Source organism: Marmota flaviventris, chromosome 3, assembly GCF_047511675.1.
Source record: "Marmota flaviventris isolate mMarFla1 chromosome 3, mMarFla1.hap1, whole genome shotgun sequence".
In the NCBI taxonomy this organism is placed as follows: Eukaryota; Metazoa; Chordata; class Mammalia; order Rodentia; family Sciuridae; genus Marmota; species Marmota flaviventris.
This window is the reverse complement of record NC_092500.1, coordinates 129,830,011-129,901,015: the sequence shown is the minus strand read 5'-3', so window position 1 is coordinate 129,901,015 and position 71,005 is coordinate 129,830,011. Positions and strand designations below refer to the sequence as shown.

Sequence of the window (71,005 nt, the reverse complement as noted above, 5' to 3'; positions counted from 1 at the left end):
TTGACCACTAAATATAATGCCAATTCTGAGTGAAATTACTCTCCAGGTAAACTTTTATTCACAAGTTTGTGTTCATATATTTTCATCCATCACTATTTGCAGGTTTAAAGCATGAAAAATATACCCAATTATTATATACTATTTCATTTAAATTTGGGAAGCTAATGTAAAGAAAACAAGATAGAAAAGTGGAAAAACATTAGAAAGGTGAATTCAAATTACATAGAAGTAGCTCCATAAAAATTATCATTGCCTCTTTCTTCACTGATATATAATAAAAACCAGGAAAATGCCTAGCATACAGTAAACTCTCAGTGATTACTGAATGGATGAATATACAAACAAACAAACAAAAAAAAAAAAAAACTTTAACTCTTCCATGGCAGGGTTTAAGCTCTGTAGGAAATTTTTGGTAGTTCATAGGATAATTTTAGAAGATGCTTTATGGGACAACAATGCTTTCATTTGTGTTGTTTTTCTGTCTGAATACTCTTATTTTCTTCTTTAACTATTGACAACTGCAGTAATTTTCAAGAATCTACATCTGTCTTCTATGGAGCTGCCCGTTATTGTTTCAAAATGCAGTAAATACTGTTTTCTTTGAAATTTTATTTCACTTCTGGTTGCTGCAGTCTGGCTGGGCACAAAATAACTGAGCCACCACAAAAGCCTTGTAGATTCAAACAGCAACTCTTTATTCCCGAACTCTCATCGGCACTCTACACGCACGTTCTGGGAAAATACACACCCTCCACCGGGCTCTGGGTACCAATTCTCTCAGAATCCCTGCAAGAACTCCTCGGGAACTCAAGGAGCGGGCACCTGAGGCAGCAGGATATGCCCTATTCCTAGCAGGATCCACCCTAAACCTGGAGCCGCCCTAATCCCTGAGTAGGGTCACCTTACAAACCAAAACTCTCAAACCTTCATGCAATGTCACTGCAAATGACCTGGGTCCAAGGAAGCCCATTTACACAATGGAGAGTCCTTCCTCTAAGCAACATTGGGCAGGCTGACAAGGAAATTGACATGCATCATTCCTACTTGGCTATGGCTCTCAGCATCTGGTCTTGGGTATATTGTTTGTATCAAATATATTCTCAATTTCATTCTCTGTCAATATTGTTACTGCACTAAGATAAATAGTCATTTACTTGGATTTATTTTAAAAATATTTTCATGCCATTTAGCATTTGTTTAGTATTTAATTGAGCTACTTTTGATTTGTCCATGTTCTTTCCTAAATTAGGATCCATTGCAGTTACTATTTGAAAACAGACAAAAACCAATGCAGAAGAATAATTCCTAAAGCAAAGCCTCCAAACTGTCAAATAAATAAAATCAAACCAAATGGTAACAAATTGTTCAAAACCATTTCAAATTTAATTCAAGGAATTAATTAAAATAGTGCTGAAATAAAATTAGAATAAATAAGCACAAATATAACTGTGTTTTACCATCAGGATTAGTTGTTTGGTGCATGACTAATCAAACTCAAATTCAGTGACTTAAATCACAATGATTCCACTTTGCTGATGAGGCTGTATATTAGCTCAACTATTCTACTGGTTAAGTCTTATGTGATTTTTCCCAGGTTGACTCATGCTTGTGGGCAGCTGACAAATCCTCTGAGGCCTGAGTGAGTCAGACAAAAGACAGTTAGCTTATTGTCCACTTGACTGAGAGAAGCAGAAGTATGTGTTTCTAAATCTCCAACTGATTATTCTAGGTTGTTCACATGACCTCTGGGCAGAGTTCAGAGGGGTGGAAAGATCTTGACTTGCAAATGAACATTCACTTCTCTCACATTTTGTTGGACAAATCAAGCCAAAAGTCTTCCCAGATTCAAGGGAAACTGGCTTGCCTTTTGGGCACAAAGTCACTACAAAGGGCCCAGGTACAAGGAGAGGGTAGAGAAGCAGACATGGGACTAACTTCTACCTCAACATAGGGCACTTCAAAGTTATTTATTTTCTATTATATCAGATATAATATATGTGAAAAAAATCTCATTTATTAAATGGAACATTAGGACTACATGGCCTCAAATATTATCCAATATTAAGATTCACAATTCTAAGTTTCACCCACAAAAATTAGGAGTGGGGAAAGGGGGATTTTAATCAATGAAATGGATGTCAATTTATTTGAAAATATTTTTACCAGGAATGGACTTTAAGAAGGAAGTTGACAACAGGTGTATAATAGGGGTGTGACAAAGGAGGAAAGATCTGGATGTCTTTGAAGCTGCCAGAAGGCAGTAAAAGGACAGCAGGATCCTGGAAGTGGCAGGTAGAGAGTAAGAGAGGATCATGGACAAAATGAATTGCCTGTGGCCTGGGAAGGATGAGGTTCACAGGGCAATTTGTTCAGTCACTTGGACTTTCTTTCCTCATCAAAGACGCATATCCTTTAAATCTTGCTGCTTCCTCATGTTCCCTTGCACACTGCCTCTTCCTCCTTCATTATTTCCCTGCTCTACTCTGTCCCTCATTGGTTCCATCACTTTCTATACAGGACCAGGATACTAGAAGCAGGAGGAGAATAAATTGGCTCTAATTAGCTTGCTTCTATAGAAGAAATTGCAGATATTCGGGTGTTGGATATTTACATTAAGTTTTAAGCTAAAAAATAAAACAAAAATTGTGAATATTTAGGGGGTGACATGTAGTGTTTAGATACATGGGTATTTGTGTAATGTTCACATCAAGGTAAATTTAATCTATCGCCTAAAGCATTATTTTTATGATGAAAACATTCTGTATCCTTTCTTCTAGTTTTCTTTTTGAATATACAGTATATTATCCTTATCTATAGTAACCCTATTATGCAACAACACAACAGAACTTCTTACTCTGAACTTAGTACCCACTAATTAAACTTTGGTTTTGTTTTCTTTTGTAAAAAATCTTCTCTTTTGCAAAGAGATTTGTTTCATAGAGATATGCCGCTGACTAGCTGGGCACAAGTCAGGAGCCACTGAAGCAGGAACAAACTTTATTTTTGAACTGCAAAAAAAACCTCACACTCACTCCTGGGGAATTCTCCCGAATGCCACGCGGCTAGTCCAGGAAACCCCAGCCGGAAATATCTCTCCCGGAAATCCCTCCTCCTGCACTTCCCCAACCAATGGGAACTCTCGGGGAATCCCCGGAAATCCCCACGAGAACTCCAAAATAATGCAAGATCTCAAAAGTAGTGGCAGAGGCGGATAGTAATGCCTCGCATGTCAATCAATACTGTTGGCAAAATGCCAGGGGCCATACAGACTTGGCCGTGGCTCTCAGCAGAGATATTTTAAGGCATCTATAAGCACAAATGCACACACACACACATATATATGTACATATATAATTTCTACATCAACAGCATAAAAATTGAGCTCATCTGTAATTCTTGTATTTCAAGACTCCACACTCAGAAAATACATTATTAGACAATGAAAATATGCAAGTAGAAATAAAAGGGAAAAATACTTGCTTCAAGTATTTTTACAAGTGGAAAGAAAGCCAAAGATCCTCATTTCATATGTGAGACTTAGTCACAGGTTTCCTGGTCAGGTCACAAAATTAATCTGTGGCAGAGCCAGGTCTAGAACCCAGATCTCTCCCGGGTTACTAAGCCTTGTTTCTTTAGTGTTTCTTCTACTTACAATATGACAACTTGAATGTTAATCACTCATTCATATTTTATGTTTTCTCAAGGATGCCTGCCTTCTAAAATGTTTTACACATTTCTCCTCAAAGAGGAAGCAATGAAAGAGATGTTGTTGAAGTATTGATTTCTTACTACTCCTTTGACCACAGGAGTGCTCTTACAGAAGTTCCAAAGTGAGTCTATTGCTACCATGTGGCCATAATGCGCAACTACAATGTTGAAAGTTTGTTGGAAGGATTTTACATTTAAACAAAGGTTCAAGAATAATTGGACGACCACCAGTTCTTGTTTGTTTCTTTGTGTTACTGCGGATTAAACCTAGTATACTATTATTGAGCTGCATCCTCAAGCTTTACTTTATTATGAGACAAGAGTTTGCTAAGTTTAAAGGCTCTCTTGAAAATTGCCATCTCACTGCCCAAGTCTAAAGCAACAGGGATTACACATGCACTTGAGTGCCTGATGATGAGCACAAGTATCTTCACTATTTAGATCCAATAACTATTACAATTTTACTGTAAATATGTTATCTCTTTCTCAACTATCTTTGTTCTGAATGATTTAAAAGTAATTTGCACATAGAAATGAATCTAAGATTATGAAAAATGACATATTTTATATCACAACATAAAATCATATACCCCCAAATTTACCATACTATTCTCAAAAATGAAATATCATATCATAAAAACAAACAAAAACATAAAACAAACAAGAAAACAAACAAAACAGAAAAACTCAGAAACTCGGGAGGAGAGGAAAAGGAGAGCCAAGTGGGATATCTGGCATTGCATAATCCTCAGGAACTCACAAAGGTAGAGGTGTCAGAGGAGACATGAGCATTAAGGCAGTGTCCACTTTCCAGCAGAGGTGGAGAGGGTGATGGCCTGAGAGATTGTTGACCTGGTGCCTCTGATGTTTGCTGGGTTTAATTGAGGTTTTATCCAGGAGACATAGGTGAAAGAGAAAAGAGCCCCATCATGACAGGCCAGGGACTCATGGTCCTCTTGCAACAGCAAACACAGTCATTGGAATTAAAATGTGCATCATCTTGTATTGCAAAGCAATAGTGTCTAATTTGTTTGGATTAATCAACTGTCCAGCATGCAGACTGCAGACACAGAGGAGGTGCTCCATAAACAACAACCTGCTGCTGGGCTCAGCTTTAGAGTGTGTGCTTAGGGAGAGGTGCACCCAGCTCTAATGCCACTCAGAGGAACTGAGCCAAGAGAATATCAGGTTCAAGGCCAGCCCAGGCAAACTAAAGGAAACCTAATGTAAAATTTTTTAAAAAAAAGTATGTAAATACATACAAGAAAGGGAAAGTAACTAAGTGGGAGAGCACCCCTGGGTACATTCAAAACACTGAGAGAGAGAGAGAGAGAGAGAGAGAGAGAGAGAGAGAGAGAGAGAGAGAGAGAGAGCAAGAGCAAGCAAAAGAGAAAGAGAGAGCAAGGAAGAGGGGTCTAGCTCTGTGGAAAAAACATTAAATTGGATGAGAGCATCAGGCCCCATTCACTAGTATTGTGAAAAGAGATCAATTACTTAATGAAAGGTAGAACAACTTACATAGGAACTGTAGAGGCTCATATGTTTTCCCCAAACGTCATACTTTAATACAATTTTTAAAAGGCTTTTGATTCCCCTATAGGAAAGCATTTGTGGGTCTTGAAGGAATTGCAAGGAATGAAAAGTGCAATATTCCAATCACTCACTTCAAAACAGGTGAGACAGAATGCCTGCATGTGGAAGCAGGCAAAACAACAACCTTGAATGGCGTGGTTCACAGGAGTGCAAACTTATGGACAGACCCGACACAGGGTTCCAGTACCCACACAAACTCAGTGACATACTGGGGCATAACCTCTGGTCAGAGACAGGAGTCCATTGGCCACCATGGACAAACACTTCAGTGCTGCAGGGGGCTTCTATGTCTCCTCAGTTCTACAGGGTATTGCATGACATAAAGGAAGACTGGGAAAGATTTTCTTTTGATTTCACTTGTGGGAGGCATTTCTATATAAATTTAAAATTAAAAAAAAAAAAAAAAACTAATCCCCATCATTTTTTCTGACAGGAGGTATAAAAAGAGTTGATATGGAATGCATTCCTATGCAATGGGGTAACCACAGCCCTGCCTTCCTCTCTTCCAGATGCACACTTTTTTGCTGCAGTCTGGCTGGGCACAAAATAACCAAGCCACCACAAAGCCTTGTAGATTCAAACATCAACCTTTATTCCCAAACTCTCACTGACACTCTACCCACACTTCCCGTGAACACACTGCCTCTACCCGGCTCCGTGCACCAATTCTCTCAGAACCCCGCGAGAACTCCACGGGAAATCCAAAGAGCGGGCTCCTGAGGCAGCAGGATACGCCCTAATCCTGGAGCCGCCCTATTCCCAGCAGGATCCACCCTAAACCCGGAGCCACCATAATCCCTGAGCAGTGTCACCTTTCAACCCAAAATGCCATGTGTCATTCCTACTTGGCTATGGCTCTCAGCATCTCCCCCCTTCTGTTTAAATAAACAACAAGCAATGTGGCTTAGGGACTGTGCCTGTTAGGTTGTTCAATTCAACATATGGTCCTCACCTGTCATCGGATGAACTGACCTCTAGGCATCAGCCTCCTGTCTTAGATTGAACCACTGCAATTGGATCATACCCCTCACTGACTACCGGTCCAGCATACAGCCATACTTGTGGATAGGCCTATGCACCAGTGGGGGGTGAGGTTCTTTGCCTCACCTCTGTTGGCCCCCAAATTTTAGACCATCACTAGCAGAAGGGAGGAGGATACAGAAATGCCACGACACCAAGCCAATTGATGGCTCCTTAGGAAAAATTGTATCACCGGTGACACCATCAGCAAAGATACTCCAGCATTACCACATTTTGCTGCACCAAACAATAGTCCACAATATATACAAGTCATACATAGTCCAGGCAAGTTCTGCAAGCAGTTCAAAGTGGAGGAATCTATCAATATGTCCATTTCCTCCCAAAGTAAATCAACTCCTTGATTGAGCATTACTTGTTGAGTTATTATTCATTGATGCATCAGTTTATACAGTTTGTTGTGATAACTATCAAAGAAGCTGTAGTTTGGTTTTATCTTTGTCTTCACTGGCACTGGGATGAAGATAGGAATTCTGGCAATGATGCTAAAAAAATTATGTAACATTCCAACAGGTACTAAGAAAACAATTTTCTGAACAATTTACATTATCCTGAACAGAATTATTAAATATAATGAAAAGGAAAGGTGAAAGTAAACAAAAAGATCTGTTAAACTCCTTATTTGTACACATATTAAAACAAACCTCAACAGCTGTTTACCCAATTTAAATTAAACCATTAAAATCACGTGATTAAAAAAAATTAGGATCCATTTATTCATGAGCACTCCTCATATATGATATATGGACATACGCACATACAGACATACAACACAAAACACAAGTGTGCACACAAACGTACAGCACATAAGACAATAGTAAAGGCCTTGTAGCTTTACACAGGTGAAATCTCCATTGCAATGTTTAAAAACTCCACAGTCAAAAAATAAAACTGATCAGAAAAACATTAACCTAGGTCTGTATGAGCTCAAAAAATAAAATAAAACTTTATGATGTGGGAAAAGACAATAATAAAATAGATATTGAAAAAAGCATCCTGGTTAATCACTGTCGCAGATGTAAGAATAGCCAAGCTGGAACTCTGGATATCAGCTGTTATGGATTTGAGTCAAATCATCTTTTTTTGGTCTGTAGAAATTGCTTTGGTTAGTCTCTCTGGAATCCAAATCGGCTGCTGTTCTCCCTGTGGAAACACACAAACAGAACCTCGACTCCAGACAAACACTGGGTCAGGACCTTCCCATTGTCCTGTTAGAATATCTTTCCAAAGTACCTTAGGCTTATGTACATTTTTTGGACACATATGTCTTTCCACAGCACTAAGCCCTAATGAATCCAAATTTAAAAAGTTTAGAGTAAAAAGGGTTATTTTAAGTTTAAATTTGGGGGATATATATACCTCTTTCCAATTCCCTCTTTTTGCTTTAATAAGCACATTTTAATAGTTTGATGAGCTCTTTCAACTATGCTTCGTCCCTGTGGATTGTATGGGATTCCTGTTAAGTAAAACATTAACTGATTTTTCTTCAGGGATGATATTCCAAAATATCCTATATTGCATCCTTTGGAAATTTAAAGATCCTTTTAAATTCAAGTCTCCCAAAAGCATTTTGCCTTAGTTTTTAGAATTACTTTAGTCCTTTTAATTTTTTGATGTGGTTTTAAACCAATTTCCTTCTAGTTTAACGTTTTCTAAATTGGCTCTTGTCTGTAAATTTTAACACCTTCATCTGAGACTTCTAATATCTGCACCACCAGAAATTAAAGTTGATGGGCTTTTTGAAAAAATTACTAATAATCTCCTTGTTCTTCTATTTTAACCAATAGTTGACTGTAAACTTCTCTCTTGTATATTTTTCTATCTTGAATGTCTGTATCTAATAGTTGTCTTAGCTTTTTGCATTTTCTATCTGAAATATCTTTACTTGACATTTTCAACCATTTTCTATCTTATTTCTATATTCTAGTTTATTTTTTTTCCTAAGGTTTGTACATTCACCCTTAGTTGCTTTTTTTCCTCCTAGTTTTTTGTTTTGTTTTGTTTTCTATTTTGTGGGTTTAAAATTCTTGTCTTCCTACATCTTTTTTATCTTCCTACATCTTTTTTCTTTTTTTTTTTTACCTTCCTCTCTTCCAGATGCATACTTTTTCTTCTGCATGTTGTAGATTTTTCCTTTTCCACATGCTGGTGTGCAAGGCCAGATCAGGATGTGGTTGGTCACTGGGAGAAGCATGCACAAGAAAGAGCACATAATGAGAAGCTGAAAGAGTGGGAAACCGATATCTAGGCCTGTGGAGTACAGAAGGGAAAGGGAATCTCTTGGTATTCCCTTGCCCCTGGTATCTCTTAAAAATCAGCAGGGTCAAAGCAGGGAGTGAACCCAAGTATAAGAGCAGGACCTAAATAGGGAGAGCCTCAGGCAGTGTTGATCACAGGCAATTTCCTTCTAAAAGTTCTTTCTCTGATGAGCAGGACCCTTGGGGTGGGGGAATGCCTATGAGTACTGAGACTTGCCCTTTTCCAGCACTTGGTTTTCTGACTTCAAGTCTTAGGCTGTAAGTTAGCAAAGATAAGTGTGTTTTCAGCTCAGCCTCTTCAACATGGCAGAAATATAAAACTTTTACTCTAAGAGAAAATTGTGATCCAATGTGAGTAAGTTTCTTAAATGAGGGCTTTGACACATACACTCCACCCTCAAACACTGTGGACATCAGGAGCAGTGCTCTAAGTCAATCCTCATACTGGGCCTGTGGCTATCAACATCCTGCGTGATCCAAAAAGAAGGATGTCAAAATTTGTGCCAGTCTTCGCCAATTAGGGAGCTATTCACAAAATGCTCAACTAAAGAGTCCTATCCAAGAACCTTGGTAGCAGAGCACCCTGGTTTCCTTGCACATTACTGCAAAAGAAAACAAAAACAAAGAAAAAAGTAAAGAAGAAAGATGTTGTTTGTAATAGGTCAACCATCACGTTTTCAGGGCTTTGCATGAGGAAAATGTGGCTCCTGAACAGGAACTTGTGTGCTCTTCCAATTCTGCATAGTGTCTTGGCATGGATTCAATGACATGGGCCCAAAGCCTGAGACCCAGAGTTGGCAGGGGAGTTCCACTTGTCATCACATTTCCATTTGAGTTCCTACCACGAAGTAGGGGGCAGGGGTTCCACTCCACATTGGAGAGCAGGAGACCTAAGTGTGACCACACTGGCAAAGACACCTCTTCTGTTGGATTCTACATTCCATGTGCATGGTCCTAAGGGCATTGCCCCCAGAAAAGCAGCCCCTTCTGGTGGCAGGGAATCCTCAACCTTTCAGGCAGTCACTTCTCCCCCATACTCAGGGGCCTCTATCTCACCTCCTCCAGAATGAGCAGTGTGTGTTCTCCCCCACAAGACCCATGTGCTCTTCAGGAGTCTCTCCCATTGAAGCTACACAGTGTTGGTGGTGATGCAGCCTCGGGAATTGATTGAGCAGGACACTTGATATCACACAATATAAAACTTTATTACCATACTTTTTAACACACCTATCTCAACAAGGAAAACTTATAGAGAAATAATCATAACAACAACAATGAAAGAACCTGAAAAAACTAAACAAAACTCAAAAAAAACCAGATAATAAATAAATAAATAAACAAACAAATAATAAAGGCAGTAAATAAATAAAAGGAAATAAATAAATAAATAAACAAGGAAGTAAATAAATAAGGAAATAAATAAATTTTAGAAATCCAGAAAATTCCAGAGGATAGGAAGAGGAGAGGTGTGGTGGGGATCTGGAACTGAGTAGTCCTCAGGAGCTCACAAAGGTAGAGGGGCCAGAGGAGACATGAGCTCTAGGGCAGTGTCAACTTTTCAGCACACGTGGAGTGGGTGCTGGCCTGAGAGATGGGTGACCTGGTGCCTCTGGTGTGTGGCCGTGATTAATTGAGGGTTTTTCCTGGAGAGGCAGCTGCAAGAGAAAAGAGCCCCAACATGACTGCCTTTCCCTGGGTCTTTCCCAATTCTCAGAAGAACCCTGGCTGTGAGAAGAGCCCAGCCCCTATCCTGGCACCAGGACTTCTTCCCGGACGAGGGCCCTCCAGCTGCAGGTGGGGTCAGGAGTATTTGACTGGGGACCACAGGCCAGTTCCCAGTAGGAGCAGCAGAATTTCCCGGACACACACATGCAGTCACCCACCCGAGGCCCCCTCATCACAGGCCTGGGACTCACTGGGATCTGTGTTCTCCAGCCCTGTCAGGAGGCTCTCCACCTGGACTGTCAGCCCTGACTCCGGCATGGTGTGGAGCAAGAAGATCCTGAGACTCCTCAGGCTATCCATGGACCCCACGAAATCTTCTGGGTATAGGTAGAGCCACATTTGGACAGTGGAGCAGAAGGCGCTGGGGACATAGGAGTGGGGCAGGGAGCCATGAGCGACTGGGCATCTCCTTGAGCTGGATGCCCCTTTGGACCACCCGGATGATGGGCTTCCCAGAGAGTGGCCAAGCATGTCCAATGCAGCAGGGTGAGAAAGGGGACGTCCTGTGAGGGCCACGTGTGGGTAAGAGGCTCCCCTCTCCTGTGCATCGGGGGCTCCCCACATTTGCCTCAATAGAGAAAAGTGAGGGCCATTGTGGCTGGGATTGGCTGTGGAGGGGAGGGATGCTCACAGGGCCAGGCTCTGAAGTGCCAGCCCCACCTGCGTTCCTTAGCTACCCAGAATCCCACCACAGCTATCTGTGCCCACTCCAGAGTGAAATCACCAGACCACATCTGTGTGCCACAAATCATAGAAGGTGGATGCCTGCGTTTTTGCCCACTCATCCACTGGAGTCAGAAGCCCACTCTCATGGCCCCCAAATCACTCACAACTGTCCCGGAAGGAAAACTTCCTCCATGCATTGCTGCTGGTCCTCATACCTAGAGAAGGCCAGGAGAATGTCACCTCCTACATCCTGTGCCCTGCATGCGCCAAGACTCCTGGTGGATTTGACTAACTTTCTGCCAATAATGAAAGCTCAGGAGGGCTGGGAGTTGTGTGTGTACTGCTTCCTAATGGATAGGCCATGTGCCTGCCAAGGGCAGATGCTTCCTATCTATTGGGCTCATGAATAAACCCAACAAGGTCCCCCTCCATCCACCCCAGCTGTCCCCACTCTGCCTCCAGGCAGGTCAGGGGCCCTTCCACATGCAAGCCACATGCTCCTTCCCCAGTGTGCAAACTGCTCTTCCTGAGGCCTCTGTCCAGTTGGGCTGAGGCAGAAGAGTTCCCCACAGGGGCAGGACAGGCCCCCCAGGAGAAGGCCTGAGACCTACACTGCTAGGGCTCCATCCTACTTGGTTGACTCAACACCCCAGCAGGGTTCTCCTGTGAATACCCTGCATCCCACAGAGTTGCCAGAGGTCCAGAGTGGTGTCTAGCATCCCATCAACCATGCCAAGAGATGGCCATGTCCCGGGGCCTGGAGGTCATACACACTTTTGACTGAGGAGCTCCAGCACTTTCTGGATGCTGAGCACCTTTGGGCAACTGCACAACAATCCTTCCACCCAAGAAGAGTGCCCCCTCTGCAGGACATTGACAAGGTCCTTCTCCAACTCCTTGCAGACCAGTGAGGTGAAGCTGCCAACCAGATGGGACACAGCCAGGGACAAACTCTTGTCACCTTCCTAGTTTCAGGGATCAAAGAGGGACTTTTCAACCAGGAAACAGTATCATCTGCAACATGTCTCACTGTCATATATTCAAGTGAAAAACCAAACAAAACGCTTTCCTTCCCTTCTAATTCTCAGTTGAAATGAGGGAAACACATGCACCCACACCCACTCGCATTTGGTGAGGGTCTGAGGCTGTCTCAAGGGGAGTCGCAGAAGCAGGTTAGACTCTGGTCCCCTGCAACTCTCTGTCTTTTCTCACCTCCGGTGTCCTTGTGAAAAATCGCCAGAGTGTTCTGGACCCACAGTTGACCCAGCACCTCCACGCACGTGAAAGGCCACCCTAAAGGGCTTTCCTGAGGCCAGGTGTCCGCCGAGGACTGGACCACAAGAGCTCATGGCTCTCTGCTTGTCTTATCAATGCAAGTGAATGGACAGGGGCTGGAGGTGGACTGTTGGGACCTAGCTAGGAGGGTTCCAAGTTCTAAATGTTTCATGGCCAAGGAAGTGAGGTCACTTCCTCTGGGACTCCTTACCTGACACCATTTTTCACACAAGATGGTTCCAAAGGCTACCTGGGGTGCTGGCTGTTGCCATCTTCCCATGGCCTATGCAAAAGTGGACAGATTCTGCCAACACAGCCTGGATCTCTTCCCCAGGAAAATCCAGGTCTTGCCAGCAACTGCCCTGGTTGGGGGAGACAGAGCTGGGTTCATACCCATCTCCTCCTTCTGACCATAGGTGTGAGTCTCAAGAATCCAGGGGGCCTTATAGGATCTCCAGAGCTTCCTAATATATTCTCGGGATCCTTCCACCCTCTGCTTTGGAGATGGTCATCACCTGTATGTGCCCATGCTTGTGTCAACCACCTGGGCAACCATCATGCTGGAGTCATGTGTCTGTCATGCACAAACACAGAGGTGACACAACACAGGAAGGGGGGGAACCAGGGATGACATGCAATTCTACCCCACCCTGAGTCCTACAGTGAGAGAGGGAAAGTGGACTCCTCTCTTGGCTCATATTGTGCCTGACTGTGCATGACTGGAAGTGTGTAGGGACTGATTTTTAGAGAGAGCCTTCGTTTACCCCAGAACTGCCAGTGGCTTCTGGGAGATTTTGAATAGCACCCATGTCTCTTTCCATGGTATCATGTGGGTACACTACAAAGGCTCCCAATCTCCAAAGCAGCCCTGTGCCCAAGTCCTGTAGCTCCCTACACTCTGAGGCTGTCCCAAGGGGAGTCACAGAAGTGGGGTCCACATCACTTCTACCTGGATTCTGAGAAAGAGGCAAGAGCCAGGGTCATGGGGTATCGCTTGCAACATGGTCTCATGAGAAGTATCAGGACTCTGTGGGGTCATTGCCCCCCAGCAGGAGGGACTGCTGGGATTCTCGAGCTGTGTGACAAAAATAGGTGAGTGGCATATATATTTATGATTGTTATGTCTTGTTGGTGTATGGTTCCCTTGAGCAGTATGTAGTGTCCCTCTTTATCCCTTTTGATTAACTTTGGCTTGAAATCTATTTTATTTGATATGAGTGTGGACACTCCTGCTTGTTTCCGAAGTCCATATGAGTGATATGATTTTTCCCAACCTTTCACCTTCAGTCTATATATGTTTTTTCCTATCAAATGCGTCTCCTGTATGCAGCATATTGTTGGGTCTTGTTTTGTGATCCATTCTACTAGCCTGTGTCTCTTAATTGGTGAGTTTAAGCCATTAACATTTAGGGTTATTATTGAGATATGGGTTGTTCTTCCAGCCATATTTGTTTATTTCTGTTACTAAACATGGTTTGTTTTCCTCTTTCCCCCCCCTTTACTGTCCTACCTCCCACTGTTGGTTTTCATTGTTATTTTCCATTTCCTCTTCCTGTAATGCTTTGGCGAGGATGTTTTGAAGAGATGGTTTTCTAGCTGCAAATTATTTTAACTTTTGTTTATCGTGGAAGGTTTAAATTTCATCTTCCATCCTGAAGCTTAATTTCGCTGGATACACAATTCTTGGTTGGAACCCATTTTCTTTCAGTGTTTGAAATATGTTATTCCAGGATCTTCTAGCTTTCAGAATCTGTGTTGAAAGATCAGCTGTTATCCTGATTGGTTTACCCCTAAATGTAATCTGCTTCCTTTCTCTTGTAGCTTTTAAAATTCTCTCCTTATTCTGTATGTTGGGCATCTTCATTATAATGTGTCTAGGTGTGGATCTCTTATGATTTTGCACATTTAGCGTCCTGTAGGCTTCTAGAATTTGGGATTCTGTCTCATTCTTCAAGTCTGGGAAATTTTCTCGAATTATTTCATTGAATAGATTGCTCATTCCTTTGGTTTGGACCTCTATACCTTCCAGTATCCCAATGACTCTTAAGTTTGGTCTCTTTATGTTATCCCATATTTCTTGGATGTTCTGCTCATGGTTTCTTAACAGTCTTGCTGAGCTGTCTATGTTCTTTTCAAGTTGAAATAATTTGTCTTCATTGTCTGATGTTCTAAGTGTTCTACTCTGTTGGTAGTATTCTCAATTGAGTTTTTAAGTTGGTTTATTGCTTCCTGCATTTCTAGGATTTCTGTTTGTTTTTTATAACCTCTATCTCCCTGTATAGTTGATCCTTTGCTTCCTGGATTTGTTTATGTAATTCATTGTCGAAGTGATCTTTCATTGTCTGATTTTGCTGTCTAATGTCTTCCTTGAGACTCCAGATCATCTGAAGCATGTATATCCTGAATTCTTTATCTGACATTCCATCTGCTGCAGCTATTACCTCTTCTAAAGTTGAGTTGAACTGCATTGCTTGTGGTCCTTTCTTTCCTTGTCTTTTCATACTGCTCGCATATCTTTCTGCTTGGTGAAACTGTTGTGTTTTTGAAATTTCCCCCTATATATTTATATTGCTCTTGTATAGTTGAAAAGTCTCCCTTGCAGGGGCGGGCGGCAGCTGTGCTCCTCCTCCAATTGGGGTGATCTGTCTACCACGATGACGGGCCGCTGGGACTGTTCTGTCGGTCGGTCGCAGGTCTGCCTACTTTGCAGGCGCGGGCGGCGGCTCTGCTCTGCCCCTCCTCCAATTGGGGTGACGTGTCTACCATGCCGGTAGGCCACTGGGCCTGTTCTGCTGGTCGGTCGCAAACAATGGTGCAGCTATGTTCATCAAACAAACTCTTCTCAAGTTCAAGAGTCTAATAGACCACCATACAATAATCATGGGAGACTTCAACACACCTCTATCACCACTGGACAGATCTTCCAAACAAAAGTTGAATAAGGAAACTATAGAACTCAATAACACAATTAATAACCTAGACTTAATTGACATATATAGAATACACCACCCAACATCAAGCAGTTACATTTTTTCTCAGCAGCACATGGATCCTTCTCAAAAATAGATCATATATTATGTCACAGGTCAACTCTTAGACAATATAAAGGAGTAGAGATAATACCATGCATCTTATCTGATCATAATGGAATGAAACTGAAAATCAAAGATAAAAGAAGGAAGGAAAAAGAATACATCACTTGGAGAATGAACAATAGGTTACTGAATGATCAATGGGTTATAGAAGACATCAAGGAGGAAATTAAAAAATTCTTACAGATAAATGAAAACACAGACACAACATATCGGAATCTATGGGACACATTGAAAGCAGTTCTAAGAGGAAAATTCATTGCTTGGAGTTCATTCCTTAAAAAAAGAAAAAAACCAACAAATAAATGATCTCATATTTCATCTCAAAATCCTAGAAAAAGAAGAGCAAAACAACAGCAAAAGAAGTAGAAGGCAAGAAATAATGAAAATCAGAGCTGAAATTAATGAAATCGAAACAATTGAAAAAATTGACAAAACTAAAAGTTGGTTCTATGAAAAAATAAATAAAATCGACAGACCCTTAGCCATGCTAGCAAAGAGAAGAAGAGAGAGAACTCAAATTACTAGCATACGGGATGAAAAAGGCAATATCACAACAGACACTTCAGAAATACAGAAGATAATCAGAAATTATTTTGAATCCTTATACTCCTATAAAATAGAAGATAGTGAAGGCATCGATAAATTTCTTAAGTCATATGATCTGCCCAGATTGAGTCAGGAGGATATAGACAACCTAAACAGACCAATATCAATTGAGGAAATAGAAGAAACCATCAAAAGACTACCAACTAAGAAAAGCCCAGGACCGGATGGGTATACAGCAGAGTTCTACAAAACCTTTAAAGAGGAACTAATACCAATACTTTTAAATCTATTTCAGGAAAAAAAAAAAGAGGGAGAACTTCCAAATTCATTCTACGAGGCCAACATCACCCTGATACCTAAACCAGACAAAGACACTTCAAAGAAAGAAAATTACAGACCAATATCTCTAATGAACTTAGATGCAAAAATCCTCAATAAAATTCTGGCGAATCGGATACAAAAACATATCAAAAAAATTGTGCACCATGATCAAGTAGGATTCATCCCTGGGATGCAAGGCTGGTTCAATATATGGAAATCAATAAATGTTATTCACCACATCAATAGACTTAAAAATAAGAACCATATGATCATCTCGATAGATGCGGAAAAAGCATTCGACAAAGTATAGCATACCTTTATGTTCAAAACTCTAGAAAAACTAGGGATAACAGGAACATACCTCAATATTGTAAAAAGCAATCTATGCTAAGCCTCAGGCTACCATTATTCTGAATGGAGAAAAATTGAAGGCATTCCCTCTAAACTCTGGAACAAGACAGAGATGCCCTCTCTCACCACTTCTGTTCAACATAGTTCTCGAAACACTGGCCAGAGCAATTAGACAGACAAAAGAAATTAAAGGCATCAAAATAGGAAAAGAAGAACTTAAATTATCACTATTTGAAGTTGACATGATTCTATACCTAGCAGACCCAAAAGGGTCTACAAAGAAACTATTAGAGCTAACAAATGAATTCGGCAAAGTGGCAGAATATAAAATCAACACGCATAAATCAAAGGCATTCCTGTATATCAGAGACAAATCCTCTGAAATGGAAATGAGGACAACCACTCCATTCACAATATCCTCAAAAAAAATAAAATACTTGGGAATCAACTTAACAAAAGAGGTGAAAGACTTATACAATGAAAACTACAGAACCCTAAAGAGAGAAATAGAAGAAGATCTTAGAAGATGGAAAAATATACCCTGTTCATGGATAGGCAGAACTAACATCATCAAAATGGCGATATTACCAAAAGTTCTCTATAGGTTTAATGCAATGCCAATCAAAATCCCAACGGCATTTCTTGTAGAAATAGAGAAAGCAATCGTGAAATTCATATGGAAAAATAAAAGACCCAGAATAGCAAAAACAATGCTAAGCAGGAAGTGTGAATCAGGCGGTATTGCAATACCAGACTTCAAACTATACTACAGAGCAATAGTAAAAAAACAGCATGGTACAGGTACCAAAACAGGCGGGTGGACCAATGGTACAGAATAGAGGACACAGAAACCAATCCACAAAACTACAACTATCTTATATTTGATAAAGTGGCTAAAAGTATGCAATGGAGGAAGGATAGCATCTTCAACAAATGGTGCTGGGAAAACTGGAAATCCATATGCAACAAAATGAAACTGAATCCCTTTCTCTCGCCATGCACAAAAGTTAACTCAAAATGGATCAAGGATCTTGATATCAAATCAGAGACATGCCGTCTGATAGAAGAAAAAGTTGGCTACGATCTACAGTCGGTGGGGTCGGGCTCCAAATTCCTCAATAGGACACCCGTAGCACAAGAGTTAATAACTAGAATCAACAAATGGGACTTACTCAAACTAAAAAGTTTTTTCTCAGCAAAAGAAACAATAAGAGAGGTAAATAGGGAGCCTACATCCTGGGAACAAATCTTTACTCCTCACACTTCAGATAGAGCCCTAATATCCAGAGTATACAAAGAACTCAAAAAATTAGACAATAAGATAACAAATAACCCAATCAACAAATGGGCCAAGGACCTGAACAGACACTTCTCAGAGGAGGACATAAAATCAATCAACAAGTACATGAAAAAATGCTCACCATCTCTAGCAGTTAGAGAAATGCAAATCAAAACCACCCTAAGATACCATCTCACTCCAGTTAGATTGGCAGCCAGTATGAAGTCAAACAACAACAAGTGCTGGCGAGGATGTGGGGAAAAGGGTACACTTGTACACTGCTGGTGGGACTGCAAATTGGTGCAGCCAATTTGGAAAGCAGTATGGAGATTTCTTGGAAAGCTGGGAATGGAGCCACCATTTGACCCAGATATTCCCCTTCTCGGTCTATTCCCTAAAGACCTAAAAAGAGCATGCTACAGGGACACTGCTACATCGATGTTCATAGCAGCACAATTCACAATAGCAAGACTGTGGAACCAACCTAGATGCCCTTCAATAGATGAATGGATAAAAAAATGTGGCATTTATACACAATGGAGTATTACTCTGCATTAAAAATGACAAAATCATAGAATTTGCAGGGAAATGGATGGCATTAGAGCAGATTATGCTAAGTGAAGCTAGCCAATCTCTAAAAAACAAATGCCAAATGTCTTCTTTGATATAAGGAGAGTAACTAAGAACAGAGTAGGGATGAAGAGCATGAGAAGAAGATTAACATTAAACAGGGATGAGAGGTGGGAGGGAAAAGGAAAGATAAGGGAAATTGCATGGAAATGGAAGGAGACCCTCAGCGTTATACAAAATTACATACAAGAGGAATTGAGGGGAAAGGGAAAAATAATACAGGGGGAGAAATGAATGACAGTAGAGGGGGTAGAGAGAGAAGAGGGGAGGGGGGGGAGGGGAGGGGAGGGGAGGGGGGATAGTAGAGGATAGGAAAGGCAGCAGAATACAACAGACACTAGTATGGCAATATGTAAATCAATGGATGTGTAACTGATGTGATTCTGCAATCTGTATACGGGGTAAAAATGGGAGTTCATAACCCACTTGAATCAAAGTGTGAAATATGATATATCAAGAACTATGTAATGTTTTGAACAACCAACAATAAAAATTTAAAAAAAAGAAAGTTAACCAACAATAACTTAAGAAATAATAGAGAAAAAAATTAGGGTAGAAAAAATAAAGAAAAAGGAAACTGGTGAAGGAGGAACAATAAAAGTAATTATTTTTCAAAAACTGTATGTGCCTAGTCACTATTTTAAAAAATCACCCCAATACAAGTGGTATCTATGCTTTCAGAGATACCACTGTTTGTCTAATACTTATTTCTTTTGAGCTTTTTAATAACATCATAACATCATCATGTCAGTATAGAAATTACACTTGTCATGCCTTATTTATTCTGCATTAAATTTTCTAGCAAAAAAAAAAAAAAAAAAAAAAAAAAAAGGTGAGTGGCAGCAGGCAGAGACCCAGGGGCCCCAGGAAATAACCAGGAGCTTGCATTTCTCTGCTTCTATTTCCTAGTGCCCCACATAGGTGAAAATATTGGGGCTTCAAAATTCACTCATGCACAAAATATATCAAGAAGTGAGGATGGTGTCAAGTGGTCAAGAGTCTGTCCAGTATCATTGTGTCAAGCATGGTCACGAGTACCCCTTCCTCCATGTCTCTAGGGAGAGCCAACATTGCTTCTTTCAGGGAGGCAGCAAGCCACTTTGGTTTGTTTGGTGCACAGTGGAAGGCAAGACTGTTGTCTCCCATTCTTTCAACACAGAGGAAACCAGGCCCCAGTATTAGGAGCAAAGAAGCCTCCCAGAAGGCAATATCCATATAATAGCCAAGACTTCTGAGCAGGCCCAAAGACAGACAACTCAGTGTGGAGGAATGGAAAGGGAACAGGAGGCCACTCCTGGCAGGGGCACTCCCTCACCAAATGCGTGTTGACTGAGCACCCTGTGCTCACCATTTAGTGTAACCCAAGAGGCTGAGGCCTTTCCCTGATCCCAAGGAACTTCAAGAATGCGCCATCCATGCCAGGAGCCTCAGGTCCACCTTCCTGGTGCACACAGAGCTAAGCGGCTGCTCATCCTGCTGCCAGCCAAGGTCAGAGGCACAGCATAGACCACTGGCCAGGAAAGACTGGAAGATCACTCCTCACATGCCAAATCACCCCTGAGGGGCGGGCTCCTAGCACATGGCATACCTGGCTGCATCTGTGTTCTTGGAAAGATAGATGCTGGAGAGTGGCATTTGGGAAGGGAAGGCCACAAGAAAGACCAGCAGCCACTCAGAAGGGTGATGGGCTTGGTCTACCCTGAGGCTTCATTCCGCTGGCAAACAGGAAATGGCTCCTGAGTTTGAAGCCACTAAGAAGTCAGAGGAATGGAAAATCCTGCCCTCTTGTGTCCTGAAGCTACAGGCATTCAGTTCCTGGCCTCAGGTGATTACATCCCCTAGGCCATTCAGTTTCTTTGGGAAGGAGAAAATGCCCTGGTCCGGCCTCTCATGCCTCTTTGGGACCTGTGATAGGAGGAAGTTCAGTCAGGATCCCTGTCACTAAATACAACCATGAAGCTGACAAGGGCAGCTGGCGATTTTTTGTCTTTGGTGGCCACTTCTGGGGAAGCGACTCAAAATGGCTCTGATCTTCAGGGAACTCTCCCAAACAAGAAGGCGTCTACACTTTCTTCAAGGACTTACACCTGTAGAATGTCATACCCCTGCTCTGAACAAAGACTTCAGGTTCCAGTTTCCTACATCACAACCAACTTCCTCTCAGAAGCAAGTAGGCCCTGACTCCATTTCCAATCTTCTTGTGGAAGCTACAGTTGGACAGTGGGGAATAAAGGTATCATCAATAATGTTGCCATCACCAGTAAGTGGTGGAGGAGGGACTCAAAATTGATCTAAAGTGCAGAACATCTTTCCTAATAGTCTAAGGTGGACACTTTGAAGATGTTGGCATATAAATCTGGAAGTCATGAAGGCTACTGCCAAGTTTATTCCTTGGAGGACCAGTGAAGAATGTGTGTTCAGGGACAGCCTTCCTTCTGGAGCTGAACTGTTGTTCATTCAGGCCTTTCCCTGAGATCAAGGCCACAGCTGGTCCAGGAGACAACACACAGTGGCTCTAATTGAGTGGTGCCCAGGCTTGGGTGTTCTGCCAGGGTATGCTATGCATGTAGAAAGTGGGCTTGTTTCATATCAGAATCATTTACTGACTTTTGTGTGGGTTGTAGGGGGCTCAGGGTATTTAAGAGGGCGATTGTCTGAACCCTCTTGGACATTGCTGACCTCTTCTACACATTCAGAGCCCCAAAGTTAAAGAGTTATCCAGAATATTTTCATGCATCTTGACCTAGTTTACGATGAGATAGTATCCAGCATCTGGCCAGGATTTGGACCCAGGAGTGCATTTTACGAGCATTAGCCCACCTCTTAGGAAAGAAGCTAGGCAACATGCAGGTGCCTCCTCCTGGGAAGTGTGTGGGCATTTCAGATTGCTTCATGGGGAGGCCCTGCCCTACATGTACTTGGAGTAGGGAACCCTGGGGTGAACTGAGGGTGACATGACCCTAAGCCATCTAGAAGGAGCTGGTTTGTTTTTTTTGTAGTACAACCGTATGTGAATCACCTGCATTTGCAGTATCTTAGCTTATCATTTAGGCAGCAGTGTAGACAAAACTCCCAGCCCTCATAAACTTCCATCCCTGCCAGGAAGTCAGCCAATCCCATTATGCATATCTAGAAAGATGAGTGGCACAAAATGTAAGAGGTGATATCCTGGCCTTCTCTAGTTATGGAAACCTCCAGCCAGATTTTCAGGAGGAGCACCTTCAAGTAAAGAAGTGAATGGACTTTGGGCCAAGAGGGAGGGCTCTTGTCTCCAGAGCAAGGTACTTGGGAGGGTGGTATAGAGGAGGGCTGGGCAAACCCCAAGTTCTATCCTTATGTAATTTCCAGCAGAGAGCCTACATCTGGGACTTTGCCTGTAGGTGGAGAAACATGGAGAGCTGTGGTGGGTTTCCTGGCCCCAAGGAGCAGAGGAGTGACTGGGGGCTCTGAGCTGGAACCTATCTGATCCCTCCACAGCACAGTCCATCCCAGCCTTGATTGCCCACACTTTCCTGTCTAGAGGCTGGACAGCAGGGGCAGGGAGGCACCTGCACACACATGTTTCACATGGTTGCCCTCTGTGCCCAGCTGCATGTGAAATGGGTAGTCACTGCAGGGTAAGTACATGATGCAAGGTCCTTTAGGGGTTCCAGGAGAAGAAGAGGCCAAGACCCTGGCTGCTGTCCAGTGCCCTCTGCTGGTTAATGCAAACACGGATGTACAGCTATCCAGAAGGTTTTGGTGACTCACTAAACCTGAAGAACCTGAAGCATCTCAGGACCATCCTGGCCTTCACCATGCCTAAATCACAGGTGATCATGTCCACAAACTCCTTGAACAGCTGGAGGACCCAGATCCCAGTGAGCCTCAGTCCAGTGATGAGGAGACCTGGGGTGACTGACAAAGTGTATGAGGAAGAATTCATGCTGGTCCCACCAGGGACTGGCATATGATCCTGAACACAAGAAGCATCTTGCAGGTGGTGGAACCTACTCTGGAAAGAAATAATATTGTGGAGATAGCACCTGGGGCCACTCTCAGAAGTGGGGATCTTCTATGAATTGGGAAAAGCCCAGGGAGAGGCAGTCATGTTGGGGTCTTTTATCCTGCAGCTCCATGCCACCACAAGTTAGAGAACTGCCTCCAGCAGCAGAACCCCAATTTGCATTCTAACTTTTGGGGCAGCACATAGCCATACCCTCTGAGCTGGAAGAAGATCAGTAATCAATGCAGGAGGACGGATCAACTCTGATACCATCCACAGAAGGAAAGTTCGAATTCCAGAGGCCACTGTGATACTTGTGGACCAGGAGGTATCTAAGCTACCAGCAAGCAAGTCAGAGGACATTGAACCATGCCTTCCAGTTGCTATGAATGGTAAGTCATCTGAATCCACATCTCTTGAAAGAGAGCTACTTCCCCATGTAGCAGCAGACATTGCAGGCACCAAAAACCAGAGGTACGATGTACAGGAACATTCAATCCAGAAGCCACTCCAGCTCTCATTGTTCTAGAAAACTTTGTGGAACTTCCCTCCCTGTCAGCTCTTGAGTGTGACCTAGTGGCAGTTCCCCCACCACAGTTGTCCTTTCCTTGCCCTTATAAATTGTCAATTTTATTTTTTGTCATGCTGGGTTTTTTCAATTTTTATCATGACATGTTAGGTATTTGTAGTCACAAATTTTATTATTGATTCATTTAAAGTTCATGCCCAATCCATTCACCAGGCTGTGCCATCATCATCAATGTGTAGCTACAGATAGAGCCCCCAGTAGAGCACATGGATCCTGTGGGGTGGACATACACAGGCCATCCAGAGGAGGTGAGATAGAAGCCCCTGTCTATGGGGCAGAGGTGACTGCCTAGAGAGTGGTGAGGAATCCCACTCACCAGAGGGTGCTGTCTTCCCTGGGTAGTGCCCCTGAGATTAGGTACATGGGACCTGGAGTCAGACAGATCAGGTATCTTTGGAAGTTTGGTCTCATTTGGACCTCCTATTTCTCATCTGTGGAATGGGAATGTAGCCCTCTCCAAGGGTGGTACAAATACAAATTGAATACAAATTGAATGTGATTGAATGTGGATCTCCCCTGCCAACCTGGGTCTAAGGAGGTGTGCACACACCCATTGAAATCACACAGACACAATGCAGAATTTGAAGTGAAGAGAGGTCAATGTTTAGGAGGCATTTTAATATCTTCATAATAATTTTCTTTTTAAAAAATTCATTTTATTTTATATATATATATATACATATTTTTGTGTGTGTTATGGTCAATTGAAGCCAAGGCTGCTCACAGTGGCTCCAGCAAACTTCTAGCTGCCAACTGATTGGCTCCCCTGCGGTGATGCTCATTGGGGTGTTTCCCCGCCCTTTCAGACCACGGAGCTGCTCATTGGGGGACTATTTTTGGCTCTGCCCACACGACCCAGCCAATCGGCCTCAAGAGCAGGAGGAGTAGGGGAGGTTGAGAGGCTTGTGGGAAGCCGGTGTTGGCAGTTGGGCTCTGAAGGTTTTTCCTGAGAGGCTGTGTGGTTTGGTGTGTATGTTCTAAAAATAAAGTTTGTTTCTTTTGACAAGTGGCTCCTGAATTGTGCCCAGCCAGACTACAGCATTTGGTGGCTCACATGGGGAATGACTGAGGGTAAGTGATAAGGCAAAATGCTCGCCCCTGAGGGCAGGGCGAGAGGATGGGTAGCCATTTTAAGATTATTCTTTTGTTTTGCTTCACTTTTGTTTTAAGTTGCCTGTCCCTGGAGATGTGTAAGATGGAAGAAAAACTGCTCACATCTGAGGAACAGATAGGGAGAAAGGATGGATGGACATTTCAGGAGGATAGAAAGGCTATAATGATTTTTTGTTGTTCCAACTTTGTTTCTCTCTGTTTCAGTTTTGTTTGGCATTATCTTCTTGGGTTGTATTATAGTTATAGTAGAAATATTCAAGTAAAAGAGAAGGTCTCTTGAGTTAGTCAGACAGAGAAAATAATTCAAGTAAAAAAGAAGGTCTCTTGAACTAGTCAGACAGAGGAAAAAATTCAATTAAAAGAGAAGGTCTCTCGAACTAGTCAGACAGAGGAAAAAATTCAAGTAAAAGAGAAGGCCTCTCGAGCTAGTCAGACAGAGGAAAAAATTCAAGTAAAAGAGAAGGTCTCTTGAACTAGTCAGACAGAGGAAAAAATTCAAGTAAAAGAGAAGGCCTCTCAAGCTAGTCAGACAGAGAAAGAAAGTGTAGAGCTGAAAAAGCCATCAGGGGGAAAGTTACAACAGGAGACTCCTACTAACACCTTTCTATCACCAGAGGGTGTAAGTGTCCAACCAACAGCGCCACCTCTACAGGAGACTGCTACTAACACCTTTCTATCACCAGAGGATGTACATGTCCAACCAAGAAGGCCACCTCCATATGCTGGGAGGCCCCAAACCCCCGCAGTTGATAGTTGGGATCCTGAGACAGGATCTCAAATATTAACATGCCCTGTATTTGAGGCAGGAGAGCAGCAAATTCACAGTGCTTTAAATTTCAAAACAGTGAAGCAGCTAAAAGAAGCTGTAACAACCTATGGTCCTCAAGCACCCTTCACTGTAAGCATGGTCGAATCCATTAACAACTTGAACATGATGCCAGCAGATTGGGCTAATATGTGTAAAGCTGTGCTAAATGGAGGACAATACCTGTTATGGAAGGTTGCCAATGAGGAATTTTGCAAGGAGACGGCTAGGTGAAATGCAGCAGCTGGTTATCCTCAGAGAAATCTAGATATGTTTTTAGGAAAGGGACCTTATGAGGATCAGCAGCAACAAATAGCATATGATCCTGGTGTATACGCACAAATTGCTGCAGATGCGGTTAGGGCATGGAAGACTTCACAAGGACATGGAGGTTTACAAGGTCAATTATTTAAGGTAATACAAGGAGCTAATGAATCTTAGCTGAATTTGTAGATAGGCTTATTCAAACAGCTACCAGAGTTTTTGGGAATACAGAACAAGCAATGCCATTAATAAAACAACTGGCTTATGAGCAAGCGAAAAGTCATTAGATCATGGAAACATGAAGATTTAAACACATATATTAAATTATGTAGAGACATTAATGAACAAGGGCAAGTCGTGGCAGCTGCAGTAAAACAGGCTTTAGATGCCAGGCCAAGAACATGCTACAATTGTGAACAAACAGGACATTTTAAAAGGAATTGCCCCATAGAAGGAGGGTTTAACAAAACTAGGTATCAAAGGAGTAGAATACCGGGTATTTGCCCACGATGCCATAGAGGGAGACATTGGGCTAATGAATGCCGTTCTCAAACCACCATAGAGGGTACTCCATTATCAAAAAATGAACAAGGACCAGGTGTTTTTCCACAATATCGTGGAGAAAGGCATCGGGCTCCATTGCCAAAAATGGACGGGGGGCCCAATGCTCCGGGGCCCAAGACCACAAATATACGGAGCACTGGAGGAACCCAGCAACCCCATCAGGGCAGTGCCCAGGACACATTGTCCATTAGATCTCTCATCAGACAAACCAGAGGGAGCGCAGGGTTGGACATCTGCACCTCCGCCAGATCAGTACTAACTCCAGAGATGGGAGTTCAAATCATTCCCACAGGGGTAAGAGGACCTCTTCCCAAAGGAACAGTAGGCTTATTATTGGGACACAGCTCTTCTACTCTAAAAGGACTTATGATAAGTCCTGGGGTAATTGATCCCGATTATGAAGGTGAAATAAAAATTATAGCCAGTTCTCCAAAGGGTATATCAATAATTTCACCAGGAGATAGAATAGCACAGTTATTAATAATACCCAGCCTACATGATAAATTTTCCAGTCATACTGTAGAAAGAGGTTCCAGGGGATTAGGCTCCACAGGTGTAGATTGGGCTATGCTTTCTTTAAATTTAGATTCTCGCCCCATGCTAAAACTAAATATTCAAGGACATGAATTTAATAGGCTACTGGATACAGGTGCAGACTTTAGCATCATCTCTCGTCAAGAATGGCCAAAACATTGGCCATTACAACAAGCCACTCAAACGCTTCAAGGCCTAGGAGTGGCGACTAATCCCCATAGAAGTGCAATGGTATTAGATTGGAAGGATCCTGAAGGATGTGAAGGAACTATACAGCCATATGTATTGGATCATCTTCCCGTAAATTTATGGGGACCATATGTCCTAGATCAATTAGGTTTGACATTAACAAATAACATCAACCAAAATGCACCCACTATTATGACTAAACAAGGTTTTAGGAAAGGAAAAAGATTAGAAAAACAAGAACAAGGTATAGCAGCACCAATACAAATAGATCAAGGAATGGAGAGACATGGGTTGGATTTTCAGAAAGGGCCACTGAGACAATAAAAATTACTTGGAAATCAGAAAGACCAGTATGGGTTCCTCAGTGGCCCCTGACTAAAGAAAAGATAAAAGCAGCCCATGACCTGGTCAAACAACAATTAGCGGAAGGACATATACAACATTCTGTATCTCCCCATAATACTTCCATTTCTGTCATCAAAAAGAAATCTGGTAAATGGAGATTATTGCAAGATTTAAGAGCCATTAATAATGAGATGGTTATTATGGGACCTGCTCAATCAGGGATTCCTCAATTGTCTGCTTTGCCAAAAACTTGGTATGTTTTAGTTATAGATATTAAAGATTGTTTTTTTTTTTCAATTCCAATTCATCCCGAGGATAGTCCACATTTTGCATTTACTATCCCTGCACTGAATCATGAAGGTCCTGAACAGAGATATGAATGGAAAGTACTCCCTCAAGGGATAGCTAACAGCCCAACTATGTGTCAAATTTATGTTAACAAAGTAATCCAGCCACTTAGAAATCAAAATCCTGAACTACAAATATTTCACTATATGGATGATGTATTATTAGCACACAAAGATAAAAACACATTGCTAGAATGTTATGCCACACTTACAAACTTATTAAAAAATTATAATGTAGTGATAGCAATAGATAAAGTACAATTAAATTTTCCAATTAATTATTTAGGAGTTCTATTATCCTCAAACATTGTCCGTCCACCAAAAATTCAAATACAAGTAGATCAACTCAAATCACTTAATGACTTTCAAAAGTTATTAGGAGACATAAATTGGATAAGGCCTTATCTAGGTATACCAACAGGAGAATTGGGACCTTTATTTGATATCCTAAAAGGTCCATCAGATCCAAATTCACCCCAAATGTTAACACCTGAAGCAAGAAAGGCATTAAAAATCATTGAAACATATATGGAAAATATGCATTTGGATAGAATTGATATAAGTTTGCTTTTATTATTTATTGTACTACCAACAAAAAATATTCCTACAGGAGTATTTTGGCAAGAAGGTCCATTATTATGGATACATTTATCTTATTCTCCTAACACTATTCTTACTAGGTATCCTGAGGTTGTAGGACAATTAATACTCAAAGGAATAAAAGCAGCAAAGGGAGTGTTTGGAATTTCTCCCAATAAAATTATTACTCCATATACTATGAATCAAATTGATGAGTTAGCTAATGAGTTAAATACTTGGGCAATAATCATGTACAAATCTAATGTTTCATTTGATAACCACTTACCATCTAATCCTTTATTGTCTTTTTGGTCATGGCATCCTGTAATTTTTCCAAAAATGACAAGAAAAACACATATCATGAATGCTCCAAATATATTTACTGATGGGTCAAAAAATGGTACAGCAGCAATAGTTACACCTGATCAAACTTTTACATTTTTAGTACCCAAACAATCAGCTCAAAAGGTAGAGATTAATGCAGTATTACAAGCTTTTGTGATGTTTAAAGATTCTGTATTTAATTTATTTTCCGATAGTCAGTATATAGTTAATGCTATAGTACCCCTTGAAGATGCTGGTAGGATTTCCCCTTCCTCTACTGTTTTATCTTTGCTTTCCACTATACAAAGTCTAATCTGGGACAGAAAAGATCCATTCTTTATAGGACATATCAGGGCACATACAGGATTGCCTGGAGCCCTTAGTTTGGGCAATGATTTAGCAGATAAAACTACACATGACATACATATTTTCTCTACACTAGAAGAAGCTACAAGTTTTCATAAAAAGTTCCATGTCAATGTTAATACTTTACAAAAGTGTTTTAAAATAACTAAGGAACAAGCCAGACAAATAATAAAACAATGTCAAAATTGTGTGACCTTTTTACCACAAGTTAATCTTGGAGTCAATCCTAGAGGACTGATACCTAACCATATTTGGCAGATGGACGTCACACACTTGCCAGAATTTGGAAAATTAAAATATTTGCATGTTACAGTTGATACTTCTTCTGGATTTTTGATGGGCTCCCTTCATGCTGGAGAAAAAACTAAAGATACTATAGCTCATTGCTTACAAAATTTTGCCACTGTGGGCGTTCCAAAACAGTTAAAAACAGATAATGCCCCTGGTTATACTTCTACCTCTTTTAAACAATTTTGCTCATCATTTGGCATTACTCATATAACAGGAATCCCATACAATCCACAGGGACAAGGCATAGTTGAAAGACCTCATGAAACTATTAAAATGTACTTATTAAAGCAAAAAGAGGGAATTCGGAAGGGGTATATATTCCCCAAAGATAAACTTAAAATAACCCTTTTTACTCTAAACTTTTTAAATTTGGATTCATCAGGACTTAGTGCTGCGGAAAGGCATATGTGTCCAAAAAATTTACATAATCCCAAGGTACTTTGGAAGGATAATCTAACAGACAATGGAAAGGTCCTGACCCAGTAATTGTCTGGATTCAGGGGTCTGTTTGTGTGTTTCCACAGGGAGAACAGCAGCAGATTTGGATTCCAGAGAGATTAACTAAGGTCCTGACCCAGTGATTGTCTGGAGTCGGGGGTCTGTTTGTATGTTTCCACAGGGAGAACAGCAGCCGATTTGGATTCCAGAGAGATTAACTAAAGTGATTTCTACAGACCAAAAAGAAGATGATTTGGCTCAAATCCATAACAGCTGATATCCAAACTCCAGTTTGGCTATCCTTACATCTGTGACAGAACCAGGATGCTTTTTTCAATATCTATTTTATTATTACCCTTTCCCACATCATGAAGTTCTATTTTGTTTTTTGAGCTCATACAGACCTAGGTTAATGTTTTGCTGATCAGTTCTATTGTTTGACTATAGAGTTTTTAAACATTGCAATGGAGATTTCACCTGTAAAAAGTTATAAGGCCTTTATTATTATGTTATGTGTTGTATGTATTATATTATGTGTGCACACTTGTTTTATGTTGTGTGTTTGTATGTACGTATGTCCATATATCATATATGATGAGCACTCATGAAAAAATGGATCCAAATATTTTTTTTTTTATTCACGTGATTTAAATGGTTTAATTTAAATTGGGTAAACTGCTGTTGAGGATTGTTTTAATATGTGAACAAAAAAGGAGGTTAACAGATCTGTTTGTTTACTTTCACCTTTCCTTTTCATTATATTTAATAATTCTGTTCAAGATAATGTAAATTGTTAAGAAAATTGTTTTCTTTTAGTGCCTTCTGGAATGTTACATAATTTTTTCTTTAGCCATTATTGCCAGAATTCCTATATTCATCCCAGTGCCAGTGAAGACAAAGATAAAACCAATCTACAGCTTCTGCAATAGACATCACTGAACTGCTTGCAGAACTTGCCTGGACTATGTATCACTTGTATGCATTGTGAACTCACTTGTATGCATTGTGAACTATCTGATGGTGCAGCGACTTGTGGTAGTGTTGGGGTATTTTTGCTGATGGTGTCATCGGTGGTACAATTTTTCCAAAAGGAGCCATCAATTGGCTTGGTGTATCCTCCTCCCTTCTGCTTGTGATGGTCGTTCAGCTAAAATTTGGGGGCCAACAGAGGTGAGGCAAAGAGCCTCACCCCTCTGCTGGTACAAAGACCTCTCCACAGGTGTGGCTGTATGCTGGACCGGTAGTCAATGACGGGTAAGATCCAATTACAATGGTACCAACCTAAGACAGGAGGCTGACGCCTTGAGGTCAGCTCATCCGACGATGGGTAAGGACGATATGTAGTATTGGACAACCTAAGGCAGGCACGGTCCCTAAGCCACATGCTTGTTGTTTAAACAGAGAGGGGGAGATGTTGAGAGCCACAGCTGAAGGGGCCCCAGCAAACTTCCAGCTGCCAGCAAACTTCTAGCTGCCAACTGATTGGCTCCTCTGCAGTGATGCTCATTGGGCTGTTTCCCCGCCCTTTCAGACCACGGAGCTGCTCATTGGGGGACTTTTTTTTTTGGCTCCACCCATGCAACCCAGCCAATGGGCCTCAAGAGCAGGAGGAGTGGGGGAGGTTGAGAGGCTTGTGGGAAGCCGGTGGTGGCAGTTGGGCTCTGAAGATTTTTCCTGAGAGGCTGTGTGGTTTGGTGTGTGTGTTCTAAAAATAAAGTTTGTTTCTTTTGACAAGTGGCTCCTGAATTGTGCCCAGCCAGATTGCGGCACTATACCATGTTGATCTTTTTAAACTACTAAGCATTTCCAGAAGTGTTAGGGGTAGACTATCAATAATAAAGCCCTCATAGCAATTTATACACATTTGCTCTTGGCAATATCCTGGAAGCAAAGCAAATGATGCACAAGTGACCCTCCTCAGGAAAGGCCATTGATTTCCACTATCAAATAGTATCTGGCACCTATCACTCTGAGAGCACTGGGTTCTGTGTACCTGGAATGGGGAGAGTTGGTGAGGACAGTGCCCTCTCAAGGTCACAGGCTAGCTCTGTTTGGCTGCCTAGGGAAGGAGGGGGTTCCCACCATAGGCAACCTTGCCATGTGACCTGGGAAAGTTTACACACATCAGGGCCACATACAGGCAGGTGCCATCACTCAGGACAGTGGATGTCATAAGCAGGAGGAGTGGAGCTGCATGCTGCTGTGAGGTCTCAGAAGTAGGAGTCTTATGATGTGAGTGAAGTTGTGGGATACCTCACTCCACCTGGGTTAGAGACAGACTTCCGGGAGGAACGTGCAGTCAGAGAAAGGTGGGCCTATCCAGCAGAGGTAAGAGGAGAGTGGGCAGAGGCCAGAGCCCATGGCAGTAGTGGGCTGGTTGCAGGGAGACAGCAGGAACACCCTAGGCTGTCTGTTTCCCTCAAAGGGAATCCTGAAATCCCACTGTGAGTTATTGCATTGTGTGCTTTGCAGAACCACACAGGATATAAAATGAGCATCCTCATTACACTGATGGGAATACTAAGTCTTTGCCAAGGAGCCTTCTCTGCCTTACAGAGTGGTAGAGCTGGGATCTGATCCAAAGGCTACGAGGCTCTGTGAGGCCAACCTGACAAGGGGATGCACTGTGTGCCTGGTTTGGACCTCTTGGATCTGCACTTCCATGAACCTTTGCCTCTGTTGCCTGGAGAGAAGCCTTGTCCTGCCCACAGATAGGCTGGTCCTGGCCCATGGAGAGCCCAGGGCCAAGGGTGGCCTTTCTCTAGCTCACACCTAGCCCAGGCAGTGGAGATGGCTCTGTCACATGAGTTCAGTGAGGGAAGAGAAGAAGAAGAAGAGGAAGAGGAAGAGGAAGGAGAAGAAGAGGAGGAGGAAGAAATTTCATATGTTTAGAAATACACACACATGTTGGGAGGCTGAGACAGGAGTATCATAAGTTTTAGGCAAGTTCAACTACTTAGTGAGAATCTGCCTCAAAATAAATTTAAAGAGGGGACTGAGAGTACAGCTCAGTTGTGGAGCAAACCTGGGTTCAATCCCCCAGTACCACAAAAGGAAAAGAAAAGAACAACAGAGCCACACACTCATGCTCAACATGTGTTCTATCACCAAGCTGCATCCCTAGTCAATAGGGGCAATTTTACATTTTTTTCTTTCTTTCTTTATTGGTACTGGGGAGTGAAACCTGGGGTGATCTACTACTGAGGTGCATTCTCAGCCATTTTACTTATTTTTTATGTTTTGTGTCAGGGTCTTCCTAAGTTTCTCAGGCTGGTCTAGAAAAATTAAGGTCCTCCTGCCTCAGTCTCCCAAGTTGATGGGATTATAGGTGTGCACCACCATGCCTCGCTATGAGTTTTTCTTTGGGAGAATACAGGATATTTTTATGTTCCTATAAATATCCTTGAATTGATTTTATAGGACACAGATTCATTTCGAGTATTCTACCTCATGCCTGTGAGTTATATGGTTGTTGTTCTGACTGGTGGTGGGGACGGGCACTTCTCGTAGCCTAATGTGAGAACTGAGTTTTTTTTCTCTCTTGTGCTTGGTTAGGAATGATTTCTCAGTCACTAATGTATCACATATATGATGGTGGTCCCAAAAGATTACAATGAAGCTAAAATTTTCCCATGACATAGAGATGCTGTAGCTGTGGTAGTGTCATTACACAGCACATTACTCATGTGTGTACAGTAGTACTGGTGTAAACAAGCCTGCTACACTGCCAGTCATGTGAAAGTATAGCCCAGGGCTGGGATGTAGCTTAGTGGTACAGCACACATGCCTAGTCTGTGGAGGCCCTTGGTATGCACCTAAGAGCTGAAAACAAACAAACAAACAAATAAACAAATTAAGTATAGCACACATAATTATGTATAGCAGAGGGTAATATGGTACTAAACACCCCTGTACTGCTTGATGTATTTATTACACTATATGTTATAGTATATACTCCTTTTACTTATCAAAAAAAAAGTTTATAAGCCTGGCATGGTGGTGCACATCTGTAATCCCAAAAACTGTTGAAGCAAGCAGATCACAAGATGAAGGCCAGCCTCAGCAACTTAGTAAGGCTCTAAGCAATCTAGTGAGAACCTGTCTCAATATAAAAAATAAATAGGGATTGGGACTTGGCTCAGTGGTTAAATACCCCTGGGTTCAATTCCCAGTACCAAAAAATAAAGTAAAATAGAATTGCTATAGAAGACAAACATAGACCATTTTGTGCTCTCCTGCTCTTTTGCCATATGAGGAACACAGTATGAGCCACCACTGAAAATGCAGCAACAAGACAGGACATCACCAGACACCAAATGCTGGTACCCTACTCTTAGATTCTCCAGTCTTCAGAAATGTAAGTAATTAATTTCTGGGATTTTAAAATTTATTTATTTCTGTGTGATGGAGTCTCCCAATCCTCCCATCCCAATCTTCTTTCTGAGTAGCTGGGATTGTAGGAGTATATCACTATGCCTGGAATATATTTCTGTTTTTTTATAAATTACTCTGTCTCAAGTACTTTATAATAGCAGCACAAATGGAGTAAGGTACCAATTTGGTAAGTATGTCAGTTTACTGGGTGAACAGAGATTTTTTTTTAGTATGTTTTTCTTCCCTTATCTTCTTTTCTCTAGTTCTGGTACTGGAGATTGAACCTGGGGATATTCTTCCACAGAGCTATACCCACAGCTTTTTTTTTTGTTTTTGTTTTTGCTTTTTGAGACAGGGTGTCACAAAGTTGTCCTGGTTGACCTTAAACTTGCAATCTTCCTGCCTCAGCCTCTATCACTGGGATTACATGTGTGGGCCACCATGCCCAGCTTGTTTTGTAAAAGTAATGAACAGAAATATATTGTCTTGGATTCTGGAAGCTGGGAAGTCCAATTTTAAGATGTCAGCATTTAGCAAGGGCCTTCCTGCTACATGATTCAATGGAGGAAGGTGAAAAGGCCAGAGAGCACCTTATCCTTCATTGATTTAAGAAGAGAGTGTAATATGGAAGCAGGCCTGATAGCATTACCTCTGGAAAAGCACATGCTTTCCCAGCCTGCTTCTCCACATTACAAGCCCACTGGAGTTGCATAGATGATGGGATGATTCTTTAGGGAAAGGAGGTTATGTATTATTTATAATGCTCTGCTTTGTACAAGTGACATTTGGTTTCCCAAAATGTTTTGAACGACCAATAAAAAAAAGAAGAAGAAAAAAAAAGATAACTGAGATTATACTAATATAAATTTTTATGGTTTTAGGAATTTAGATTTTAATTATTCACATAACAAATACTTACTGAGCACCTATGATGTGGCAGGTACTGTTCTAGAAGTTGCAATTGAAGCAGAAAAAAAAAATTGTCCCAAATCTCTCTATTCTGGTGGACACAGAGGTTCTCTTACATTAGAAAGTTCTGGAAAAGACAAGGCACTTTGCTGCACTGAAACAAATGTAATGCAAGAATTTACAGGTCTTTCATGTAGTGATCTTTTATCAAACATTCTAGCCAGCTCCTCAAATTCTGATAAATTCTTTGGTTCCTATACTCCACCCCACCCTATTAAAACTGCCCCATACCCCAATAACTAGCAGAAATACTGAAGATATATTTTCACATAGGCTGGTGAAAAGTGCCAGGAGAAGTTATTAAAACATATCCTCATAGTTGGTTTTATGGAGAGCAGACAATGATAGCTTCATGACAATGATAATTTTTTTCTCTCCTCTCTCCTTCCTCCTCCTCCTCCTCCTCCTCTTTCCTGTCCTCATTGTCCTCCTTCTTTCTTCTATTCTTGCAGTCCTGGGGATTGGACCCAGAGACTCTACCACTTTGCTTCATCCCCAGCCATTTTTATTTTCCTAATAAAAATGAGTCTTTCTAATTTGCTTATGCTGGCCTGAAATTTGTGATAATCTTGCTTCAGCCTCCCCAGCAGTTGAAATTACAGGAGCATGCCACTGTGCCTAACTGACAATGATTAATTTCTAATGGAGGATGAATCTTTGTGATTGATTCACCGTAATACCTGAATGAGGAAAGGAGAAAAAGTCCTCTCTCTCACCATGCACAAAACTCAACTCAAAGTGGATCAAGGACCTAGGAATTCAACCAGAGACTCTCCATCTAATAAAGAAAAAGTAAGATCTAATCTTCATCTTGGGAATTAGGCCTCAACTTTCTTAATAAGACTCCTATAGAGCAAGAATTAAAACCAAGAATCAATAAAAGGGATGGACTCAAACTAAAAAGTTTCTTCTCAGCAAAAGAAACAATCTGTGTGAGGTGAATAGAGAGCCTACACCTTGGGAGCAAATTTTTACCTCTCACATGTCAGATAGAGCACTAATCTCTAGGGTATATAAAGAACTTAAAAAGCTAAACACCAAAAAAAAAAAAAAAAAGACCCAAATAACCCAATCAATAAATGGGCCAAGGACATAAACAGACACTTCTCAGAAGAGGATCCTCAATCAACCAACAAATGTATTAAAAAATTCTCAGCATCTCTAGCAATTAGAAAAATAGAAATCAAAACTACTCTAGGATACCATCTCATTCCAGTCAGAATGGCAGCTATTATTAAGACACAAAAATAAGTGTTGGCGAGGATGTGGGGAAAAAGGCACACTCATACATTGCTGGTGGGACTGCAAATTGGTGCAGCCAATATGGAAAGCAGTATGGAGATTCCTTGGAAATCTGGGAATGGAACCACCATTTGACCCAGCTATCCCTCTCCTCAGTCTATATCCAAAAGACTTAAAAATAGCATACTATAATAACACAGCCACATCAATATTTATAGCAGCACAATTCACAATAGCTAAAACTATGGAACCAACCTAGATGCCCTTCAGTAGATGAATGGATAAAAAAATGTGGCATATATACACAATGGAATATTATTCAGCAATAAAAGGGAATAAAGTCATGGCATTTGTAGGTAAATGGATGCAGTTGGAGAAGATAATGCTAAGTGAAGTTTGCCAATCCCCCCAAAACAAATGGCAAATGTTTTCTGTGATATAAGGTGACTGACTCATAATGGGGTAGGGAGGGGGGAACATGGGAGGAATAGTTGAACTTAGATAGGAAAGAGGGGTGGGAGGAGAAGGGAGGGGGCAGGGGGTTAGCAAAGATGGAAGAATATGATGGACATCATTATCCAAAGTACATATATGAAGACATGAATTGATGTGAACATACTTTATATGTAAACAGAGATTGAAAATCATGTTATATATGTATAGTAAGAATTGTGATGCATTCCACTGTCATGTATTTTAAAAATGAAATTAATTTTAAAAAAGAAACTTCATCCACTGATGAAAGCTCCTCATATACTTTAATGAAAAAATTCCCTGCTTTAGTAACAGGAAAAACAAGTTAGTAACTTGAGTGCAAAATATATTTCTTATTAGACTGTGAGGACAATTACATACTTCTGCTTGGCTCTGGAACCTACCCTGATTGCTCAGAGCTGGATGATACAGATCAGTTGTTCTATAATTGGTCCCTGGATCAGTAGAATAAGTCACTTGGGAATTTGTCAGACACAGGATTCTTGCACTATACCCCAGGACTACTGAGTCAGAAACTCTGGGATATAGGGGGCAGCAGTCTATTTTTGAAGTTCTTCAGGTGATTCCAGTGTAACTAATATTTGGAAACTTCTGCACGAGGCAGATGCTTATGATTTCCTGATGGAATGTCAGCTATTTATTTATGATTTCCAAGATGGCTCTAAAATATATGTAACTATAAATACATCATTGACTACATACACTGAGAGAAAACCTTAAAAGGCTGGAAAGAAAATACTCCTGGTAATTCATTGCATGTGGTTGGAGTTTTATTTATTCAGTAAAAATTTTCTTGATCATTTTTATTTTTCAAATCTTCTATGAAGAAATAAATTTAAGAAAAGGGGAATGCAAACTGTATGTTTTAAAACTATGATTATGTGTTGACAGATTCTTCCTCCTATGAATAATAGAGGAAGAAACTTTTTCTACAGAGTAAGTCTATTTATGTATTTATTTATTTATTTATATTTTTTAAAAAGTGGCTCCTTTCCTGTGTCACTCAGAGGTAGAGAGAGTCCTTGACTAGTATACTCCAGGCCCTGGGTTTAATCTCCAGCACTATCCAAAACAAAACAAAGAAATAAATGCAATGGGAAATCAACACAATAAGGAAATTCATTACAGAACTAAATTGGTTCTTTAAAATATCTAATAAAATTGATAAATGTCCAGGGACACTGTTAATTTAAAAAGAAAATGGTTAGGACTGGGGTTGTAGCTCAATGGTAGAATACTTGCTTAGCCTGTATACGGACCTGTATTATTTTAAAACAGCTCCAGAAAAAAAAAAAGGATAAGGCATGAATTCTGAGTTTAGAAATAAAAGACATGACATTTTTATTTATCTAACAAGTTTTTAAAAGATAGCAAGAGAAACCAGGCATTTTAGTTTGCTGCTAAAAATCTAATGGCTTAGCAAAATATATAGGGCTTACCATATTGCCACTTGTAATACCAGCAGCTCAGGAGCCTGAGAGAGGAGGATCACAAGTTCAAAGTGAGTCTTAGCAACTTGGGAGGCTCTAAGTAACTTAGTGAGACACTGTCTCTAAATAAAATATTAAAAAGGTTTGGGGATGAGCCCAGTGGTTAACTACTCCCGGGTTCAATCCCTGATACCAAAAAATAAAATTAAAAAGGAATGGGAAAAATCTTAGTGGTAGAGTACCCCCAGGTTGAATCAGGAAAATCATACATATACAAACATACACACAGCCATATATGTTATGTATATTATACATTATTTGCTCTGAGGACTTTAAAAATTAAAAGTTCTTAGGGAATCAAAATATACAAATACTATCTGAAGAGGGAAAAACATATGGATTGAAATATGCATTTTTACTGAGTGTAATTAAAGCCTTATTACAAAGGTAATGAAATAGTTTGGAGTATTGTTAATAGAAGAGCGGTTATAGACTTAAAATATAATTAAACCATGATAAGCCACAGATGCTACTCCCTCCCTCCTCTATGCAGGTGGATTTTGAATATACAGCAGCAAAAAGCAGGGAGATAGTTCCCAGTCTTCACTTGATGTTCTCCTAAAACATAAAGGATGAAGTGCTTTTCTTCTTGGCAGGAAATGGTGACAACTTGGTGGGGGTGGGAGGAACCCAAGTGTTTATTGGTCAGTCAGAGATTGTTGTATAAAAGACTTAAAAAAAATATTAAGGGGTCCTTCATGATTGAAATTAGCAGAGCTCCTGGCTCAATGTGCTAGGAACTTTAAATCCTGGGAACCCCTCCTCCAAGTCACCCAAAAGTAAGGGAGCCTGTGACAGAACAACAAAAGTTTGAAAAACACAGATTCTATCTTAAAGAATTTCAAATTAAGCTTATATATGGTTAAATATTGAGGGAGTCTTGAACATGTACAGCTATAAAGCTAGGTAAAGGCTGGGTTGTTGCTCAGTGGTGGAGCACTTGCCTCATGTGTGTGAGGTTAATCCTGGGTTGTACTCCCAGCACATGTGCAGGTGGGTGTGTGCACACACATGCACACACAGACACACAAGGTCTGCAGGAGGATGGGTAGGTTATTTGCAAATACTACACCATTTTTAATATAAGGAGTTTGAGCATCCTCAAGTTTTGATATTCAAGCTATTTGAAGATACCAAGGTACCACTGGAACCCTAACTGAAGCAGAAGAGTGTGGATTACAACTGACCTTTGTGGTAGGGTCATGTTCTTGCCCAGCATATCTTTTATTCCTGTGCCTACCTACCAGTTCAGAAATTATATTCATGCTGAAGTGAGGTCTAGTTCAGTAAGAAAAAAAAAAAAGGCCAGTAGCTCAAAGAGTGAGACAGTAACATAGTCATGTTATGAGTTTGCATAATAGTTTGCCTGACCCGAATCATTTCACAGCTAAAAATAGTTTGTCTGTGAAAGGCACTGGAAGCACAAGCCATCATAACTCCATGAATGATCATGTAAAATAACCCAGAATAAGATTAACTTGAGCACTTAGGAAATATAAATGTATAAATATATTTTTTTTTCCCTTACTGAGTTGGTTAGTGAACCCAGGACCTCACATACACTAGGAGGATGACCTGTCACTGGGGTGGGGTTCAATTTAGTGATAGAATATTTGCCTGGATGCAAGAGCCCCTAAGTTCTATCCCCAGCACTGCAAAAAAAGAAAAAGAAAAATTACATTGAACTACAACTCTAGACAAGAATCTTAGTATGAAAATAAGAATAAAGGATTAGTGACGTTCTGAATGAAGGAGAAAGTAAGAAATGGAGCTGAGAAAACACTAGATTTTATTGCACTCAATTCTCATTCTGGGGGAAAAATTTAAACAAATGAAATAATCTAAAGTCTTTCTGTTTTTTCTCTTCTTCTTCTCCTCCTTCTCCTCCTTCTCCTCCTTCTCCTCCTTCTCCTCCTTCTCCTCCTTCTCCTCCTTCTCCTCCTTCTCCTCCTTCTCCTTCTCCTTCTCCTTCTTCTTCTTCTTCTTCTCCATCTTCTTCTTTTCCAGCACTGGAATTTTAACCCCAAACCACCATTATATAGGTAAGTGCTCTACCCTATAATTTCATTTCAGACATTTTAATTTTATTTTTAAATAGAGTCTAACTTGCCCAGGATGGCCTCAAAATTGTGACCCTGCTGCCTCAACCTCCCAAGTATCTGGAATTACAGGGATGTGCCACCACACTGAACTGAAAGTTGAATTTATTATAGCATTTATTATTTTACTTTATTAGTATTGTGAATAACATATATATATATATATATATATATATATATATATATATATATATATTTTTTTTTTTGGCAATGCTGGGGATTCAACTCACGGCCTTGTGCATGTGAGGCAAGCAATCTACCAACTGAGCTATATCCCCAGCCCACACTTATACATTTTTAAATTATTGTTGGTTTCTGTTTATGGAACCCAGGGCCTCTTACATGGGAAGTAAATGCTTATTACTGAATTGTATCCCCAGCCCTTTTTATTTTATTTTGAGATATGAGCTTACTACATTGCCTAAGATGAAGTTATAGGACCAGCCCAATGCCAACACATAAATGGGTAAAAAAAAATATATGGTATAGGTACACAATGAAGTTTTACTCAGCCATAAAAAGAATGAAAATATGTGATTTGCTGGTAAATGGATAGAACTGGAGAACATCATGCTAAGTGAAATAAGCCAGATTCAGAAAAGCAAAGGCCAATTTTTTTCTCATATATGGAAGCTGAAGAGAAATAAGAAATTATTTTAAAGTAGAGGGATCTCATGAAAATAGAAGGGAGAACAGTAAAGCAGAGGAAAGGGACTGTGGGGGAGAGAAGAGGGATAGGAGAGAGGAGGAACTGCAGAATGAAATTGAGCAAATATTCTATGTGCAGATATGAATGCATCACAATGAATCCCATGTTTATGTATATCTTTATGATGCACCAATTAGAACAACAATAAATTAATAGAAGGGAGACCAATAAAATAGAGGAAGGAGATCAGCAGGGGAGAGGTAGAAAAAGAAAGGAGAAATACAAGGGATTGAAATGGAGCGAATTATGTTATATGCATGTATGAGTATATTAAAATGAATCCTACCATAACTATAATGTACTAATAAAAATACTTAAAATATATATATATATATATATATATATATATATATATATATATATATATATATATATATATAAAAAAAATAAATTGTCCAGGCTGGCCTGGACTTTTAAAATTCCTGCCTCAGCCTCCTGAGTAGCTGAGATTACAAGCTTGTGCCATTATGAACAGCTAGTTTAGATACTAGAGGAATATTAATGGTTTAAATATTCCTAAGATGGGTAATTTCTTTAACATTATTTGAGAATCTAGGTACAAACAAAGAAACAAACAACAACAACAAAAGGATATAACTAAAACTATCTAAAAACAAATAAAATCTTTAACAAAGAGTAAGAAAATAACTATCTAACCACTGTATGTTTTCATATTTCAAAAAGGAAAAAAATATATCCAATTTTTAAAATTTATAATTATAAATTTATACTTAAGTCCTGTTTTGAATGAAGAACATATAACAGACCCCAAATGAGATAAAATTTATATGAAAGAAAATATGTGGAGTTTTACATATTACTGTTAATATTAATGTCCATACAGAGATACCTGGTATCCATCAGGTGCTTATCAGGCACTGGTCTGGCTACTCCGCACAGGCTGAATTGTTTGGGTATCTCATCACTGTCTCCATCTTTGAGATGGGAAAACACCCACAACAAGAGCATGAGTTACACAGTGACCCAAATTATATTAGGATAAAAAGAGAGGCCTGTGGGCAGGGCCACATTTATTAAGAAAAAAGTTACATGAAAAATCTTTAAAATAATGGTTATCGTTTGTTTATATAGTACAGTAATGCTAATAAATGCACTTTAAGTTATATTAGTATAAAGACTGACAATAAGGTCTCCATATTAAAATGTCCAATAAATATATCATTTACAGTTCATGTGAAACAAAATCTATGTGATAAAATGAGGCTAATTATAAAAACAGGTTACAGTGTTCCCATTAATTCCTATGAAAATCACTTTTAACCCAGTAATTCTGTTGTGGAAAACATATAAATAGTATTCTCCTTATTGGCTCTTGAAACTTTGATATTTGTAAGTATTAATCTCATTTAAAACTTGCTTTTAGAGACAATCTCAAAAATGAGTCTCTGCTTATTTTAAGTGACTTTCAGATAAAAATCAAAATTATACTGCTGAGCTGGAAATGGACCTCAGTGGGAGAGTATTTGCCTAGCAGGGTGGACTTGATCCTGAGAATCACAAAAATAAATAACCATTTAAATAAACAAATAGAATAGAATAAAGTAAAAAAAAATAAAGTTTACTACTTTGAACTTATATTCCTAAGACATAAAATTACTGTTGGCAATATGTAAAACTATTCTGATTAAAATAAACAATAAAATAAGGTGCAATGGTGTAAGCCTGTAATCCTAATGAATCTGGAGGCTGAGGAAGGAGGATCACAAGTTCAAGGTCAACCTCAGCAACTTCATGGAGGCCCTTAGCAATTTTGTGAGATCCTGTCCCAAAATAAAGATCTGGGATGTAACTCTGTGATAAAGCACCCCTTGGTTCAATCTCTAATTTAAAAAAAAATATCCACAAATAATAAGAACAACCAAAATGTAAAAAGGACCCCACTCCCAATCTATTACTGCTTATGCATTCAGAAAAATGGATTTCCTTGTGAATATTGCTACCTTTGCAACATTCTACCAAGAAAGAAGGTCAATTAGAACAGCAGCCCTTAGTGCTTTAGGTTGTTCCACATCTGGCAAGGTGGTGGAAATGCTAAACCATGGTCAGAGGAGAAGTTAGCAGTGAGACCCTGCAGTGTAACGTGAGATTGGAGTTTATCCAATAGAAGTGAGAACCATTACAGGTACCAGGGCAAGGAGGTGACAGGATCAGGCTTTCTTTTGAATTGTCTCTGGCTTACATGGAGAGAATTTGTTGAAGAGAGGCCAGAATAGATGTGAAGAGGGCAATGAGGAGGATTTTAGCATTCTTTGCCAAAGTTCCCAGAGCCTGAACCAGAGGTGGAAAAGAGGTGGGAAGATGTAGACCAATTCAAGAGCTGTTTATGTGGTTGAATCCACAGGATTTGGTGACAGATTGGAAAGGGAAGATTGGAGAGAATAAGGTTTCTAGGACAACTTCCAAGTCTCTGAATGCATGAGCAGATGGCTGGGCTGCCTTTCATGACAGAGAACACACAATGGGTTCCTGGGTATACAGTCTGGGCTGGAGTGCACACTGAGAAGAGAATTTTCAGTATTAAGGTTTTTGAGTGTATTGTTTGTAGAGGATGAGTCTGCAAAGGGGACACATAATAATGTCCAGAAAACATCCTTTATATCTTCTTACACGTACTTAGAGTAATGATGACCATTGCATTCCACCATCTTTCCTACCTCTATACCCTTGCCCTTCCCCTCCCTCCCCTTTCCCCCTTTGCCCTATCTAGAGTTCTTCTAATCTTCCCATTCCCACCGCTAGCATAGTATGTATCAGCATACTTAGATTAGAGAAATCATTCCAGCATTTGGCATTTGTTTTTTTGGGATTGGCTAATTTCACTTAGCATTATAATCTCCAGCTTCATCCATTTACTTGCAAATGTCATGATTTTATTCTCTCTTAATCCTGAATAATATTCCATTGTGTATGTGTACCACATTTTCTTTATCCATTCATATACTGAAGGGCATCTAGGTTGGTTCCACAGTTTAGCTATTGTGAATTGTGCTGCTATAAACATTGAGGTGGCTGTGTCCCTGTAGTATGCTGTTTTTTAAAGTCCTTTGTGTATAGACCCAGGAGTGGGACAGCTGGGTCAAATGGTGGTTCCATTCCCAATTTTCCAAGTATTCTCCATACTGCTCTACTTTGTATATAATCAGAGATGTGAAAATTTGTGCTGTATATGTATAATATGAATTATAATGCATTCTGTTGTCATAGATAACAAATCAAAATTTTAAAAAATTTTAACAACCCAACCAAATAAACAAACAACTGCCATGTGCAGCAACATGGATAAATATAAAAAGTGTGACACTTTGCTGAGCAGAAGAAGCCAGATACAAAATGGTGTATGAGTGTAAAATTCAGGAACAAGCAAAACTAATCCATGGTCAGAAAAATCAGAACAGCAGATGCCTTTGGGGATCATTGATTAGAATGAGCATAAATGCATTTAATGGGGGTAAAAACATTCTGTCTTTCCTGGACCAATGGCTACATAGTTGTGCACCTTTGTCAAGACTGAACTTGACTCTTAAATGGGGTATAGTTTGCTGTATATAAACTACACTTCTACCAGCTAAATATCTCAATGAAAGAATATGACATTCAAAACATTTCATTGAAATCCTCCAAAAAATGACATAGCTGAACTCTAATAAAATTTCAAAATTCTAAGGAAATTAATAACATTTTTATAACAATAAGGGACGAGTGAGGTAACTGTATCACTGTTTTGTTGACATTCTAGTCTAGAGCCACAATTATATTGTAATTAGTACTCATTTTATAGTAACTGAAATCATAAACCACACCTAACCATAAACTTAATAAGAAAAAGTAACATGCAGTAAATCACCAAACTTTACTGACAGGCTAAACATGATCTTATTAAAAGGAATGATGTAGCATCTCCTAGGTGGGAATACTCAATAAACACAGCACTTTCCTCAAATTTAATTCTATAAACTTTCTGTCATTCTAATTGAATTGCAAATGAAATTTACCTGTTGACTTTGTTAAAACCTTTCATAATTTCCTATTTAAAACAATTGCAAAACAAGTAAACATTTTTTTAAAAGATAAAAACCATTGCTAATGATATCATATGAATAAAACATTATAATTTCTGGAAAAAAGAAAAAGAGAAATGTCCACAAAAGTAGAAGAAAAGCCAATGTCTGTCCATTTGCGCTGCTATAACAGAATAGGGTAAATGGGATATTATAAAAACAGAAATTTATTTCTGACAGTTCTGGGGGCTAGAAAGTTCAGGATCAAGGTACCAGCAGATTGGCTACAGTTTTCTGTTCATGTATGGTGTTCTCTCACTGTGTCTTCACATGGTGGAAGGGACAAGCTAGCTCTCTGGGTTTCTGTTTTTATTTTTAAACTTTGTTTTGTTTGTTTTTGTTTCTTTGAAATCCTGGGGATTAACCCAGGGCCTTATGCATGCAAGGAAAGTGCTCTACCACTGAGCTATACTCTCAGCCCTCTCAAGATGGAACCCCAGACCTTCATATATGAGGCAAGCACTCTAACACTGAACCACATCACCAGCCCATTTTTACTTTTACTTTATTTTGAGATAGAGTCTTGCTAATTTACCCAGGCTGGCCTCAGACCTGTGGACCTGCTGCCTTAGCCTTCTTAATTCCTCACACTCCCTAATATTTGGGATTATAAGCATGTTCCATGGCACCTGGCTTGAGTCTTTTAGTTAGAGCACTGAGTTCAATGATGTGGGGGAACACTTGTGAGCTAAACAACTTTTAAAGGCCCCACCTCCTGATCATCCCCTTGAGAGTAAGAATTTCAACATATTAATTTCAGCAGGGGCACATTCCTACCAGAGCACCACATGTCAAGAAAGTGAACAGAAAAATTAAAATCTTACATCATTAAAAAATATTTCCAAGCCAGATGCTGTGGCAAACACCTAATATTCCAGGAACTCCAGTGGCTGAGAGAGGAGGATCACAAGTTGCAGGTAAGCCTTGGCAACTTGGTGAGACCTGTCTCAAAACAACACAAAAAGGGCTAGAATTGTATCTCAGTGGTAAAATGCACCTGAATTCAATTCCGAGTACTACAGAACAAAAAAAAATCTACATTTACAAAATAACCAAGTTCAAACACAGTAATATTATTCATTAGCTGATAAATTTTTCATTTATGCAATATGTTGTTTTTCACAAAGGGCAGGAGGACATATAGACCTCTGTACCCCAAAACTGTGCCGGTAGATACAATTCTGTATGTTTGCCTTACTGAAAATAAAATTTTATTGTAAAACATCATGAGTCTCAAATGCATACACTAATGGGATAATAACAACATCTATTATCTCATATTTTAGTAAAGATTTATTAATGGTATCTTTGATTTTGATGGTAAGTTCCTTTGAAACTCTGCAAAAGGAAAGCAAAGACTAGTTTCACTTGTCCTGATCTTTTTTAAGAACTATCTTGGGAGCTGGGCATGGTGGCACATGCACGTAATCCCAGTAGCTCAGGAGGCTGAGGCAGGAGGATAAAAAGTTCAAAGCCAGCCTCAGCAATTTAGTGAGGCCATAATCAACTTAGCGAGACCCTGTCTCTAAATAAAATATAAATTGTGCTGGGGATGTGGCTCAGTAACTATAAATGTTCCTGTGTTTGATCCTCATAAAAGAAAAAAAAGAACTATCTTGGGGCTGGGGATGTGGCTTAGTGGTAGAGCACTTTCCTGTTATGTGGAGGACCTCACTTGGATCCCCAGCACTGCAAACTACTCCTCTAGGAAACACAGGGGTGTCTTGGATACTGGGTGTATTAGACTGCCTGTTTTTCACTGTTTCCATTATATGTGAATTGGTTAATGTTGACCAGGGAAGGAGCTATAATCTGATACAAAGTCAAATACCCACAAAAGTGCTATGTATTCTTGAAAAAGATAGTTAATTCCTGCTCTTCCTTACCTAAGCACCATGTATTATCATTACCCTATTCTCTCTTAGTGTCTGGGTCATTTTCCAGAGCTCATCCTTGATAAACTGAGAAGTGTAGTTAGTCTGGTGATAGTTCACTCTGGAATGCTGTTATTTCTCTCCTTTCCTTTCTCTTTTCTTCAGCAGTCTCTGTTGTTGGGGTTTTTAGCCTCCCCCCCTCTCCTGACTGGCAGGAGAAGCTGGGAAAGCAGGCCCGACCAGGACAAGCCAAGAGAGGTAAAGGTTGGCTGGCGGCCTGCACCCAGCCCTCCCTCATGGGAGGACAATCAGATGCACCAGGGAGAGGAGTGGAAGCAGGATCTCATTTCACAAGGAAGTACACACAGCTTATATACTGCACAGGAGCCAATCAAGATAAAGCTCAGAGGGGTGGAGCGAGTTCACATGTACACCCATCCCATAGTCCTTAAGGGAAGGCATGAGCTGTCCAAGAGGGTGGAAGAGTCCCAGACCTATCCTGGAGGTGGTCGGCCTCCTCCATCACCACCCACAGCACCACCTCCTGGCTGATCAACAGGAGCCATCCCAGCCACAAGTGCAGTCCCAAGACCTGGAAGCGGGCAGCCATGCCAAACACTCTGTTGCTGCTTCCAACTCAGAATTTCACAAACTGATATCAATCTTGATAAAACCATGCATCTTGGGTGTGGATATAGCTCAGTGTTGGAGCAATTGTTTGAACATGGGAGGCAATGAGTTCCATGCCCAGCACTGCAAACAAACAAATGACAGTAATAACAACAACAACAACAACAAAACCCAACTATGCATTTTTTTCAGTCTGAATGGCAGATACAGAAAGGGAGAGTTGATTTCAGAACAGAGAAAACATAAGATTAATGTAGGAGACTCAGATAAAGCTACTGTTATCTGTGAGGAAACATGACAGACTAGATTCTAAGCCTTCCCTATCTGGCTCAACTAACCTAGCTGAGTACACCTTCTCGTGGGGTGTATTTTTTAGATATGGAGAATAGGTGTCACCTCTCAAGAAGTGAAACATGTTGAGGAAAAGTCCTGTTTCTTTCTTGAAGCAGTGCTGTTTTGTGTAAATTTTATCATTAATACAGGTGTGTGTGTGTATGTGTGTGTGTGTTTATGTGTGTGTGTGTGTGTGTGTGTTGATAATGGAACCCAGGGTCTCATGCATGCTGGGCAAGTGCTCTACCATGGATACATACTACTGGACCCCATACTACTATTGTTTAATATTTTTGCTCATGACCTCCAAAGCTGAAATATTAGTCAGTTCAGCCACGCAACCAGCATGCTAGCTTCATAATAGAGGTTTGAAGCATAAAAATTAACTAGTGAGTTGTAAAATTAAAGAGACATAATTCTCATTACCTTTATTACCCAGCTCAGAGATGGCTCCTCCTAGCTCCTGCCTCCAACCACCTAATGCGGTAGGAGGTTAAACAAGAGAGAGGGAACATGCCAGGGAGTGAGCTTTTATTGGGGAACAAAAACTCAAGGGAAAATTCCATCCAATGAAGGTCAAGAGGGGCAGCATTCCAAGGTCAGGGTCAGTGATTGTTCTTGGGGTCAGTGGTCAGGCACACCCCCACATGGACAAGCCCTCACACCTGGGACAGGGTGGGGAAGGCTCTGACACAGCTGTATCTAAGTGCCTCTCACCCAGCCAGGGAGGTAACTCAAATCACGTGCTAGAATGGCTTCCCACAGTCAGGTGCAGTGGTACTCCGCCTATCAACCCAGGAAACTCAGGCAAAAGGATCACAAATCTGAGGCCAGCCTGGGCAACTAATTTAGCAAGACCCTGTCTCAATATAAAAATAAAAACAGGGATAGGGATGTGATTCCTTGGTAAAGTGCCCTTGGGTTCAGTCCTCAGTATTGGAAAAAAAGAAAAAAAAAGATGAATTATTCCCCCTTCCTTTTTACCCAGCATGCATTTCTTGCCCTAAAGAAGGCCCTTAAATTATCAGTGGTTCCAAATTGACAAATATTAAAAATTAATTAGCAAATTAACTCACATCTCTTTTTGTCAAAATGGATCAATAAATAATAGACTAAGACATGTTGCCAGTATCATAACATAAATAATGCTGAGAATTAAGAGGGCAACTCTCACAGGTAGTCAGGCACAGTGACACAAGCCTATAACCCCAGTGACCTGGGAGGCTGAGACAGTATCATGCCAAATTTGAAGTCATTTGGGAAACTTAATGAGCCCCTGAATCAAAATGAAATTTAAAAAGGACTGGGGATGTTACTCAGTGATGGGGCACTTGCCTAGCATGCTCCAGATTCAGTTCCCAGAACAATCATCATCATCATCATCATCATCATCATTTTTAGAGAAAAAAGATACATCTGTGTTAGATCCAGTGTTAGCACTTCCTGCCAACACTTTGGGGATTACTTTGGAACATGCTAACTAGTATTTTACCTTCCCATAGTATAATGTAAGATGTGTCAGTAGAATTCTTCTTGATTTTCTAGATTTACTCCCCAACTAGTTCTTTATTATTCTATTATCTATGTGACTTTTTATCTGATTTTTAAAATGCCACTATTAAATTTATTTTATTGTCTGATCCTAAGAAGCAGCACCAGGACTAATGGAAATCCTGTTGTTAAAATTGTTCAATCAATGAGGATATGAAAGGCACACTCAAAAATAAGAAGCAGATACTTCCAGTTTGGACTGTGGCTAAATAGCTAGTGTCAGATCAATCCTCTGCTGAGACCAACTATTGAAGCTGGGTAAAACACAAAAACAACCATTTGAAAGCACAGAGAGCAGCAAGGTGTGGTGGAGCACACCTGTAATCCCCGCCAGTCTGGAGGCTGAAGTAGGAGGATCATGAGTTCAAAGTCAGACTCAGCAATTTAGTGAGGCCCTAAGTAACTTACTGAGACCCTGTCTCAATTTTTTTTAAGAGGCTGAGGATGTGACTCAGTGGTTGGGCACCACCGGGCTCAATCCCTGGTACCAAAACAAATAAATAAAACCCCTTGATTGTAAGACTGAGAATCTGCACATAAAGTGACAAGAAAGACCAAAACTCAAAAACAGGGATTTAGAAGAATCCCAGAGCAAGAGGATTTAGGACCCATCCCACCAGTGCCCTAGGAATAATGAAGAACTGAAAATAGATTGTTATCTCAGGCTAAAATGCAGTTTGTTGCTCTGTAAAATTTGCAATTAGTTGTTTTGCAGTACTAGGGATGGAATCCAGTGCCTGGTGCATACTAGGCAAGCACTCTACCATTGCCCTGAAAAGCAGTTTTGAAAACCACCCAATCCCTGACTGTATTAAGGCAAAATGTGCCTTAATCTACCTTAACTCCAGCTGCCAAATTGAAAGTAAATTATCTCTGGGAAAAGGTCAGATTATCCAACAACTCCTCACTACAATGCAGAAGTAGAATTTCTGTTTTTTCAAAAAATAAACTTAAGTTTTCAGAATGAATTTAGAGTTACAGAAAAATTGAGAAGATAGCATGGGGAGTTCCTAGACACAACAGATCCAGTTTCCCTGTTAATAACATTAGTTTGGTCCATTTGTCACTACTAATAAACAAGCATTGATATGTTATTATTAACTAAGGTTCATACTTTATTTGGATTTTTTAAATTTTCAACTAATGTAATTTTCAGTTCCACAATTTAACCAGGATACCAGGGTATATTTAATAATCAGATCTCCTTAGATTTCTCTGACCTATAAGAGTTTCTCAGATTTCTCTTGGATTTTGTGTCTCTGTATATGTGTGTTTTGTTTTTGTTTTTGCTTTTTCATTTGTTTGTTTGTTTGGTACTGGAAATTGAACTGAGGGACACTCTACTACTAAGCTATATCCCAGACCTTTTCACTTTTGAGACAGGGCTTCACTGAGTTGCTTAAGTTCTCACTAAATTCCTAATGCTGTCCTCTGACTTGTAGTCCTCTTGGCTCAGCCTTCCTATTCACTTGGCATTGGAGACCCTGAGCTAGAATCACTTCTCCTTTATTTTTTTTTTTTTAATTTTTTTATTGTTGGTTGTTCAAAACATTACATAGTTCTTGATATATCATATTTCACACTTTGATTCAAGTGGGTTATGAACTCCCATTTTTACCCCGTATACAAATTGCAGAATCACATCAGTTACACATCCATTGATTTACATATTGCCCTACTAGTGTCTGTTGTATTCTGCTGCCTTTCCTATCCTCTACTATCCTCCCTCCCCTCCCCTCCCCTCCCCACTTCTCTCTCTACCCCATCTACTGTCATTCATTTATCCCCCTTGTATTATTTTCCCCTTTCCCCTCACTTCCTCTTGTATGAAATTTTGTATAACCCTGAGGATCTCTCCTTTACTTTTGCATGAACTTGATACAGAAATACTAGTCATGAATTTTGCAGAATGTCCCTTTTTGGTATTTGTTTGACTTTTTTTTTTTCCTCATGACTGTTTGATTATGGATTTTTGTTAGGAAAACCACAAAAAGTGGCATTTTTATCATATCATTTCTTTTTTTTCTTTTCTTGTATTGGAGATTGAACCCAGGGGCACTTTACCACTGAATTACATCCCCAAATGCCTTTTTATTTTTTGAGACAGGATTTCACTAAGTTGCTAAAGATCTTGCGAAACCACTGAAATTGGCCTCAAACTTACAGTCCTTCTGCCTTGGCCTCCTGTAATTAGAATTACAGATGTGCATTACTAAACCCAGATTCTTTTTTTGGATACTGGTAATTAAATCAGGGCCTCATGCATACCAGGCAAGCATTCTACCACTGAGCTATATGTCCCCAGCCCAAGGGCACAACATGCTTATAACTTACTGTTTACATTGACCTTAATTACCTCGCTAAAGTATCATTTTTCAGGAACCTCTAGTCTCCTCTATGAAAGGAATTCAAGTAGGGAGTTATGCTGTCTCAAGATTTTATGAATAATATCTGGTATTGGATGGAAAATAACTGTACATTAAAAAGATAAGATCTAGCTTGTTGTAGTGGCACATGCCTCTCACTAAGTTTTCTTTCTTTGGTGTGTCTTTGGTTTTGGAATCCGGGTAATATTCGACTCATAGAATGTGTTTGGAAGTCTTTCCTCTTTTTTTATTTCATGAAATAGTTTGAGAAGTATTGGTATTAGTTCTTCTTTAAAGGTCTTGTAGAACTCAGCTGTGCATCCATGGGTCCTGCCTGGGCTTTTCTTGATTGATGGCATCCTCTATTTCCTTGCTTGAAATTGATCTGGTTAAATCATGTATATCATCCTGATTTAATTGGGCATATCATATGCCTCTAGAAATTTGTTGATGCCTTCGATATTTTCTATTTTATTGGAGTACAATTTTCAAAATAATTTCTAATTATCTTTTGTATTTCCGTAGTGTCCATCATAATATTTCTTTTTCCCTCATGGATGTTAGTAACTTGAGTTTTCTCTCTCCTTCTCTTTGTTAGCATGGCTAATGGTTTATCAATCTTATGTTTCAAAGAACCAACTTTTTGTTATGTCAATTTTTGCAATTGTCTCTTTTGTTTCAATTTCATTGATTTCAGCTCTGCTTTTAATTATTTCCTATTTAATTATTTGGGGTTGATTTTTTTTTTTTTTTTTGCTTTTGGGGTTAATTTGTTCTTCTTTTTCTAAGGTTTTGAGATGTAATGTTAGGTCATTTATTCGTTGACTTTTTTCTCCTTTTAAGGAATGAACTCAGTGCAATGAACTTTCCTCTTAGAACTACCTTCATAGTGTCCCAAGATTTGAATATGTTGTATCTGTGTTCTCATTTACCTCTAAGAATTTTTGAATCTCCTCCTTGGTATCTTTTGCAACCTACTGATCATTAAATAGCATATTATTTAGTCTCCATGTTTTGGAGTGGATTTTATTTTTTATTTTATCAATAATTTCTAATTTCATTCCATCGTGGTCTGATAGAATGCAGGATAGTATCTCTACTTTTTTTTTGTATTTACTAAGAGTTGCTTTGTCAGAGATATGAAAAATCATTGTACATATGTGTATTAAGAATTGAAATGCAAAAAAAAAAAAAAAACCACCAAAGTACATGTATAAAAGCATGAATTGGTATGAACATACTTTATTACAGAGATGTGAAAAATTGTGTTCTATATGTGTAATAAGAATTGTAATGCATTCCACTGCTGTCGTGTATTTAAAAAAATAAAATCAATAAAAGATTAAAAAAAGAGAGTTGGTTGTAAACATTCTCACTAAAAAAAAAAGTGAGATGATGAATACGTTAATTAGGTTGATTTAATAATTTTGTAATATATATATGAATAAACTTTATATTTTATACCATAAATATAATTTTTGTTTTTCTATTAACCCTTATTAAAGCTGAAAAATAATAAAGAAGATTTTTTTGTGGCATAATAAATGGTCTACTTAAGAGAACCACCCCCCCATCCCCCCATCCCCCCCCCCCCCCCAAACAGCGGTGGGAAAGGACATCATTCACTGGAGCTCAGCTAGACGTCCTGGAAGCGCTGTTTGCCAAAACCTGGTACCCAGACATCTTCATGCAGGAAGAAGTGGCCCTGAAAATCAACTTGCCCGAATCCAGGGTGCAGGTATGGTTTAAGAATAGAAGAGCAAAGTGCTGCCAACAGCAGCAGCAACAACAGAATGGAGGTCAAAATAAAGTGACACCTGCCAAAAAGAAGACATCTCCAGCTGGGGAAGTGAGTTCAGAGAGTGGAACAAGTGGCCAGTTCACTCCCCCCTCTAGCACCTCAGTCCCTACCATTGCCAGCAGCAGTGCTCCAGTGTCTATCTGGAGGCCAGCTTCCATCTCCCCACTGCCAGATCCCTTGTCCACCTCCTCTTCCTGCATGCAGAGGTCCTATCCCATGACCTATACTCAGGCTTCAGGTTATAGTCAAGTATATGCTGGCTCAACTTCCTACTTTGGGGGCATGGACTTTAGATCTTCTTTGACCCCTATGCATCACCAGCTTCCTGGACCAGGGGCCACACTGAGTCCCATGGGTACCAATGCAGTTACCAGCCATCTCAATCAGTCCCCAGCTTCTCTTTCCACCCAGCAATATGGAGCTACAAGCTGGGTTTTAACTCAACCACTGATTGCTTGGATTATAAGAACCAAACTGCCTCCTGGAAGCTTAACTTCAATGCGGACTGCTTGGATTATAAAGATCAGACATCCTCATGGAAATTCCAGGTTTTGTGAAGACCTATAGAACCTCTTTTTGTGGGTGATTTTTAAATATGCTGGGCTGGACATTCCAGTTTTAGCCAGGCATTGGTTAAAAGAGTTAGATGGGATGATGCTCAGACTCCTCTGATGAAAGTTCCAGGAGGCATAGAAGGAAAAATGAAGGGCCTTAAAGGGGCCTACCAACCAGCAACCTGAAATGGACAAACCAATCTGCTTAAGATCCTCTCATAGTTTTAGATCATTGGTTTTCCTGATTTACAAAGTGATCTATCAAATGCATTCCAGCCATGTGCAACCAAACACAACAAAAAAATAAAAATCACACAACAAGTTGTGAGGGAAGGGAGGGAAAGTCCTAGCCTTCATAAGCAGAGGTGATCCAATGTTTTAGCCAATCTTTGGTTGAATCTTAGGAATGAACAGTGTGTCAAGCTCATTCACGTTTCATGACCAACTGGTAGTTGGCACTGAAAAACTTCAGGGCTGTGTGAATTGTGCGACTGATTGTCCTAGATGCACTACTTTACTTAAAAAATAATGTTCATAAGTAGTCAATATGTAGTTTAAGAGACAATCAGTGTGTGTCTTATATAAATGGTACATCTGTGGTTTTTAATCTGTGCTAAACTTCAAAACTGTGATCTCCTGTTATTGTATGCAACCTTGAACTCCACCTCTCCAGGAGTTCTTCGTGATTAAATGGGTTATAATTATAAGCAAAATTCAGAGCAACTGAGTACTGATTTTAAAAGATTACTTTTGGCTGGAGGTGAGCTGCACTGAAACTTTACAACAAAATGTCTGGACAAGGAGAGTGAGAGAAGAGACATAAAGGACATTAATTCATCTATATTTTACTGTTGGTAAGCCTAGCAGTAAATAGACATTGGTCAATTGCTCTGACCCTGATGAATTTTTAAACTGAGATCATTGTATGCATAAGCCTTTTCTTCCTGGATTTGGCAGATAAGTATAATTATATTAAAATGGTTCTAGCACACACACAAAAATTCTTGCTGGGCATAATGGCACTCCTCTGTCACTGCAGATGGCAGAGGCAAGAGAAACACATATGCAAGAAGTAAAAAATAAAAAAGGGCTGAGGATGTAGCTCAGTTGTGGGGCACTTGCTCAGCAAGCTCAAGGCACTGGTTTAAATCCCTAGTACTCCCTAAAAATAATTCTGAAAAGTTCTGGGGAGCCACAGGGATGGTACTGTGGAACCACAGGTGTCTATTATGGGCAGGATTCTAAGTTAGATATTTGGCACTTAAAAATCATTCTTCAAAGCAGTATACAAATCAGAGTGTAGAATGCTTTATCACTTTTATTTATATTGCACATATAAACAAGTTTGTATATACATATTAAAAGTAACAAAGAGAAAAAACACAAATTAATGACTTCTTAACTGATTAGTGAGGTAAAGGTGATTATAATTTTATTTTCCTTTTGTTTCCCCCATTTTCTTTAATGCCCATTTATTATTTTATTTGTCAGATATACTACTATTTTTCTTTAAAGCTTTTGGTCAGCCTAGATCTTACTGTCACTCAAACCAATTCCACAAATGAATACATCTCACTGTCCAAAGTTAATTTATGATTATATCAGCTTCAGGCAACTATTTATTTAAAAAAAAATATTTATTTTTTTGGTATCAGAGATTGAACCCAGGGATGCTTAACCACTAAGCAACATCACCAGCCCTGTTTTATTTTTATTTTGATATAAGTTCTCACTAAATTGCTTAGGGCCTTGCTAAGTTGCTGAGGCTTGTTTTGAACTGGGAATTGAACTCAGGGGCATTATACCACTGAGCCACATACCCAGCCCTATTTTGGGTTTTATTTAGAGACAGGGCCTCACTGAGTTGCTTAGCACCTCACTGTTAAGATCCTTCTGCCTCAGCCTCCCAAGATGATGGGATTTACAGGTATGCACCACTGCTACTAATCTGATCATGGGTTTGGAGGTGGGGCTTTCACAAGGTGCTGAAGATTAGATCAAGCTATTAGGTTGGAGCTTTCCTGATTGGATTATGATGGTTTATAAGAAGAGGGAGAGAGACCAGAAGAGGCATAAGGTCTTGAGCTCCTGTGTCTTAACACTGGGTGTTCCATATCACTTGGGGATTCTGCCAGAAAGAAGACCATCACCATAAGCCACACTTGAACTTGGACCTCAGACCTCCAGAACTGTGAGTCAAAACAACCTTTTTCTTTGTAACTTAGTCTGTGGTGTTGTTATTATCAACAGAAAATGGACTTATACAATAGTTCTGTTTAGTCACTGTCAGTCTTGTCCTCAATTTTATTCTCCCCGTAATCCTTAGGGGTTTTTCCCTAAAATACAAATCTGAGTATAGTCTCTTTCTCTCAAAACTTAGACACTCATTTTTAAAAGACCATGTTTACAAATTTATGCCTATTTGGTCATTAACAAAAATTCAAGGTTTACCTGGTTGATATTTTATAGAAGAAAAATGTGATTCAGAATAAGCTCCAGTGATCTGGTCACTGGGGCACACACCTATAGTCCCAGTTACTTGGGAGGCTAAGGCAGGAGGATAACAAATTTGAAGCAGATCTGGGCAACTTGGTAAGACCCTACCCTATCTTAAAATTAGAAATTAAAGACTGGATAGAGAAACACAGTGGTAGAGCATACCTAGGTTCAATACCTGGTACTGCAGGGAAAAATAAATAAATAAACAGAAAAAAAAAAAAGAAATAAATAGCCACTCTCTTATTTTATTACTTTTTGATTTTTTTTTCTTTTATTGTGTTTTGTTTGCAAAACAAACCCCAGGATGCTCTATATCATCAGCTCTTGTTATTTTTGGGGTGTTCCTTTTTGTTTGTTTGTTTGTTTGTTTGTTTGTTTTTTGGATACTGGGGAATTGAACTCAGTGATATTCAACTACTGAGCCACATCCTCAGCTCTTTTTTGCACTTTATTTAGAGACAGGATCTCACTGACTTCTTAGCACCTCACTAAATTTCTGAGGCTGGCTTTGAACTCATGATCCTCCTACCTCAGCCTCTTGAGCTGCTGGGATTACAGGCATAGGCCACCAAGCCCAGCTTGTTTTTTGTTTTTGTTTTAATTTGAGGACATTTCTTGCTAAATTGTCAAGGCTGGTCTCAAACCTGACCCTCCTGCCTTAGCCTCCTGAACTGCTGGGTTTTCATGCATGCACCCCTGCACCTACCACTTCCTGGAATTTTTTTTGAGAAATAATAGGATTTTGGTTTGGTTTGGTTTGATTTTCTTTGGTACCAGCAATTGAATCCAGGTGCACTTAACCATAAAGTGACATCCCTAGCAGTTTTTATTTCCGTTTTTTTTTTTTATTTTTAGACAGGCTCTTGCTGAATTGCTTAGAGCCTACTAAATTGCTGGGGCTGGCCTTGAACTTTCCATCCTCCTTCTTCAGCCTACTAGGCAGCTGTGATTACAGGCATGTGCCACTGTGCCTGAGTATGAATTTTTTTTTTTTTTTTTTTTTTTGGTCAATGGTAACCCATGACTGCTGAATCCAATGAAGATCTCCAGTGTCACTCTTATTGCTTTATTCTTGATATTTCTATTGGGGGATGTGACTTAGTGGTAGAGGGTTTGTCTAACATGCACAGGCCCTGAGTTGAACACTCAACACCACAAAAAAACAAATATGATCTCCTGTATTTCTCACATATTCCTTGACTAGTTTTTGTTAAGTTTTGTTTTGATGATAATGGTAATTGAACACAGGACTTCTTCAAACAAAGCAAAATGCTTTACCAATGACCTAATACCCTAGCATTTTCACTTTTTATTTTGAGATAGCATCTCATTTTATTGCCCAGACTGGCCTCAAATTTTGGATCCTCCTGTCTTAGCCTTTGTAGTGGCTGAGATTAAAAGCATGCACCCTCCTGCACCCACTCCAGATAAATTTTGAGCAGTGTCAAACACAAATACATTAAGTTTTCACTTTTTGAAATTTTTATGTAAAAATTCATAACAAGGCTGGGCGTGATGGCACAAGCCTGCAATCCCAGTGACTTGGGAGGCCAAGGCAGGAGGATTACAAGTTTGAGGCCAGCCTCAGCAATTTAGTGAGGCCCTAAGTAACTTACTGAGACATAAATAAGTCAAACAGCGCCTCTGGGTTCCATCCAGAGTTAAAAAAAAAAAAAAAGGAATGAATTAACATAAAATAGAACACACTTTTTGTGGCGGTGGGGAGTTACTGGGTATTTAATCTAGGGACACTTTATGACTGAGCTACATCCCCAGCTCTTTTTTTCCCATATTTTTTATCTTGTACATAATGATAGCATTTGTTGTTACATGTTCATGTGCATTTATATATATATATAAATTTTATTTTTGTATTTATATAAATATAAAAATAAAATTTGGCCAATATCACTCCCTACCACTTCCCTACTCCCTTCCCACCTGCCTCCCCTGGTCTCTTTCCTCTACTCTTCTCCCTTGATTTTCATGAGATTCCCTGTCCCCCCTCAACCCCCACCAACACACACACTTTTCCTTTTTCCTCTCTAGCTTCCACATATGAGAGAAAACATTTGACCTTTACTTTCTGTTTTGCTTATTCACTTAGCCTAAGGGTCACTAATTCCACTTGTATTCCTATAAATGACATGATTTCATTTTTATTTATGGCTGAGTAAAATTCCATGTGCATATATACCACATTTTCTATTCTTCCTTCTTTTTTTGGTGGGGGGCTGAGGATTGAACCAGGGGTGCTTTACCACTGAGCTGCATACCCAGCCCTTTCTTTTTATTTTTTGAGAAAGAGTCCCACTAAGTTGCTTAGAGCCTTACTAAATTGCTAAGGCTGGCTTTGAACTTGCAAACCTCCTGCCTTAGCTTCTGGAGCCACTAGGATTACAAGCATACCCCACCCAGCTAAACTACATTTCTTTCTTCATTCATCCATTGATGGACACCTAGGCTGGTTCCATGGTTGGCTATTGTGAATTGTGCTATTGTAAACAAGGGTATGCGTGTATCACAGTTATGATCACTTTAATTCTTCAGGATAAATAACCAAGGAGTGGCATAGATTCTCTCGAGAATCGTCTGTTTTCCAATTTGTTAATTGGGTTATTTGGTTTTTTGATGTTAAGATTTTTGAGATCTTTATGTATTCTAAATATGAGGCCTCCATCAGAAGAGTAGGTAGCAAAGATTTTCTCCCGGCCCTCTCTTCACATTCTTAATTGTTACTTTTTCTGTGCAGGAACTTTTTTTTTAATATTTATTTTTTAGTTGTAGCTGGACACAATACCTTTATTTTATTTATGTATTTTTATGTGGTGGTGAGGATTGAGTCTAGTGCCTTGCACAGGCTAGGGAAGCGCTCTACCGCTGAGCCCCAGCCCCAGCCCAAGTGTTGTTCTTTTAAGATGAGAGAATATCTAAATACTCATGAGAAAAACCTAATATTGTTGCAAGTTACCTTAAATTAGTATGCAGTAAAAAAAAAAAAAATGTATGTGGGGGGTTTGCTGAGGATGGAACCCAGGGTCTTGTATATGCTAAGTACCTTCTCTACCACTGAGCTACAACCTAGCCGCTTAGATTCTGGTATGTTACATCTCTCATAGTTCCATAGAATATCACACTCCCAACTCAATATAGCTACATTAGAAAAGTTAAAAAAAAAAAGTAGCAAGACATTTTTTAGAAGTGCTTGAGCACTGGAGCAACTTAAATCATAACACCAATCTCTTGAAAATGTCGTTTCCCAAACAAAACTCTTCCTAAGGCTCAAGTATTCTCTATTTGCTGTTCACCCACAAAGATCATTGCAAGGAAATGGTGATAACTGCATGTAAATAGGAGACAAGAAAAAAAGAGAGGAAGATCTTCTTGGCTTCACACTCAAAATGGTGCCATAGGGCTGATGGTGTGACTTAGTGGTGGAGTGTGTAGCAAGCACTAAGCCCTGGGTTCTAGTTTCAGCACTGCATTGGTTTAAGTCACAAATTTTAGAACCAGGTGCAATGGCACATGCCTGTATTCCCAGTGACTTTGGAAGGTGAGGCAGGAGGATTGCATGTTCAAGGCCAGCCTCAGCAACTTAGTGAGGCTCTAAGCAGCTTAGCAAGACCCTGTCTCAAAATAAAATATTTTAAAAAGGGCTGGGCATTTGGCTCAGTATTTAAGTGCCCCTGGATTCAATCCTCAGTACCAAAAAAGAAAAAAAAAAAGAAAGGAAGGAAGGAAGGAAGGAAGAAAAGAAAAGAAAAAAAGGAAGAAGAAGAAAAAGAAAGAAGAAGTTTTAGGGATAGGAGGTGAGTTGTTTAGTACAATGTGTGCTCAGCATGTGCGTGCAAGGCTCTAGGTTCAAGCACCAGCCCAACCAAAAACAAAAATCTATATGATGCCAGTTTTCTAGGGAAAAAGAATCCCACCTCCAAATTTAAAAGTCACTATGAGATTTCCTTCCAATTAGTTGGTCCGGTGCTTCTCATATTCTGAAGAAAATCCAGTAATCTTGTAAACACCTTTTTCTCACTGTAATGTAAGGTCTCAGTCAGCTTTCTTCATTAATGTATTCCAAGGACCTATGAGAGAGCTGAGCATATACTAAGCCATCAGTAAGGATTCAAAATGAATGAATTACTGATGGATTCTAATGTGGCCCAGTCTTCTTGCTAAATTTAGAAATTGGCAATAGTGACACTCTGAGTCAGTAGGTTTTCTGGGACTTCACTTTTTAGGTCCAGGTTTCTACATAAAAAAATTCTTTTTCCTTTTATTTCTCCTATGAGTCCTGGCTCCCCAAGGCTGAACTGAGGTTGGACTCCTACCTTTTCTTGCTTTCTTTTCTTTTTCTTTCGTTTTTTTTTTTTTTTAATTGTGCAGGTGTGTTGGTACTGGGGATTGAACCCAGGGCACTCTACCACTAAATTACATGCTTAGCACTTGTGTTTTTTGAGACAGGGTCTTGCTAAATTATCCAGGCTGTCCCTGAATTTGAGATCTTCCTGCTTCAGCAAGTCACTGAGATTACAGGCATGTATCACCATGCTCTGCCTTTAAAAAAAGAAATGTATTTAATTTAAATTTTTTGTGTGACTGGGGATTGAACCAGGTGTGCTCTACTACTAAGCTACATCCCAGGCCTTTTAATTTTGAGACAGGGTCTCTCAGTTGCTGAGGTTCTTGCTAAATGGCTGAGGCTGGTCTGAAACTTCAATCCTGCCTCAGCCTCCATGGTTGCTGGGATTGTATGCACTTGCCACCTCATATGTGGCCGTTTTTTTGTGTGTGTGATTTTTTTTTTTTTGGGGGGAAGAAAAAAAAGAAAACAGGATCTCCATATGTTGCCCAAACTGGCCTCAAGCCTGCCTCAGTCTCCCAAGTATCTAGGATTACAGGCACATGCCAGGGTGCCCAGCTGCTACGCTCTTACTTAAGAGCAGGTGCACCACATTGAGGAGCAGGAGGCTTCTAGGCAAAGTCTGCATGTGTTTTACTCTCAGGCCGAAGCCCTGCTCCACTCACTGCACCCTCCACATCCATGTTCAGTCCTGTGCCCCAGGTATGATGTCTACTACTCTGTGATTTCTTAGGAGACCGAATCCTACCACCTACGGGGCATTCCCCACCAGTTACCAATGTACCCCAGGAGTAAATATTCCCCCAAATTTCAGAATGCAAGCTGGTAACATTGGCACTTTCCCAGCCTGTACTTCTAGGGGGATGATGAGGAACAGTGTATGGTGCTGGGTCCTCCAATAGGGGACATTCAGAGTTTTGTTTTGTGTGGCATTGGGTTTCAAACCCAAGGCCTCTTACATGCTAGATAGACCTCTACCATTAACTCCCAGCCCTCCCATTCAGCTTTTGAAATCCCCAGGACTTCACTAGGCAGCTGACTGCCCTCCTGACACCATTGTACTGATGATCTGTTTCACACAGGAGTTGCCCTATCGTATTCATTTGCTCCAGCTGAGTTGTACCTGCCAACCCCAGTGCCAACCCCAGTGCCAACTGAACCCAGAGTTGGATCTCAGTGGTTAACCTTTTATATACCCAGGCCATTTTATTTTTATTTAAATATCTTTATTGTTTAGTTGTAGATGGACAATACCTTTTTTTTTATCTTATGTGGTGCTGAGGCTCAAACCCAGTGCCTCACACATGCTAGGTGAGTGCTCTACCACTGACCCACAGCCCCAGCCCATATTTTAAGGAAGACTCTAAGTTGCTTAGGGCCTTACCAAGTTCCTGGGGCTGGGCTGGAGCTTGGGATTTTCCTGTCTCAGCCTCCCAAGTAGCTGGGATGACAGGCATGTGCAACCATGCCCAGCTTCCAGCTAAGATGTTTGTTTTATGTTTATTTATTTCTGGTACCAGGGATTGAATCCAGGTGCACTCAACCAATGCACCACATCCCCAGCCATATTAAAGAATGCCTATATGTTCTTCAAATAATAGACCTGTCAGTCATAGAGGGAAGTTTCTATTATAATCAAAAGCAACTTCAAAAATATCACCGAAATGCATTAAATATTTTAAATGTCTCTGATTTCCTTTCTCTGCATTCCTGTTGATTTAACTCACACAAAATTGTTGTTTGTTGCTTGCAATGGAAGAACACTAATCTGTCCAAATGCTTACCCATAGTATCAATGACATAAATTCCTATTACAACAGAAATCACAATTTCACTTATGAAACTGGAAAAGATTTTTAAAAATTAATGGTACTACCCAGTGAGTTGAGGTTTTAGAAAATGACTCCTCTTATAATTGCTGGTAGGAGTGTAAATTTACATAATCTTTCTGGAAAGAAAAGCAACATATATCAAAAACTTAAAATGTATATTTAAGCAAAAATATTTATTAAAGTATTGTTCATGATAGGGGAAAATTAGAGATAATATACATAACTTGAGCTATGCCTGCCAGGCATAGTAAATAGCTTTCCTTTTAGGACTGATAGTATGTGTCTCCCTTAGTGCCCAGGGTAAAAACAATTTCTAAAGAGAGTAGTTAAATTGTATGAACTTCCATGGGTTTTGCCAAGGAAAGAAATCTGTTTGTCTGTTTTATTTAAAGGGGGCCTCCCTGTGTTGCCCAGGCTGGCCTTGAATTTGTGATCCTGCTGCCACAGACTGCAGAGTAGCTGAGGTTACAGATACATGCCACCCAACACCACTTGATTTTTTTTTTTTTTTCAGTGCCAAAGATTGAATTCAGGGACTCATGAGTACTACTAGATAAGGGCTCTTCCACAGAGCTAAATGCTAAATTCCTAAAATTGCTAACCCTTGAAAATAAATAAATATATGTAGTGTGTGTGTGTGTGTGTGTGTGTGTGTGTGTGTGTGTGTGTGTCTTTTTTCCTGATACTAGAGATTGAAACCAAGTCTGCTTTCCAAATAAACAGCATTTCTAGCCCTCCTCCTCCTCCTCCTCCTCCTCCTCCTCCTCCTCCTTCTTCTTCTTTTTCTTTTTGAGACAAGGACTCACTAAGATGCCCAGGGTGGCCTTTACCTGCAATACTCCTGTTTTATACTCCTGAGTCACTTAGATTATAGGCATGTGCTACTGCACCTACCTAGCTGGATATATATATTTTTAAAGCCTGGAAGACAGCTACTGTTTTCCAGAAAACCAAACCTAGAAAATCTCAGGTCCATTGCAAATTTATTATCCATCCAATTCCTACTCCTACAGAATTCATGGTGGCCTGTGGAACTTCCTCTGAAACCCAGGCTTATGCAAGTCAGTGTCCCTTTCAAGGAGAACTTCTGGGCTGGGTGTGGTAGTGCACACCTGTAATCCCAGCAACTCCGGAGGCTGAGGTAAGAGGATTGCAAGTTGGAGGCCAGTCTTAACAACTTTGTTAGGCCTTTAGCAACTTAGGGAGACCCTATCCCAAAATAAAAAAATAAAAAGGGCTGAGGATGTGGCTCAACCATTAAGTGCCCCTGGATTCAATCCCCAGTACCAAAAAAGAAAAAAAAAAAAAAGAAGAAGAAGAAGAAGAAGAAGAAGAAGAGCTGCTGGAATGAAAGGCCTGTGACACTGTAGGCAGCAATGACATGCCCGATGACAGCCCCCATTCAGCTCCTTTCAGATGATTGCACACTTGGTTTACCTGATCCACGTGCCAGCAAAGACGCTACCCTCAAGGAATTGTGTGCATTTGGCTACCATGGACAGATCCAATTGTGTCTCTCTTTTAGGCACTAACAAACTGAAATCAGATGTCAGATGTCACACACAAAAGTCAGTCTCTCAGACTGATTCTGTGACACTCTCTATTCACTTAGCTGGTGTGGGATTAACAACAAGAGTTTGCTGATCAAAATGACTATAATATATTGGGTTTTTTTAAAGTTCCACAGAAAGAGAAATGTCACCATGCAAAAACGTTTGTTTTTTGTATTGAAGATTGAACCCAGCATGTTTTACCACTGAGCAATGCCCCCAACCCTTTTATTCATTTTTTTTTTTTTTGAGATGGGGTCTCACTATGTTGCTCAGGCTTGCACCAGGCTTCAACATGTAAATTGTAATAAGAAAGATAGCCCGACACAGTAATACCAGTTACATGGGAGGCTGAGGCAGGAGGATTACAAGTTGAATCTCAATTATGGTAATTTAGTGACACCCTGTCTCAAAATTTTAAAAAAATTAAAAAGGCTAGGGCCAGTGGCACAGGCCTTAATCTCAATGATTTGGGAGGCTGAGGCAAGAGGAGCCCACGTTCAAGGCCAACCTCAAGAACTCAAACCCTTTCTCAAAATAATAAAGGCTAAGGATGTAGCTCAATAATATAGTACCCCTGGGTTCAATCCCCAGTACCAACCAACCAAACAAACAACAACCAAAAAACCTGACTCTATGATGTGCATGTGCATTTTCCAACCTGATAGAACTTTGACCATGGAATTCTCAAAATAAGAACTACCGATTATTCAAATATACACTATGAAACAGAACATGTGAATGAATAAATAATTAAGGCATAACACACAGGGGCTGGACAGGTTATTTTTTTGCAGTGGTAGTGCACAGGTTTCCTGTGTGTAAAGCCCTGGTCCCAGCACCAACAGCAACCACAAGAAAATTCATTTTCAACAAAATTAGAGAAATGAACTTCAAATTGGGAATTCAGTAAATTCAACGATTTTCATTTTTATCAAATACAGATGTTTTGGAAAGTTATAATTTACTTATTAACTTTACTTTTCATCTCTTTTAGGACTTTTCTTAGGTAAAGACTTCTGGTATTAAGAATATTTTTATCTCTAAAACAATCAGCTTCTGGGAGAGAAGATCCAAAACATCATGAATGACTATCAGCAAGGGCTGGAAGTTGATGACAACCTCATAAAACCAAAAGGCTGGAGTAAGTAAAAAAAAAAAAAGAATCTGTAATCCCAGGGGCTTGGGAGGCTGAGGCAGGAGGATCACGAGTTCAAAGCCAGCCTCAGCAAAAAGTGAGGCACTAAGCAACTCTAAGACCCTGTCTCTAAATAAATACAAATGGGGGACTGGGATTGTGGCTTAGTGGAAGAGTGCTCACCTAGCATGTGTGAGGCCCTGTGTTCAATCCTGCACAGAACATTAAAAAAAAAAATAAACAAAATAAAGATATTGTGTCCAACTACAACTAAAAAATAAATATTTTTTTAAAATAAAATGAATACAAAATAGGGCTGAGGATGTAGCTCAGTGGTTGAGTGCTCCTGAGTTCAATTCCTGGTACCCCCTCAAAAATAAAAACCCAGGGGATATTTATCCCTGAGCTACATCCACATATCTACTTATTTATTTTATTTATTTACTTATTTATTTATGTATTTGTCTTTTAGTACTGGGGAATCCAGCAGTGCTTTACACTTAACTACATCCTCATTATTATTTTTGTTTTTCCAGACAGGTTCTTACCGAATTGTTGAGGCTGGCCTCCAACTTGTGGTCCTCCTGCTTCAGCCTCCCAAGTTGATTATTTTTCCAGGTTTTATTACAAATCTTTTATATAAAAATGGCAAAATGGTGATAAAAGAAAAGAAAAAAAAGAGAAGATGCCAGATGTGGTGGCACATGCCTGTAATTCCATTGTTTCAGGAGGCTGAGACCAGGAGATTGAAAATTTAAGGCTAGCCTGTGCAACTTACAAAGAACCTGTCTCAAAATTTAAAAAAAAATGGGGCAGGGGCTGGGAATTAGGTCAGTGGTAGAACTTCTCTGGGTTCAATTGCTAGTACTGCAAAACATAAATGAACATAAAAATTTTTTTAAAAAGGACTCCAAGCATATATCAGTGGGAGTGTACAGCACTCACCTAGCATGTGGAAGGGAGTGGGTTCAATACCCAGAATAATAATACCGTTAATAATAATAATAAAGCCAACTCATAGAAATTCTTTACTCTCATTTTAGATAACACAGGCATATCCAGTTCACAGAATAATTGGATTGGCCTGAACCAAAATGTAAATCTGCCTTTGGAGGATGTTGTTAACAGCATGAGCTTTGAAGAGACCCTGAGTTCAATTCTACAATTTTTAGCTCAAGATGCACAATATATGGACTGCCTGCAATATCTCCACAGCACAAAGACAATTAAAAAAGGCTTCCTAAAGCACTGCAGTGCTTCTCCACATTCAGGTATTGTATGGGGCTCATTGATGTGATTGTTTTCCTTAATATACCTAAAAACAAATGCACTGACATTGCATGTGGGTCAAACAATACAGAAGTGTCTGGTGTACAGTGCAAAAGTGTCCCTCAGTCACTTCCATTTCATTTCATTTCACTCCCATTTTATAACCACTGTTAGAGTTATGTGGATGTCATTCAACTCTCCTTCCATACTTATTCAGTAGTGTTATTCAAAACTTTTGCATCCATGAGATAATACTAAAACATTTTGTAATTTGCATAACACCTATTTAATAGAATAAGTATAAAATACTTATGTATTGTTCCATTATGAACATTAGTTAAAAATCCAACAACTGCCAGGTGTGGTGGTGCATGCCTGTAACCCACTGGTTCAGGAGGCTGAGGCAGGAGGATCACATTTGAGGCCATATTCAGCAATTTACTCAGCAACTTAGGTAAGACCCTGTCTTACTAAAAAATAAAAAAGACCAGGCATGTAGCCCATAGTAAAATCTCCCTGGGTTCAATCTCCAGAAAAGAAAGATCTGGGTGAGGAGGTGTGCCTATTGTCCCAGCTACTTGGAAGGCTGAGGCAGGAACATAGCAAGGTCCAGGCTAGCCTGGGCAACAATGAAACCCTGTCTCAAAGTGGAAATTTTTAAAAAGGAGGTGTGCTGGGGGGATAGCTCGGTGGTGGAGTGTTTGTCTAGCATACACAGGGCTCTAGGTTAGACCCCTAGTAATACAAAACACACACACACACACACACACACACACACAAACTCACAAACAAAAAAAGGAGAGGGTGAAGAATAAAGAAAACATAAGTGAATAAATTTTAATTTGTAACTTTTATGAAAATATTCCATATTTTCAAAATATTTTGAAAATTGACTTTCCCTTTCCTCTCTGCTTTCCACCAATATACAACATTGATACAAAAATCAAATACATTCTCATGTGTCTGTTGGTTTTATTCACAGATCTTGTCACTCACAAAGAACCAGCTATGCCATGGAGCCAAAGTCCAGAGCATTCACCCGAGTGTCCTAGTGAAGATGAAGGAAAGGGGGAGCGCAACTGGAGAGAAGAAGCCAAAGCAGAAGGAGAAGGAGAAGGAGAAGAAGAAGAAGAGAAGCTAAAAGACAACCTGAAAAATGAAGAGGAACATGAGGAGCTGTGTCCCAGGAAGAGACCAGTCAGCAAATCCCTCATGGACACTCTTTGGGCAAAGTTTAAATTAAGCGCGTGCCCCACAGTACAAGACAGGCTGTCACTCTCATTTGAATTCAGCATGACAGATAAACAGGTATAACAACCTATTTCTTCAGATAAAGTCACTTCTGTAGCACTATTATGCATATAACCAGCATCTTGATTCCTATACTAATCACCCCACCTGCCTCATTTTTTTCAGATACAACAATGGTTTTTTAAAAAGAGGAAGAAGTACATAAAAGAATTGTCTGAGCAAAAGCCCAGCAAAAGACTCAAGAAATAAAAAAGCTTCCATACATAAAACTTCTAAGTTGCAATGAAGTAAGAAGGACCTTATTGACTGTCAGTTCTATTTGTGTTTCCATAGTAACTGAGGGTCCTGTCACTCTTTCATGTGGCAGCCAGGGGCACAAAAACAATTTGATTTACTGCTCGTTTTGCATGTAGTCGTATATCACACATACGCTATAGGCATTCGATTTTTATTGTTTTGTTTTGCAATGAGGGAGATTGTACCTAGGGCTTTGTACATTGGTGGACACTTAAGTGCTCACCATTGAGCTACACCCCCAAATCTTAGATTTTTATTGATTGAAGTACAGAATTACATCAGCTTAAGTCCCAAAGTTCTGAAGTTCAATTGTTGTGTTGGCGAGCCAGAGTGCCAAATAATCCTCTCACTTTTTTTGTTTGTTTGTTTGTTTTTGGTACCAGTTAATTAGCCCAGGGCACTTAACCACTGAGCAACATCCCCTGCCCTTTATTATTTTTCATTTTGAGACAGGGTCTCCCTAACTTTCTTAGGTCCTTGCTAAATTGCTGAGGCTGGGTTTGAACTTGGGACCTTCCTGTCTCAGCCTCCTGGAGCCACTGGGATTACAGGGGTGCAACATCACACCCATCTTCCTCTCATTTCTTAAAACCTTAGAGGGTCTGCTGTGCATCTCTCTACCCTTTTGGCTAGAAAGCCACACCATATCTGTCTTGGCAAGTACAGGCTATCCTGGAACCTACACCAAGGGTGTGCAGATAGATAACATTTTTTGAGACTGTCCGAGGCAGACACTACCCTCAAAGATGGCAAAGTAGTGGCCACCTGGGTGGAGCCCTTATAGTATCAGATATCCAGGAAAATCTCATATTAGCCCTTGAAGAAGCTAAGAAGGAACTCACTGCCATAAATTTTTTTAAATACTTATTTATTTGGTTTTTTTTTTTTTTTTTTTTTTAGTTGTAGTTGTCAATACCTTTATTTTATTTATTTATTTTTATGTGGTGCTGAGGATCGAACCCAGGGCCTTGCACTGATGGGCAAGTACTCTACTGCTGAGCCTCAGCCCCAGCCCCTCACTGATATACAGTTTGAGGCAGCGATTTATTGGAAGGATTTACATAGGCTTTCATGCCACAGCTTCCCTCTAGCAGGCCAAGTAAGTCTTCTGAGGCCTTTATGGGACAGTTTCAGAACTGACCTTAGTGACTGTGTAGATAATTTTGTTAGCTCCATGCTGATTCATTCTATTTTCTTTTCTCTCTTTGGGACCGAGCTGTTCTTGGTATGTTTTTTTTTGTTTGAACCATAGCTTTTATAGCAATATTCAAATTAAATGTGAAAACTTCATGATAGTTCCTATCTTTGAAAAGTTTAGCAATATCACAGTAATAATAAGAATTTTTATTTCTTGTATTAGCAGATAAATATTGCTATTTTGAGTGATAATTCCTGGTTTTGTCAAAGAACTCAAAATGAGATTTATGGTCATTGGACTTTGTAACTTAATTTGAGTATTCTATAAATTTTGATAGTCTCACTTTATTTTTACTCTTATTGAGTCATTTACTGATGTGTACAACTGTTCCCTTGTAAAATCAATAAACTACTTGTTGCAGTTTTTGTTGTTGTTGTACTTTGGGTTTGGGAGGGTGGTGTTTGTTTTTGGTACTGGAAACTGAGCCCAGGGGCACTAACTACTGAGTCACATCCCCAGCCCCCCCCCCCCCCTTTTAATATTTAGTTTTTAGTTGTAGTTGGACACAATACCTTTATTTTGTTTATTTATATGTGGTGCTGAGGATCGAACCCAGGGCCTCTCATGTGCTAGGTGTGCACTCAACCACTGAGCCACAAACCCAGCACCCCCAGCCCTTTTTTGTATTTTAGTTAGAGACAGGGTCTTGCTGAGTTGCTTAGGGCCTCACTAATTGCTGAAGCTGACTTTGAACTCAATGATCCTCCTGCCTCAGCCTCCCAAGCTGCTGGGATTACAGGCATGCACCACCAGTCAGCAAGTTTCAGTTTTAAACAACAAAACAAAAAACATCTTGGTTCAGCACTGAGTCTCCCATCTATAATGCCAGCTACTCAGGAAACTGAGGCAGGAGGATCACAAGTTCAAGGCCATCTTTGGCATTTATTGAGAACTTGACTAAAAAATAAAAAAAGTTTCAAAAGACCTGGGAATATAGAGCAGTGGTACAATGCTTATTAGCATGTCAGAGGCCCCAGGTTTGATCCCCAGAGCCACAAAAAAAAATAAAAATAAAAATAGGAAAATATATGTGCAATAGTTCCCCATGGTTAGCAGTTGCTCCTGGCAGCTAGCTGAGGGTAATTAATTATGTACATATCTCTGGTGACCCCCACAAAGGACTCACCCCCTCCTCTTAGAGGACAATTATCCATTTGACACAAATTAATAGCACTACCCAGTTTGTTAAAGTTTTGGAAAATGACTCTCTGATAATTTCTGGTGGAGGCATACATTTATATAATCTTTCTGAAAGGAAAAGCAACATATATAAAAAACCTAAAATGTAACACATTCTTTGACCAAGTCATATAAAAATTCCACACAAAGACTTGGCTGGAAGAATATTTAGTAAAGTGCTGTTCATAATAGGGAAAAATCAGAAACAATATACAAAACTTAAGTGAGCACATAATATGTCAACCAAAAGGGGATTTTTGAAAGTGAAAGGAAGCACTATTAATAATTATGCCAAGATAAAAGGCAAAAACCAAGCCTGTTTAAGACAAACCAGGATAATAATTGTAATCTTGTATATAACCAATGCTCAGTGATTAGCACCATAATGTTACTGCACATTAAAACATGAGGATTCAAACTATTAAAACATAGTTATGCATATTAAAATTCTATATTAATTTGCAAAAATAATCTGAGAGCACTTATTCCTCATCAGCCTGCCAGGTACATGAAATAGCCCTACTTTCAGGACTGACAGTGTATGTCCCTATAAGTGTAGAGGATGGAAAATTTTTCAGGGGAAGAAATCTACTTATTTATTTAATTTAATTTGTTTATTTAAACAATCCCCACTACCAAACAAAAGAA

The 71,005-nt window shown here is 39.9% G+C and overlaps 1 pseudogene; it reads left to right on the top strand.

Moving 5' to 3' along the window:
- The first annotated feature begins 22,201 nt into the window (after positions 1–22,201).
- On the top strand, positions 22,202–53,787 carry LOC139705102 (homeobox protein OTX2 pseudogene; annotated as a pseudogene).
- Positions 53,788–71,005: the final 17,218 nt, after the last annotated feature.